The 60,948-nt window shown below is 53.8% G+C and overlaps 1 protein-coding gene and 1 long non-coding RNA gene across 5 annotated transcripts; both read right to left on the reverse strand.

The window, feature by feature from the left end:
• Positions 1–43,375: 43,375 nt before the first annotated feature.
• Positions 43,376–50,495, reverse strand: SMUG1 (single-strand-selective monofunctional uracil-DNA glycosylase 1). Of its 4 annotated transcripts, none has more exons than XM_060657411.3 (4): positions 50,390–50,452; positions 49,041–49,150; positions 47,121–47,422; positions 43,376–46,076 (listed from the first exon to the last, which is right to left on the reverse strand). In XM_060657411.3, the coding sequence occupies exons 3-4, from the start codon at positions 47,409–47,411 to the stop codon at positions 45,549–45,551; spliced, it is 819 nt and encodes a 272-aa protein (XP_060513394.2). In that variant the 5' UTR covers positions 47,412–47,422; positions 49,041–49,150; positions 50,390–50,452; the 3' UTR covers positions 43,376–45,548. The 4 variants fall into 4 exon arrangements, with proteins under 4 accessions (XP_060513394.2, XP_060513393.2, XP_060513391.2 ...); XM_060657410.3 differs by having other exon boundaries at positions 48,923–49,150; XM_060657408.3 differs by having other exon boundaries at positions 48,916–49,150.
• Positions 50,496–53,308: 2,813 nt separating this feature from the next.
• On the reverse strand, positions 53,309–57,382 carry LOC145715618 (uncharacterized). Its single transcript, XR_014137956.1, has 3 exons — positions 57,283–57,382; positions 56,282–56,557; positions 53,309–55,172 (listed from the first exon to the last, which is right to left on the reverse strand). It is a non-coding gene; the product is annotated as an uncharacterized LOC145715618 (long non-coding RNA).
• Positions 57,383–60,948: the final 3,566 nt, after the last annotated feature.

A 60,948-nucleotide genomic window follows, 5' to 3' on the forward strand; every position in this document is an offset into this window, starting at 1 on the left:
GCTCTCCTTGCTGTCTCGGCCTCTGCCCATGTCTGCGTGCTGTTGTGTTCTCCCTCACTGAGGGAAATAAAATGTCCCTCCCCACTCCCCTAGTCATTCCCTGTACCCTACCCCCACCAAACCTTCTAGCTGCTGACGGTAATGAACTCCAGCTTCCAGCCTTGCTCATAAGCTACTCACAGTGAATTCAAATTCTCTTCTGGGGAGGAGGGAGGACAGATGCTCCTTCCTCGGTCCTCCCTTGCTCAGTGATCCATTTTGAAGGCCTTTTGGGGTCAAAGTCAGACCAGATTGCTTCAATTGGTATAAAATTAGCATCTTAAAATCACACCCAGATTTCTAGCATCCCAGAATAGAAGTCTTGGGGCACCTGGCTGGCTCATTCAGTGGAGCATGTGAGTCTTGATCTCAGGGTCGTGAGTTCAAGCCCACATTGGGCATAGAAATTACTTAATAAAAAAAGAAAGGAATAGAAGGTCTTTACCCAGACCCACACCTCTTCTCTGGCCTTTCAAACCCGTTGATGATATAAAGGCTTGTGGAGGTGGAAGAACAGAAGGGAAATGAGCAATTTCCTCCATCTAAAAGTCAGTCATTTCAGCTGGTCATTCTACTGTATTTATTTAGTACTTACTATGTGCAAAGCATCACCCCTAACTCAGTTTGTCTTGACTGTCGAAAGCAATTCTTGCCCCTACAAGGCTTCAGTGTGTGTGTGGACAGATCTACAAATAAACAAATCAATGGAAAAGAAAGTCTGGACTCAGGCTGATTTTGACTGCAGCCTTCCATGCGCCTGGTCTCAGAGCCCCTGGCTTCCCAGCTCCCGCTGCCCAGACCCAGTCGGTGCAAAGACAGGACGGCCCTGGGTCTCCTCTGTTTCCCCCACTGGAAAAATACCAGAATGGGGAGCGAGAAACATGCACTGGGATTGGCAGACAGGAAAGCCCTGAAATAAAGGGTTTGGGAGGGTCAGCAAAAGAGCCCTCCATAGGTACCTTTCCATCCTCGAGGTGTGCATTGTTGCTGTGCAGGGTGACGTGTTTCTCTGGGTTGCTTAGCCGACTTAGGGTTTGCCTTGGTGCAATCACGTGCCTGAAGGTGACAGCAAGGGTGTGCATATGCAAGTGAGCTCAAGGGGGGGAGGTGGACAAGCATTTCTGCACCAGGCTTGTGTGCACTGGGCCCAGACGCCCGCACGGGAGCAGGTGCGTGTGTGCGCGTGCGTGCTGGGGGCCAGGCTGCACACAGATCCGAACATATCTCTGCATACATGACCCTCTGTGTATGCAAGAGTGTGTGTACCCGCTGAATTATTATAAAATTACCCTGACCCTTACAGAAAATCCATACCAGCCTCGGCCTTTCTCCCCCGACCTCTCGACCTCTGGGGTGCCTGAGGAAAGAGCTGACCCGGTCACTGCCTCCCCCAGTCAATGAGTCTCTCTCCATTAGCATAAAACATGAATCTGCTGGCAGCTTGACAAATTATAACTAGCAGCCAGAGTTTTGCCAACTGGCTGGCTTGGGCGCTGTCTATTTATCATTGAAAATGGTAAATCATAAGAATCCAGATGACTTAATTATTCAAATCCACCCAGGACCCAGAGAGCCTGCAATCCCGTCAGTCCCTGGGCTCAGGGAGAGGGCAAGAGGACGGGTGCCGGAAACTTGGGGGCTAGGAGACGCGGGGTCCACAGCCACCCCTCTCCTCTGCCCTGCCAGCCGGTGTTTCTCTGCAGCTCTTGCCTGCCCCGCCTGCCTGTTCCTGTCCCCAGCCAATTGTTTTGGCTGCTGACCCTCCCACGACTCTCCCTTCCCCGCCTCCGGCCGCCTGCCACACGTTCCCCTGACTCACACATGGACGTTTCCCTGCCTGTCTTTGTGTGGGTCTCTGTTAGTTTGCTCTCTCTTTCAGTGCCTTCATTTTTATTTCTTCTCTTTCTCACATTCTCTTCGCCGTCTCTCTCTCTCCCCCCTCTCCCTATGATGGATGCTGAGCTCCCCTACCCCTCACGTAACTAACTTCTCTGATGGAGGTTTGCCTGCGCTCCTGCCCCCTTTGTTTCTAGTGTCTCAGGTGCCCACTCGGGATCCCCACGGACACACGCCACACCACCCCTAACCCAGCGCCAGAGCCCTGGAAGGTGTGAATTCTTTCTTCCTGGGAGCCACGCGGAAGCACAAGTGTCATGGATGACCTCAGGCCTGCTCTGCCTTTCGCCCCCACCCCCATACACACAACCTTTCTTCTGTGGGTTTCTGCACAGCTGGGGAGATAGCGGACATGCTATCACAGGCATACGCCCCAGGGGGAGGCAGGACTGTGTGCCAAGAAGGCCCACTTCGGGGCTGCCCCCTTTCTCTCAATGCAGAACCACCTCAAAGCCTAGCAGAGGGATGGCTCAGTGTGAGTTTTCCCAGAAAAAGAGAGAATCTGTTTGCAGAACAAATTCTACATCCAGGGGTCTTCACACAGAGCTTCTGGGGTCCCTTTGATTTCTGGGTCCTTTTATCTTTGCGTCTTCACAATCCAGTGTAAATATGCGCTATTTTTTCTTCCAGTCCCGGACCAGACTGGAGGGAAGCTGGTGCTCTCCCCGCCCCCACTGGGGGTGTTCGGGGCAGGGGGGGGTGGGTTCCGCACTCTCCCCAGTGCTGATGTTGTGTTCACACTCGAGGAGGACATGGGCGGCGAGGAGGGTCGCCACAGCCCCTTTGAATGGCATCCTGACTTATTCATTTGGCGGGCTTGTCCTCTCTGTGAGGGCCCCAGAGCCCTGTCCCCAGACGCTCGAGCCCACTTCTGTGTCTGCAGACACTTGTCAGCTTGCTTCCGAGTGGCTGTCAGTGTGTGTGTCTGTCTACACGCTTTCAGGAGTCCTTATGCTGGAACAACAAGTGACAATGTCCCCACCAACAGGACACCTGAGGAAATAGTTCTCTCCCCACAATTCCATGTTAAGGCCTCTGAGCAATGCCGTTCTCAATAAAATATTGGCCTGGCCAAATCATAAAAGTCTAAAAGAGGGAGCCACTCATTTCTGCGACCGGAAGTGCGTAAGTTCTTTCTTGAGTCTAGCCTCCTTTTCTTTTTCGGGGTGGAGTACGGGGAGGGTCAGAAATCTTGGGAGACGACTCCCCTCTCCTCCAAGAGAACATCTATGGCGAATAGGGGACCCCCCCCCCCCGCGCCGACGCCGGGCTCATCCCCACCGCTAACACGTGTGTCCCTTCCCTCCTTCCTTCCTCCCCACCTTTCCGAGCCAGGTTGGTATTTGACCACAAGGACAGTTGGCGAGGGGTGAAGCAGGAGTGGAGAGGATCAAGATTCAAAAGCAGGCCAGCAGCTGGACGCCAGGGAGATCAATAAGGCAGATAGATTGGAGACAGGTTTCTCCCATTTCTTTCTTTTTTTTTTTTTTCTGCTGGCTCAGCGCCCCTGCCCCAGCTCCGACAAGCAGGTGGGGGACAGAGCCAAGCCCTGGCCTCTGTCTGCCCTTCTAACTCAAACAGGTTCCTAATCCCTGGGTAGAGGGTAAACAGTCTCGGAGCACCAGGGGGATTTAAGCACCAGAAATGCCGCTAATGCACTTCGGGCACTGTTCCCTGCCCCCACTCCCACCCCGTGTTACTAATTAGCCCAACAGCTTGGGAGAAGCCTGGGAGGAGCAGCTAAGAATGCCTTTGTGCGGACCCCGCAAGCCCAGATCTGAGCTCTGGATAGTGTCTCTGGAGCTGGACCTGCTGAGGGTGGCAGAGGGACTCCCGCCCCACCCCCCCACCGATTCCTAAATCAGCTCAAACGGAGACCAAGGCGTTTTTTCTGTGCACCCCTCCCTGAATCCCCCATCTCCCCTTGGCTGTTCACAGCTGGGAGGCAGGTGGGAGATAAGAGGGAGCGTGGAGTCGGCTCCGGAAATCAAACGACCCAATAAAAAATTAATTGTCTAATTAAAACCATGAGGAAGCCCCTTGCCAGAGTTTGGCTCTGAGTCGTCAGGGCTATAAAGGGTGGGAAAATGAGTCTCAGCTCCTAATAAATCCCTGATTTGCAGCTTGGTCTATCAGCGAAGGAGCACTGAGCGTTCTGCCTGGCTAGGCCTCCTGGAGGTCATTCCATCCCTCCCTCTGTCCCCAGCCCAGGTGGTCACGCCCACCGCCATCTCCACTCACCCAACTCCAGCCCGGAGACAGGAGCCTCTCCGAATGGACAGAAAACCACTGCTCAGGGAGGGCAAGTATTCCTGAGACTGTCACTCAGGCTCCCCGATCGGGTGCCACCCGCTTCTTCCTGGTCTTTCTCCAGGAATGGAAACTTTCTGGCAACTTCGCCAACTGGAGAGGTCTTGGTTCAAGTTAATGAATCATTGTTATAGAGGGGCTTGCTGTGTAGATTCATTTTGACCTCACCCCCTCCATTTTTGTGAAAAATACATTTTTATGTAATTCACAAAGCAGCAGGTTCCCTCCCTTAGACTTCAGGGCTGATTTTTGCAGGTGAATGACAGGCAACCAAGCTAAGAAACTTAACCTCCCCCACACAAAAGGGCTGAGTACACTCTGCCTGGTTGACCAAATCTTCTGGAAAAATGAACGCAGAGCTGGTCCAGGGAGGAGTGCAGAGCTAGGCAAGTCTTGGGTGTAGATGGGGATCCAAACCTTCTCCCCAAGTCATTGTACCAAATCTTCCCTTGGGTCTGCCTGATGCTTCTGTTCCCTCCCTTCCTTGGCAAAAGCAAATGCGTTCTACATCATCAGAGGCATTAATTTGTAACAGGAAGAGAAGGAGGAAGTGGTTAAAATACAGCCTTCCACATCATACTACATTATTTTATTATATAGAATACAATATGGGATATATATCTGTGATTAGCTTTTTTTTTTTTTTTTTTTTTTTCAACGTTTATTTATTTTTGGGACAGAGAGAGACAGAGCATGAACGGGGGAGGGACAGAGAGAGAGGGAGACACAGAATCGGAAACAGGCTCCAGGCTCTGAGCCATCAGCCCAGAGCCTGATGCGGGGCTCGAACTCACGGACCGTGAGATCGTGACCTGGCTGAAGTCGGACGCTTAACCGACTGCGCCACCCAGGCGCCCCTGTGATTAGCTTTTTAAACAAACACAGGAGAACAAACAAAAGGTTCTCAGAAGGACATATACTTATTCCACATGTACCTCTATTGATTAAAACACTTCTGCGAAGTCTCTTTTTCTCGTGTTTATTTATTTTTGAGAGAGAGAGACAGAGCGTCAGCAGGGGAGGGGCAGAGAGAGAGGGAGACACAGAATCCCAAGCAGGCTCCAGGCTCTGAGCTGTCAGCACAGAGCCCAACGCAGGGCTTGAACCCATGCACCATGAGATTATGACCTGAGCCGAAGTCGGATGCTCAACTGACTGAGCCACCCCAGGCGCCCCCTGCCCTCTTTTTAAGATGGACTTTATGGGGGTGCCTGGGTGGCTCAGTCAGTTGAGCATGTGTCTTCGACTCAGGTCATGATCTCACGGTTCATGAGTTCGAGCCCCAGTTTATGAGTTTGAGCCCCAGTTCATGAGTTTGCACCCTGTGTTGAGCTCTGTGCTGACGGCTTGGAGCCTGGAGCCTGCTTCCAATTCTGTGTCTCCCTCTCTCTCTGCCTGTCCCCCACTTGTGCTCTGTCTCTCTCTCTCTGAAAAATAAACATTAAAAAATTTTTTTGGAGATGGACTTTATAGCCATTCTACAAAATATTCAAGATGACCATTATTAACTATAAATTAATTTTTGACTGATCCCCAAAAAGCACAAGTTAAGGTTTGTCGCCAATAAGGACATCCAAAAAACGGAGTCGCCCACCCTGAAGACAAATTCCAAAGAGGAGTTACCAACACTTGTGTCATTGCCCCTTGTCGCGCTAAGGGGCTCTCCCGCGCAAGGTGAATATAGAGTCGGTGCGCTCTTTCCAAGGCTGTTGTCTGGAGCCACATCTGGAGTGTATTATTTATCATTCCTGATGATCCTGACTTCGTTCATCTGGTTGTTATTTTTCATCCTAAACAGTGAACTAAGCCTTCCCTAAGAAGGAGAAAAAGAAAAGGAAACAAATTCCTGAGCCCCATCTGGGTCAGGATCCCATTTCAGATTTCAGCAGGCTCCCACGCACGAGCCTGGAGGTGGAGGCTATAGGTCTTCCTGCTTCCCGGAGCCCCAGACCTAGAGATTGGAGCACAGACACTGGTGCTGACCCGCCCCACACCTACTGAGTGCCGGGCCGCACCGGGTGCTTGCATGTGGGCTATCCTCCTCAATCCGGGCATATCTGGCCATTTCCTTCCCCGGTGGATGGAATTTGTCATTTCTACGCCCTGCTACCTAGTCGAAGACTGCACGCTCCTCCGAGGCCCTATTGTTCCAGGAGAAGCTCTGGTTTCCTGGTGCCCACTTCCCAGGAGGACTTAACTTCAGTGATCATTCCAGACACGGGGCTCTGGGCAAAGCCTCACTTGAATATCCCTAGTCCTCAGGGTGACCAGCTTGCGCTGGTAAACAGAACCTTGACCCCAGAAGGACATGACCGTGGCCCACCATCACACAATTTGGGGCATGGGTGGGGGGGGCGGGGAGGGCACCGCGCATCCTGAATTCTATGTGAATGGCACCACCTAGAGTTGTGCTCCAGGAGTGCAGTGAATGCGGGCTCCGGAGCTGAGCGGGGCGGCCACCCTGCAGCCCAGAGAAGCATGGGACTCAGGCAGCCTCACACAGCATTCAAGGGTGAAACACCTTCCTCTTGACAGCTAATGTGTCAACACCTCAACCCCCCCGGAGAAAGGACTCAAAGGGGAGACCCTCCCTGCCTCACCGATGCTGAGAGATCTAGGCTCGGCACACAGCTCACCAATCTTCTCTCCATTGACTTCAAAGGCAGCTCCGTCCCCTGGGAGGAGCTCGCTCGAGGGTATGGAGCAAAGCTGGCCTGACCCGAACTTGGTGAAGTCGCCTGAGTACAGGTGAGGCTGGGCCTAGAAATCACCGGGAGACATGAGATCCCGTCTGGGCTCCAGCCTGGGGAGGGGTGTGAGCAGGTAATGGAGGGGGTGGGTGCAATCCTCACGGTGTAGAGGAATGTTGACCGTTGCCCCGTCCCTCCCAGACATAAGCCTGCCAGGCTCACACGTGGGCCTTCACCAGCAGGCAAAGCTGCTTTAGCCTCCGCACCCTCTGCAAGCCTAACCCACCTGGATACCCTCCTTCACGCTCTGCCTCGCCCGCCCTTCTGGGCATTCATTCTCTCCACTCCCAAAGAGTCTTTCGGAATAAAACCTACTGACCTCTGTCATTTCCACGACATCCCCCTCAAGCATTCTCTCAGCCTGTGGTCATTCAGGCCCCCGTGTCCTCCCCTGACTGGGACAAGGGCTCCTTCATGTGTCCTATCCACCCCATCAGGCCAAGACATCCCCACCTCAGCAGCTCACAGAGGCTCAGCCATCAGAGCCCCCGATGAGCTACAACATCAAAGACTGAGACACCGGCATTCAGAGGAGAGGGTCAGCCAGTCAATAGCTAACCGACCTTGACTGAACTCCTTCTTCCTCCTGGTACAGAGGGCCATAGAAAGAGTAGGGGCAAAGAGCCTGGTCCCAAAGAGCACTGGGTCGTATGTGACAAAAAAGAGAGATCCATCCCAGATTTTTAAAAATAAAATAGGGGCGCCTGGGTGGCCCAGTAGGTTAAGCGTCGGAGTCTTGATTTCGGCTCAGGTCACGATCTCAGGGTTCACGAGTTTGAGCCCCAAGTTGGGCTCCATGCCGACAGGGTGGAGCATGCTTGGGATTCTCCATCTCTCCCTGCGTCTGTCTATCTGTCTCTCTCTCTGTCTCAAAACTAAATAAATAAATAAACTTTAAAAAATAAGAATAAAATAAACCTGACCATGAAGGTGAACTTTATGGATAATAAATTTCAGAGGTGGGAGAAAGAGCTGTCAGCGAGAATCCTCCCCGAGGAGGTAGGTCAGGAGCTAGGATCCCCTCAGAGGCTTCCAGGATGCTGAAGAATCATCATGTGGGTGTCCTTTGTTTTCCCAACAATGGCCTTGGGAAAACAGGGAACATCACTGAGCACCCGCTCTCTGCCAGGCACTGCACCAGGTGCTAGGAACACGCACTGCGCCAGGCGCCAGGAACACAGGAAGAGTAAGGGGGTTTGTGCCTTCAAGGTGCTCTCAGCCCAGACGGGAAAGGAAACTGTAAATAGACCTTTATGAAGCAAGTGGGACCAACACTATGGGTACACCCGGCATCACCAGAGCACCACACACACTTCTAACCCTCCGAGAGGAAAGGGGAGGGGAAGGCATCCTGAAATGGGGGGGGGGGGGGTGGCTAATATAACGAAGCAAATGGTACTCCTTCTCCTTACCCCTCCCAACTGAAGGTCACCTTCCACCATAAGCATAAACCATTGGCTGCTTAAACCAAGATCACAGTGGGGTGCCCACGTGCCAGCACACTCTCTCACACATCCTCTGGGCAGATTACTCAAATCTGAACTGGGATTCCGGCCCTGGGGTGCTCCCCCGCAATCCGTCTGCCCCGCAGTCCATCCCACGCTGCCAACATGATGGCCGGGTGCCCTCTGATTCCTGGGTCTGGAAGGACCCTGGGCGGTAGAGAGGGAAGAGCCTACCGTCTCCTAGAATTACATGGTCTGCGGTCCTTCCTCCTTCACACCTTTGGGGAAGATGGCCCTGCTTCCCCCTGGACCTCCATCTGTGATCCCGGGCCCACCTCCCACTGCTGCGGCTGCTCCAGCCTCCCCACCTTGGAAGAACGCACCCCTCCCTCCTGATCTCCCTCTGCAGGGGCTGAGTAGGAAGGAGGCAGACTCTGGTCCCATTTCCCTTGGCCTAGGCAGGCTATTTTGGAAATGAGAAACCCCCTTTGGCCTCTCCTCCCCTCTCGGGAGCACCCTCCCTCCCCTCTCCACATTCCCCAGAAGTTCTCAGACTGAGATCCATCCTACGTGCAGTTATGTGGTGAAATCAGCACTTTTCTTGCCCTGCAGGCGCCGACGCTGGGAAGGGAGCCTACTCAAACCTTTGATGTAGGCACGTTTTAAAAGGCCCACCTGTCCCCTGTCTCTCCCCAGCCCCCAGCCTGAACTGCTGGAGCCCCTCATCACGGCTTTAAATCCCGGGCTACCCCCCAACACGGCCAGGATCAGGTCACACACACCCTCTCCCGCTGGGGGTAATCAAACCCAACCATGCTCACTCAGGGACATCTGTCTCCAGTGAATAAGGAGTGATCCCAAACTTGAGGGGGTTCTGTGACACTTAAAAGCTTCAAGCAGGAAGATCTGCAATTTCTCTTGGAGCAGGGCCTGCGGGGAGGGTCGCTGGGAAACCCTCGTTTGATGTTGTGCTTTCATGGCTGTGGTTTGATCCAGATGTTCCCCACTTGTGGGATTTTCTCCTTGGGAAGGAGGGGCCCTTGGCTGTGAAGACATTTCCGTCATGTGCACGTTTGGATCCGGGCTGGCTGGGCGGAGGTTGGGGGCGGGGGGGGGAGGGTTGCTCCTTAGCTGATACCACTCTCTGCTCTCACCAACCGTGCCCTTTCCCCCCAGGGTCACATCCTTTCCCTTCCCACGCAAAAAAGAGAAGATGACATTCCCATAAGGGGACATTCCTAGCTCCTTGCAGGTTTGCAGTGTCACTGTCTAGAAATGACTCTGCCTCTCTGTTCTTTTGGCTCCATAAGTTGAAGCTGCATTTGGTTCCCAAAGATGGTTTGTTCCCAGATCATGAAAAGAATAGGAGACGGAGTTCAAGAACCAGATTTCTGGCCAAGGAACAAACAATCATCTGAGAAATTGTGAGTGGGATTGCCCTGAGTGTGGATGAGTCAGGGTTCTGGAAAGAGGAAGTGGCCATCCCTCTTTGGGGTCAGTCCTACCTGGGTCGAAGTAAACCCTTCCAGACACACAGACCCCTCTGCTCCCACAGAGCCTGAAAAGGTTAACATCATCCTTTCCCAAAAGCTTCACTGAAACCTGGAAATCTTTCCTTCAACTTTGAGTCTTTAGAAGTTCCTCCTGCTGTCCAGCCTCAGTCACCACTATCACAGGGTCACCTCACAGGAGGTGGCCTCCCCTAAGGAAACGGCATCAGTCACACCCAAGCCCACTGGCATCCTTCTAGACACTTCTCTCTCCTGGAATCAGAACAAGGGCTGCCAACTCCATTAAAAGTCAGGCTGCTCCTGGAGCTGTGCCCGTGAGCACAGAAACGCTTCTAGAATACTTGCCTGCGTCGTAGAGGTCATGGCCCATATTGGGCACATGGATGTTGCGTGAAGGAGGCTGGACAGACGAACGAAACTCCAGGCCCTGCTGGACGAAGGCACCAGCCTACAAGTGGATCCTAAAGGACCCCCTTTGGCCACAAGTTTGGGTAAGTGGACTATTTTCAAAGGAGGGGATTGTGTGGGGAGCAACAGAATATGGGAAGCTTCTTGCACGAAGAGATCTGGGGGAGACAAGACAGGGTGGAACCCACTGAGAGGACAAGGAGGGCCCAGTCCTGGGGAGACCCGAGGGAGACAGGCCAGTGGGAGAAGAGCTCGCTGGTTCCCCCAACAGCCCAGAGAAAAGGGAGGGCACAGGGAAGGAAAGCGGAAAAGCCCCAGCAGCTGTCCCACCTGGAGAATTTGAGCGCGCTGTTCCCAGCTCCCCCGCTCTGTGTAACAGCAGGGAAATGCACATTTGGGGGATTAGCTTCCCCACTCCGGGAGGCCCCGAGGGTCAATTCTCAAGCTCCCCCTTCCCTCAGACTTTGACATCGTCAAGCACAGATAGTCAGGTCATGATGGTGATGGGGGTGGATGGCACTGGTCTCCCTGGCTTGGATTTTTTTCTTGTTCTCCCACATCCTCTCTCTCTCTCTTAGGCAATAATTTTCATTTTCTTGGTGTTATATACCCCATATGTCTCTAGCTCAGAGAACTAGGAAACACTCCATCCTTCTTAAGCTGGGCCTCGACACCTGCAAGCCCCTCCCCTCCCGCACATATGTCCACACAACTGGGGTACATGGTTAGCTTCCCCATGGCCTCCTCCGGCCCCTCTTCCCCGCTACCCTTCTCAGCTTTCGGACTAGAATTAGAGTCTTCTCTCCCACTGGGAGGTGGCCGGGGCATGCTCAGGGGTCCTCACAGCTGGATAGCAGCTGGAAGAGCCCCACATGTTCTGTGTGCACTCACAGCGACTCCCTGAGGGGACCGGTGACAAGGGGAAGAGGTGCTGGGAAATCATGGGCTAGGGGAGCTCATGCAGTGGGATTCTCTACTTGGTCTGGTCTTATCTGGGCCAGGGAGGGGGGTGATTAGACGCTCAACCAAGTGTCCTGGGTCTCTCAGAGGGAATGGCAGTGTGGGCCACCAGTTCTGCCTAGGGCATCTGAAGACTCTTCTTCCCCACCTCCTCTCCTCTGCCTCTCCTGCTCCTCATTACTGTGGAATCTAAGTGAGGCTCATCCCCTCCCCTGTGAATTCTCCCTCCCTAAACCCTTTCACTTATGCCCAAATCATCCCCCCCTGCAGGCTTACTAGAGTCTGACCCAGACTCCCCTACTCTAGAGGTAGACTTGTCCCCAACCCTCACTGGTGCTGTGGATGGAGAAACTGAGATGGGACCAGAAGAACCAGACCCCATCTTCTCCTGAGGGGCTAGTGGACCCCCGGCCCTTTCCCAGAATCACCACTCCCAGAATGACCTGAAGAACCTGACAGGGGAAGGGCCATCATGGGAAGGAACGCTTCCTGATCTCTCATTCATGCATGTAAACATGAGGGCTTCCCCCCAAACGCGAGGGTTCCACCTCGGTGCTATGGAAGGCTCCACCCCACCTGCTGCTCGTCCTCCTCCTCACCAGCCCCGTTATTGCCAATACAGAGTCGTTCACGCAAGCTGGCCCCCCAGGACTGGGCTAAGAAGTTTGGGTAGGAGGGCAGAAGTGAGAGACGTTTCCTTAGTGTTCCCTGCAAACCCTGCTAGGCTAGAGGGCCACAATCAGACCCACTGGGTCATTCCACCAGACACCTCTCTGGGATGCATGGAAGGCCATTAGACTCACTGGAGCTGATAAACAAGATTATGGCCAGCAAGCCATCGGCACGGGGCACCCACTGTGTGCTTGGGTGGACTCCGCTGGGGTGGATGGGGCAAAGGAGGGCCATTTCGCTGGTCTTGCATTTCATATACCACACTAACCCACGGGGGAGCACGTTACAGATACTGGAGATTCCCGTGCTCGTACAAAACCCCCATCACCTTACCTTCACTCCTGCTCAGACACATGATCCTACGTGGATCTCAGACAGACAAGCTAGACAGAGGAAAGAATGTCCCTGCGTATGGGTTGTCCATGCCGTGTAGCAGTATCATCAGACTTGGAGGCCTCTCTTCTCGGAAGGCGGTGAACCTCCATGTTGCTGAGCCAGGGGTGGGGTAAGTCTCCTGTCTTCATGAAGACGGGGGGGCAGCTGACATGACCCCTCAAGATCCTACCCTGGACGAGGCAGAGACGCGGAGGTTCTAGGAGAGGGATGTTGAGAAGAGGGACAGACAAACGGATGGAGGGACTGGAGGAGCGGGGAGGGGGAGCGGGGCTGGAGAGACGAATGGTCTCCGCTGGACTGATGGATGGCCGCTGAGGTTTGTTTACTGGCAGCCCCCAGCCCGCCACCACCGGGGGAGAGGAATGGCGGCTGGCACATCAGAGGGCTCTTAGGGAAGCTGATGGAGATGATTTAGATGGGAATGAATCAGCTCCATATGGATTAAGTGTCCCCGCAAATCCCAGGATCTTACAGATGAGGGGACGGGGCAAGGGCACTGAAGGGAGGGGCAAGGGGGGGGGCAGTGCGGAGCTGGTGCAGAGTAACGTGGGCCTGGAGCCATTTGGAGGGCGCCCTCAGAGGGCACAGACACTGCGGCCCCGGGTCTGTCCATACCATGTCTCTCCAGCTTGGCACCAGGCTTTAGGAAAAGACCCCGTCTGTTGCAGTGTCCCCTATGGGTGAGTCCCTGTCCATCTCCCTTGGCTCTCTCTCTCTCTCTCTCTTGCCTTTCCATCTTTGTTCTTCTGTCCTCCTCCCTCCCTTCTCCCTGCGCTGTTCCAGTCTCTGTCCTTCCACACTCCCCTCTCCTCTGTCCCCCTGCCGCCCTGCCCCTTTCCCTAGAGGTGCGAATGGCAGGGAGCTGACCGCAGGTCCTGTGCACTCCAGCCCTCTGGTCTGTCCTCCCTCTGGGCGCAGTCCCGGCACCAGGTCTCTTGGAGCACTCAGGCTTGGAGTTGTCTGGGGACCAGGAAGGTGGTCCGAAAGTGACCTTTTGACTACACAAAGTTCTTTCTCTTCCTCTCGCCCACCCTGCTCTCAGCAACCCCATTATCCCAGTGCCAGAGGAAGCTTGGATTGGGGCACCACGTCAGTAGACAAGGGCAGGCAATGGGTCATCTGTTGGCTGTGGGGCCACCAGAGAACTGTGTCTCCACTGTTCCTCCCGTGCCCCATGCAGAGGGCCCTGGAGCTGACTGTGGTTATGAAGCCGGCTGCCATGTGGACGACCTGGATCAGAGCACGGGGTAGTCATATATGACAATCGTTTGAAATATCACAGCCACTCTCCCCCCACCCCCACTGGTGATCTATGGGCTGCGTGCCCTGTAAAAATTATTTATCGGGGCCTCAGAGTGTCCTGATTTAGTACCGCTGCCTCTGGGGCCGAGGGGCCTGCCTGTCCGCCGGAGCCTAAGCGTTAAACGACGCTAAAAAGTTAAACGGCCAACGTTGGGGGCTCACTCGAGGAGGCGCCATAAAGCTGTCGGAGCCGCTTAAATCAGGAGCGAGGATTCCCCGGGACATCTTCTCACCATATGCCGCAAGCCAAGAAGGCTCTCCTTGCCCCTCTGCGCTCACCCAAGGCAGGGTGAGCAGTCCACACAGGGCAGGGGGCACAGGGGCCAGGCTGGGGCCAGAGCAGTGGAGGAGGTCAAGGCTGACCTCCTCTACAGACCTCTTCCAGTGTCCCCAGGGCTGGGGCCCAAGAGTGTAAGACGACGCGTCCAGCCCTCTGCCTCCGGCCAGGGGTTTCCTCATTCAGACCATTTTTAAAGACCTCCATCAAAAAAGCAGTGTGGCTGTCTCTTCCCATGGCCCTTCGGGAGGCAGTACTTCCCTGGTATCTCACTTCCGTCTGTTTCTGCGCATCAAACCCGCTGGAACTCAGTGTCTCCCTGCTTGGGTGTGGAGAGGGGGTCCTGTCGGGCCAGTCTGTGTTGTGATCTTTAGCCTCCTTCACACCACCGCCCCCCCCCACACCCCCTCCTCGCAGGGCTCTCTGAAGAACAGAGCCCAGCCTTGGATGGCCACCAGACACCCCCGGGGCACCCGCATGACACTCCAGCTCCGCAGACGGTTCTCCAGGCTGAAGCCCAGTCCATGCTGCCACCGCCCGGCCACAAGCAAGAGGGAGGTGGGTGTCTGCGGGCTGTCGATCACGCCTCCTTTCAGCAGCAGTAAGACCTGCCTCTTAAAACCTCCGCCTGGGTCCCTAATATTTGCCTGGCTATATATCTCCGGTGATATATGGACAGAAATTGCTCGTAAACGGCTATAAAACCTCTTAGTTGAGCCGGGGAGGAGGTACATGAGTGTGGGCATGGCCCGGGCTGCAGGAGGATCGGAAGCTGAGCCATCATCCCAAAGTCCCCCCAGACCCCAGGGGTGAGGGGCTGCGTGTGGGACCCTCGGGGGAAGAATGGAGGAAGGAGGCCCAGGGGTTGCTCTCCAAGCTCCTTAGGAGGTGTTATGGGGCTCTCTCAGCTGGGTGGCCCAGTGACGTGTGTGTGGCTTTAGGCAAGTCACTTGGGGGGCTCCGCACCATGGTTCCCGTCATCAGTGAGGATAAGGACACCTACCCAGCTCCCTCGGTGAGTTGTCACGAGGGATCAGATAAGGAAAGGCATAGAGCCCGCTTTAATCAGTACTTTGTAAACAAAAGAGGCTGCATATATCGGACCCGACCCCCAGAAGGGCATGGTGTCTTCTGAAGGCCTACTACACGTTGGATCTTTTACCTAATTATCTCTCATCCTGACAACACCCTGCCACGGAGATACGACTGTCACCGCACTGCAGACACGAAACCTGAGGTTCACAGAGGTGCACGCAGGTAGTCAGTGCCGGGGACCGATTCCAGAGCCGGTGCCCGTTCCACACATCAGCATGACATCACGGGCACAGGAGGGGTAGCTGGTAAGACACCGGGGGGCTTCCATCAAAGAGGCAGGGGGACACCAGGACAGATGGCTTCTCTCCTGCTCCCTCCCCTTCCCCAGAGCGCAGGCCTCTCCCTCAGACACTTCTGCTGCAATACGAGCAGGGTCCGGAGCCAAGGGGTTCCCTCAGCATATAACCACTCACTACACCCACCATCCAGAGAAACAGCTCCTGAAGGAGAAAGGGAAACCTAGGGCTTTGTGGGAGGCCAGTGCCCTCCACCCAGGAGGCCAGGAGACACGGGTCTTGCGTGGGCCAGGGGAGAATGGCCTTCGTGGGGGTAGGTCAGCAGGTATAGACCCCTGACAGCCATAGTCCCAGAGCCCCTGGACCAACCCCCCAGGCCCTGGCTATCCTTTCTGGTTACCCCCCAGCCCTCCTTTTCCCCACCCTGTGGCCTTTCTGGTGACCCCATGCTGTCCCTCTCCCACAGCATCCCCCTGACAGCCCCTGACTGTCCCCCTCCCCCATCTCCCTCCACACAGAGCTGCCCCTTTCCTCCACTAGGAGCCCTGGTTCTCTTCCTCTCTCTCCAAGTCTCTTCAACCCTTGCTTGTCCCTTGTGGTCTCCCACCCCTTCCCTCCCTCGTGGTGTCCCTCCAGCTCCTGGGTGCCCCTTCCTTCCATGGCCCCCAGCCCCTACCCTTCCCCTAGCGTCCCTCTGGTCTCTTCTCACCTGCGCTCTAGGACCCTCAGCCTCTGACCTGCCCTTTGTCCCCCTCCAGTGACAAACCAGGACAACAGTAGTAAGGCCACCCTTCTGCCCCCCAACTCCCCTTCCCTGGTGGCTCCCACCCCCAACCCCACTTTTCTTTAAGTTTCCAAATCAACCTTCCTCCAATAATAATGATAAAGCAGGAAGCCGGGCCGGAGGACAGTGCAAATTTTTCTTCTTGACACGGAGTTTCCGATTAAAGGCAAAGGGACATAAATCCTCCTGCGTAATTGCTGTGCTCCAGCTCGGAGCCACTTGGAAGGGAGGCTCCCACCCTCTCTGCCCCTGCCCCAGGGAGCCCCACCCCCATCCTGAGCAGGGCTTGGTCCCCAGAGCCTGGAGCTGGGTTGGGAAGCGGGAAGGGAATGGTGTAGGCACAAACCTGAGCCAGGCTACCTGCATTTCCCTTCCAGGGGTCCCAGTCCAGATGGATGGCAGCCCATGGCCGCCCCCAGCAGCCCCTCAAACCTTCACATTGAGAGCATGCTTTCTATTTTGGCAAAGCTTCTCAGCATCCATGATCTCAACTGATACTTTCAAGGACTTTGAACATTATTAAACAAGTCTCAGATGGAGGGAGGAGCCTTTAGAAGTCAGCCAGAGCAACTCTCCTGGTCTGGCAAGTAGGGAAGCAGGGCTGTAGGAGGGGCCACCTAGGGGCAGAACTGGGCCGGAGTGCTGTCCTGGCCCCCATCCGAGTTTGCCCTCTCACATACAACGGAGGCCTGACACCTGCTGAAATCCACTAAATCGAGGCCCGAATAGCCTACCCCCCCCCCCCACCCCGCCCTGCCCAGCCGTCTTCTCACCCACCAGAGAAGCTTTTGTAACACTCAAGAATGTTTGATGTTCTTACCCTCCACGCTTAGAGGAAGAAGACACTAGAAGTGGGTGTGAATTGCTCAAGATCGAGGGCCTGGAGTCGCCAAACCTCCCAACTCCACGTTTACACTTGTGTTTTCGGCAACTTCTGACACACAGAGATTCCAACCTCCAGCCACTCTGCAGGTGGAACCCCGCCTGGCCAGGACACCCGCCTCCCGACCTTCAAGGGGGGCACACCCGCCCCCCTCCCTCGCCTCCTGTGAGAGCCCACCACTCCACCCTTCCCTTCCTTTCCAGTCCTGTGCCCACTCTCCCCATTCCACGAGGCCTTCCCGATGGGAAGCCTTTGGTTTCTCTTCCCTCTGTTTCTCCCTGCTCTGAACAACCTCTTCCAGCTAGTGCTAAGTCAGCTCCCGGGTGTTACTCTCTTCTCGTGCACTAGGGGAACGAGCCTGGGTGTCTTCTCTCCCAACCCTCCAACCCTCTTCCCCACTCAGACCCAACCAGATCTGCCCAACCAGAGACATCAGCGGATGTCTCTACTACATACAGTATATGGCTCCCATGGTCCTGGGAACCCAGCAGTCCCGTCACCTCTTGTTCAGTGGAAACTTCCACAGAAGCCCTAGGATTCCCACATCAGGCATAAACTACCATGGCTTCTGGGTTTCCCTGGCCCCCCAGACCCCTTCCCTAACATCTCGGGTGAGGGGAGACCTTCGGCTGGAACTGAGTGAAAGAAAAGTCACACCCTCAGTCTGCTTTCCCATCCCTGATTAAAACTGGACCCCAGCAATTCAGGCCTCCCAAGGTCTACCCTCTAGGTCTCTTGCTTGAGCTCCTCGGAGATTGTGACAGGGTGGCAGACAACTGGGTCCCTCTACCAGACCCTGACTGACACCCCCCAAGCTCCCCCCAACCCACATCCAGCCCTGCGCACCTGTCCTTCCCTCTGCCACGGCAAAACTGAGTATGGAGCAAGGTCCAGTGAGGTCTTTGGAGTCTTCGAGAAGAATGTCCTATCTGGGTCGGGAAAAAAAGAAAAAGAAAAAAAGAACTGGCCTGGGGATTATGGTGGGCTTTTCTGGGCATCATGGTAGAGCTTCTCAGGATGTCTACAACGTTAGTCTAGAGGGCCACAAACCTGTGATCCTTCCCAGGCCCAGGGAGGGGAGAGAGCTAAGTCTATAAAAGAAAGCCAAAGGGTGGAGAGGACAGAGGAGGTCCAGGCTCCCAGAAAAGGGGGATGGTCTGACGTTGCAGGGAAGTGAGGCCTGCTGTACCCCATCCTGGTATTCCCAAACCCTGACCAATAACCTCATTTGTTGACAGGAGGGGGCTGGGAGTGGAGAAGGGTCCTTCTCCCCTGTTAGTGACTACGGGCCAGAGACTATGAGTGCTCTCGGCTTTCTATAGGGAGGAAGGACTGGAGAGAGGGGCCTAGACAGCAGGATGGTCCTCCTGGATGTGTGCCTTCAAGTGCAACCAGGCTCTGGGCCCCAACCCCAATCTTAGAGCCCTGAGTGGGGATCACTTAGGGGAGAATCTGGAGATAGACCCTTCTCCCTGGAGATCCCACTCTTCCAGGATGACAGACCCTCATGTTGGACCCAGACAAATAAATGGAGAATTACTCTTGCAGTTTAGTCGTGGAAAATGTCCTCAGAGGTGGCAGTGTGGGGCAAGCACTGGGAAGACAGGTGGGAAGGGAGCAAGAATGGGGATGAGTTCCAGCCCCAGAGACTGGGGACAGGGAAAAAAGGCCCACTCACTCTTGTGTCCATCATTCACTCAGCGACTATTTGCAAGGGCAGCCATGTATCAGGCATGGCCCTAGGAGACACAGAAATGAATTAAAGAAGGAGGAACAACAATGGGGGAGGTCCTCAGAAACTCAGCTCCTCCCCCAAAATATCAGCGTCAGCTTGCAGAATTCCCCAGGTCCATGCTAGCTAAGCTCCCATCTCCAGACCTGTCTCATCCAAAAGAAATCCATTAGCCATAATTCTGGCTGCCTTCTTCCCCAGGGTCCCAAGCCCTGCCCCAGCCCTTGCCCTGGTTCCTGCCTCTCAAATATGCCATGCTCTTTCCCACTGGGCAGACTTTGGAGCATCTTCAGGCCATAGCTACAGCAGGAGGGATGGGGGCTAGATGTGCTGAGCACCTTGCTAGCAGCAGGGAGGAGGGTACTGAGGGCTCCAGTGGAGGCCAAGGAAGAGATATGTGAGCATACATGTCCAGGCCCAAGATCCTCAGCCCGACTCTGAGTCGTGCTGGGAGAGGCATCATTCATCTGCCCAGGGGTGGAGAAGGGGCAGGGGGAAGGGAATGAAAAACACCCACAGCCCATTAACCTACTTTTGCAACTTCATTAAAACAGAGTCTCCGACATGTCGCCATAAATTGTCTTCTGAGGAGGAAGCCAGATCCAACATCTAGTTCTAGCAGTAAAGCCTCTGAGAAGAAGCTGGAATAACCAGGGTGGAAGGGACACACTGGGTGAGGGAGGGGGTGTCACTGCATGGCTTTGCTGACTGAGCCGCCTACTAGAGGACTTCCTAAGTGGGCACGCCACCTGGGGGTGGGGGGGAGCAGGGAGAGGCTTCTCTATAATATTGTACAGTCACGGCCCTGATCAAGAACCCTTACACTTCCTGGATTCCCTCATGATAAACCTAAAAGCTCTCCTCGGCCTTTCAAGCCTCCTTCTGGAAGCCCCGCTCTGGCCCAAAGCTCCCTGCTCCAGGGTATGTGCTGAGTATCATGGTCACAGCCCTGAGTACAGAGGACCCCAGCAGCCTCCAGACGACCTAAGACCCGCACTGCCCTGGCTGAGTATACAGCCTGACTCAGTGGCATGAACACTGGCCCAGGGGTCAGTGGGGCTGAGCCCCCACTTCCCAGCTGACCCATCTGGATCCCGTCCTCATGCGAGTGGTGACTGAGTGCCCGGGCCCTGGAGAGGGACCGCCAAGGTTCAAATTCTGCCTTTGCCACGGAAGGACCTCAGCCAACTTATTTAACCTCCCTTGCCTTAGTGTTCTCATGGGAATAATTATAGCTCATAAAGTTATTGAATCTTAAATGGGATGGCCCATGGAAAACGCATAACACTTAAGACCTCACATCCTAGGGGTCAATAAACATGGGCTATTGTTGTCATCTTTAGGTACTTATGTGTCTAGGTGAGGAAACTAAAACCCGAAGAGGGGAACTGATTTGGGTCAGAATCAGATTTCCTTGGGCCGAATTCAAGGATCTTCTCCAACACGTCCCCTCTGGACCTCACTTTCTTCGTTTGAATAATGAAGGGAATAAAATAGACCAGTGGTTTCTTTCTCCTCCTCCTCCTCCTCCTTCACCACCACCACCACCACCATCATCATCATCATCATCGCCTTAGAATTTCTTTTGAAAGCAACCTAATTCAGAATGCCAATACACCAGGGTGGACTAGGTGGGGAGAAACTAGTGAGAGGGCAGGGGGTAGTCTGGAGCCTGAGCAGCCACCCCTGAGTCCCACCGGAGAAACTGGGGGTGTCCAGACCTCAAGTCAAGCCCTTGGCCAGAATGATCTCAGGGCTTCCACTGGCAGTCTAGGAAGCGAAAGAGCAAGAACTCTCCAGACCACACTGGGAGAGGAGGAAGAACCTGATGAGAGACTTTCTGCGGATAGGATGGTCTTCATACCCTCACTGAACAGGAAAGGGGTGGAGGAGGGAGGGATGCAGGGAATGAACCAGAAGGCTCCACGCAGAGTGACTAGTCCACAACCCAGGTACAAGCCACCCTGAGCCCCTCCACCTTCCGCACGCTTCCCAGCTCCGAGCGGCCCGCGCTCCCGCCATAGCTGCAGCCCAAGAAAACATGGCCATAAAACAGACATTTGCTTTAATTTTGACTTGAAGGGGCAATTTAGCGCAGGCTGTTTGCAAGCTGTCAGAGTTCTTTACGAGGCTCTATCATGTTTTCCCAAAATGCTCCCCCCAAGCGGATTCCCGGGGTCAAAGTTCACACATAACTATTTAGGGGGAAGAGGGGTTGGAGGGAGCATGGGAGACTGAGGAGAGTGGAGAATACACACACACACACACACACACACACACACACACACACACACACATAATTTTTTAAAAATCAAGAGTGGCTGGGAAACTAATAGCAAAAGACAGCCAGACCGGGACAGCCCCCGGTCAGAGGCAAGTGCTGCGTCTCTGTCCAACCCTCCTCCCTCTCTGGGCCTCCCACAGCAGGAGACTGTCCTGGGCAGAAAAATGAAACATTGTGACTCAGCCCAGCCTCAAGGGCCTCACACACTTATTCACAATGACCTGGATACTTGGACACTTGCATTCACAAACAAATCTTGCTGAGTCCTGACTGGCATTTTCTTTCTTCTTTTTAAGTTGAGATATTTATTTATTAGTCATCTCTACACCCAACGTGGGGCTCAAACTCGCAACCCCCAAATCAAGAGTCGCATGCTCTTCCAACTGAGCCAGCCAAGCACCCGCTGACTGACATTTTCTGTTACTGCCTCTCTACTTTGCACCTTCTAGCAACTCTAGAACCCAAACTACTGACCCTTCTCCCCTCAGCTTCCGCTCTGATCCCCCTGCTGATTTTCTAGGGTCCTTCTTTCCTAGGAGAAAGTGCTAGATCTTACTAGATCCTCCCCACTGTTGGAAGGAGGGGAAAAGTCACCAACTCACCTCCTTCCAAAGTTGGCTTGCTTCTTCTGTTTTCCCGCAGCCCACCCCCTCTTCCATCAAGAGCCCTGGGCTGAGACCCATTCAGAGGAATAACCCACACACACCGTAAACAGGGTGGCTGCTCCCAAGTCTGGAGGCACCCAAGGACCTTGGAGATCACAGAGTGGGTAGGGCCTGGGAAGCCAGACCCTGAACATACTCCAGGTACCTTTCAGCTCTCTACAAAAAAAGATTTCCTGCCTTTAAGGTCCTTTGGAGGTTGGGGCATAAGGGCTTGGGGGTGCACACTGGGGCTTTCATTCTAACCTGTCCCCCCAAGGTGATATGGGAGCAAAGGGGAGACAGAGGCCAAAATATAGGACAGGGGTCTCCCCTCACTGAAGACCCCTCCCCTTTCCTCACATTCTAAGGAATTTTTCTGGTCTCTGTGGACAATTCCAGCCTCAGTATTCCCAGGGAAGGGTGATGAGGCAAAGGGGACATGTCTCAGGCTGGGAGCGATCCCAGAGGTCAGGGTGAGTTGGGGGCAGGATGTCCTGGAGGCAGGGGAATTGGGACTATGGGAATCTGGGGTGATGGGAAGTCCCGTGATCCCCTCATAGCAGCATATGCACAGGAAAGTCCACCAGAGGAGCTAACTGGAAGCTCAATGGGGTGTTTTGCAGCCCAGATCCTGCTAGCAGGCTATGGACCAGGGACACCACTAAGGCCTGATGCCAAGCCACTCAGGCTGATCTGAGGAGAGGGGAGTATGGGTTCTCCTGTGCAATGATCAAGGAGGAAAGAAACAGACCGGAGCCCACACAGGGAGAAATGAGATGGGACGGGGACCCAGACCCGCAAATAACTGTGTCCCTATCTCCACTGTGCATGAATTAAGCTCCCACCTACTTAATGTTCTCTAATGCCCCAAAGCAGCCTACAACATTAATTCTATTTTCCATGTACATAAATTGGTGGTGCAAGAGGTCAAGGAAGTGGTCTAGGATCACACGCACCTGTCTAGACCTGACACCAATCTGCTTTCTCCTGGAGAGTGAGAAGTCTCTGGACCCTTGAGTGTAATTGCCATCGAGCTACTTACCACCCCAGCCTCCTTACCCTCTGGGCTGAAGGAGGCTATCTGTGCATCTATCTGAGGATGCTCGTCCCCATCCTTACCACCGCAAAAACACAGAATCTGAGAATATGGAGGTCTAAACTCTTCATGGTACAATTGGGAAACTGGTGACCAGAGAAGGTAAGCTACTTGCCTGGGCTCAGACAGCCAGAAAGAGCCAGAGCAGGGACTTGATCCAGTTCAGACCATGCTATTCCCTGGAGCCAGGTTCTCAGCTATTTACATACACAGAGGCCAGGCGCCAAGTTGGCACAGGGAAAATAAAGATGAACAAATACAGGCCCTGCCTTGAGAGGCTCAGAAGTGGCAACGTGGGGCCCTCTCATCCCAAGCTGCAGAAAGACTTCTCCTCCAAATGTCAAAAACCAAACAAAGAAAGAAGTTGCTATCAGCTGAGGCAGTCAAAAAGTCCTCCTGGAAGAGGGGAGCCTAACCCAGTTCTAAGAGATGTGAACGGGAAGAGGGCACATCCTCCGGGGAATCCAGGCAGGAAGAGAAATGCAAGTGTATATGACATGGATTTCTTTAGGAAGATACTCCTGGTGGAGGATGATGGGAGACCAAGCTGGAAGGTCAGGTTGGGACCAGATCAGAGAAGGCCTTGAATGCTAGCCTAGGGAGTCTGAGCCTTATCCCACGGGCACCAGGAAATCATGAAAAGCTTTCACCTGGGGTAGGAGGGGGACCCAAGGAAAGAGGTTAATTTGGAAATTTACCCTAGAAGCCGCTTCCATGGCAGACTGCCTGAAAGAAAACCCGAGACACCAAGGGTGTCAGTGCAAATACTGGTGTGCTGTCTCTAGGTGTGCATTTCTTGTGGGTGGTGTGTGTGTGTGTGTGTGTGTGTGTGTGTGTGTGTGTGTGCGCTGTATGTCTGGGCTGGCTTGTATGCATGTATGCATGTAAGCACGATGCTGAGATCAGGAAAGTCTGGTTTCACAAACCACCCTGGTCTGCTTGGGGGTGGGGGGAGATGATGGATCACCAGCTCCCCGCCCCTCTGTCTCCCTCCCTCTCCCAACCACCCTGAACGGGCAAGAGTGCTACACCCCTGCGTGCACATGAAAGCAACCCTCCTAGAAACAGACATGCACCTGGAACAGAGTGAGCATCTCCTCACCTGACATCTTCCCCCAAATCTCAAGTTGGTAATAAAGGACACCCAGGGCTAACCATCCAGCAGCCCGTGAGCTCAGAAGGGCAGTGAGAGTCAGGTGGGGGACAGGTGTGGCGGTGCTGCTGATGAGAACAGTTCAACCAACCAAGACCCAAGTAAACTCAGAGAGGAGGGGGAAATGCCCTGGAGAGACAGAGTAGAGATGGGGGCACCGCTCAGAAGAGGGGTCTCTTGGCGGGGCGGGGGGGCATTAGGAGCCCATGTGCCCCTTACTTCCTGCCAACCTTCTCACTGAAGTAAGGAAGGGACCTGCATTACTAGGACAGCTGTTTTATTTTGTCCCCCTTTGGGACTCGGGTATAAAGGGGTCCAGGCCACTCCCTTCCCTCAGCCAAGAGACCCTCAAATATGGGGGGACTATGACTAATGAATACTGGTGGGGCGGTCATTACTGTGACCCGCAGAACAGCGATTAGCAATTATGACAGCCACACCATCATACCCATCACCCCTGGCAGAGGGGCCTGGCAGCCAGGATTCCTGGTACTTCCACCAGCTCTCTGCTCACCATCCCTTGTTTCCTTTCCTTTTATTTATTTATTTTTAAATTTTTCTTTAAAGGCATTGCTGCTTTCTTCCTTTTTTTTTTTTTTTAAGTTTACTTATTTACTTTTAGGTAATCTCTATACCCAACGCGGGGCTCGAACTCACAACCCCAAAATCAAGAGGTGCACGTTCTACCGACTGAACCAGCTGGGCACCCCCTTGGTTTCCTTTCTTAAAACCCATGGAGAATCCTAATTTGGGGATTTCTAGGATCTCAGAGTCAGAACAAATCTTGTAGAGGTCCCACCCATTTGTAACCATCTGTTCTCCCAACTCCAGCCTGGGCACTCAAGCCCACCAGTCACCCACTGCCCTGGCAAATTGCCGAAGGCACGTATCTGCCCCTTAAGACCTCGGGTGCCCCTATGGGGAAGGCTGGGAGAGTTCTGCCATCTTTACCATCCCGAGGCCTTTTCCATCGTTCCCCAAGCCAGCCCAGACACACAGCTTCCCATGCTGATCAGTGACAACCTCTTCGAACATCCAATTCAGGGTCACCCATCTGTACCCCTCCAAGAAACAACTCCAAGTTCTCCCTCAAGCCCGGTTACTCGAACTCCAGCCTACTTCTTCCGCAGCTATTTGCTGCGGGCCTCCCACCAGGCAGGAAAACGATGCTCTGTTTTCCCTGACTTCTAAGAAGCCTTCCAAACCCTCTGCTTCCATGTTTCTGACTTTTGCTCAAGTGTATCCTTTCCCAGACTGTCAGGAAGTTCTCCATGTTTCACCTGAATCTCACCCTCGGTGAGAAAGACTTGGAGAAAGGTCATTTATTCAAAATCCTATCTCAGCTTTCTGGGTCACTGATGGAGCTGTAGTGTGCTTTGGTTCCCTCTGTCAGCCTTCCAGAAGCACTCTTCTGACTCCAAACCCCAGGCTAGGGCCCCAGCATCCCCATTACCCCAGAGCAGTTCAGGGGATGCCTGCCTCCAGGCCAGACTCTAGCTCAGGATGTCAGCCCTGACCCCAGCAGAGCAAAGGGGGAACTGTCGTACAGCCCAGCCCCCAGCCCAGACTAGAGAAGGAGGTAATTAGGAGCTGTGCGGTCCCTGTCCCCCAACAGGTACAGCTGAGCACCTGCATCCATCATCGGGGCAGCTGCCAGAGAGGGGGAGGGTCACGTGGCTAGGCAGGACCAACGGCAGGGCTGGGGGAGGCCGTGGAGCAGGGGATTGGCTGGTCTGCAGACGGAGAGTAGAGAGCTGTAGGGGATAACCCGAAAATGACCTTGTGGGGACTTTAGCCCCCAGTCTCTGCTCCTCCCTAGACCCCCCTCTACCCTCCCCCAGTTCCTAACCCACAGCCCACCAGTAGCCCTCACCTTGCCATTTTCTCTCTCCCTTCAAAGCCCCTTCTCTAGGGTGCAAGGGCCCCTCTTACTCATTTTTTTACAAAGGAAAATGGCCTTCTGTGTGCTTAATAAGTCCCAATGAGCACGTGGGGGTAGGGAGTCGATTTCTGGCCCGAATAGGGGCTGGTGACTCCATGAGAAACACCGCGGTAAGGTTAGGGTTCGAAGGGAGAAACAGAGGGAGGGAGGGGGGGCTGTGTTTGGATGGCAGAAGTGTGGGTGCAGGTGCGTTTTTCTCTAATTGCCGGCTTCGGTGCCAGGGTGTGAATGTGGAGGGTGTGTTGGCAGCCGTGTGCATGGCGCATCTCGCGGGGGTGGGGATGGGGGGCAGCCTGGGACGTGTTTTGCATACTTGCACTAACCTGGGTATGCTGCAGTATACACTTGGGCAGAGATGGGCATGTTGACCTTGGCCTTCTTTCTGTGTGTGCGGAGGCTCATGTTCACTTAGTTGGTACCAAGCACACTGACACAATGGGCTTTCACCTTGCCTGTTTCCGACCCAAAGAGGGGAACCCCACAACCCACCTGTGCCTGGGACCCCTCAGCATGTCTCCCAGCTGAGTGGCAGGAACCCCCACCCCCACCCCCACCCCTAGGACCACAGGTCAGGGTGGCAGCTGGCAGGAGAGAAGAAAGGGAAAAGAGGAGGGGCAGCTTCGCCAACACCTGTGAAGGTTCTTCGTTATATATGCAAATGCCCTCATTAGAGATGCAGAGCGCTTCCCGGAGCTAATGGCTGCTGCAGCCTTGTCTGTGTGGGGATGCCGAGCAGAAGGAGACTGCGGGCTGGGGGAGAGGGTGGTGGCAGGACCACTGCCCTCTGGCTGAGCGGTGCCAGGGCCCTCATTCCCCAGGGCTGGTCCTGGGTGGTCCTGAGCAGGGGTGGGGGTGGGGTGAGGTAGGGGTGAGCCCACGGTAAGAGTGAAGGCCACGTGCAGGCACAGCAGAATCAGCAGACCACAGCTCTGGCCCTTGGCTTCATCTGGGTGGGCAGCACCTCCCTTGGATCAGGCCTTGCCAGTTGGGTCCTTTGAGGAATGCTGTAGATAGGTGTATATCCCGCACTGCCACCTCTCCACCCACCGAGCCCAAGAGCCTGGCGACCTCTGGATCTTGGAGCAGGTGACCCTGGCACCTGCTCCATAGGACGCTACTGATGCCGCCTGACATAGACAGACTTCTACACAGCCCGCTTCCTAGACCCTCCGTTCTCCCTTCTGCTGCCTCTCTGGGAAAAACAGTCTCATTGTGGTCTTTTTCTGTCACCTCAACCATAGAGAAAGGAGCCTGATTCCAGCCGCTGCTGCCTCTCAGCCCATTGGACATCCTTTTATAGAGCAGCCGTTCCTTGGGGCTGCCTTGTGCTTTTTCAACCTCACTGCCACCAACACGGCACCAGAGACAAACGCAGACACACACACAGTCCATTCACACACACCCTCAGAAACATCCAAATGATCACTCTCCTCATCACTGGGACACACACTGTCCTGTTTATATCAACCTGCTCTTAGACACACACCCACACTTCAGCAGTCCTGCAAGCCTCTGCTGTCCTTGAGCACACGTCACCCCGTTTTGGGGACACAGTCCACAGAGACCTCCCCTGCCCTACCCCCCCACCTCTCCTTTCTTTGCTTCTCCCTCCCCTTCCCGCCCTCCTCCCTGGGCACCCGTTTGCCAGGGTTATTTATAGAAGCAAGCGATAAATTCAGTGTGTTTCTCGGCGCGCAAAGCTATAAATAATGGCACAGATCATTAAACCCCGAGAGCAGGCCCAGCCGCCCCACAAACAAGATGAAGTACAAACCACCACGTGAGAGGGAGAGAGGGAGGCGCAAGGCAGAGCCCCAGACCCAGGGCCCGTGGGCTCCAGCCTGCACCCTGCAGCCCAGTCCCAGTGAACTTGGGCCTCCACGGGTCCTGCCTGGGTGGGTGCCTGTGGGGGAGGAGAGAGCAGAGCTGGGCCTAGGCTTGCAGGCTGGTGAACAGAGCTCACCCCCCACTGAGCTGCCATACCCTCCAGCCCTCCCCCTTTCACCCTCTTTCCCCCCCTCTGCTTCTCTTTCTACTTCCCTCACTGGATTTTCATCTTTCTTAGATTTTTCTTTTCCTTCCAAACTGTTCTTCTTTCCACCATTCCCTCCATCTCTCCATCCTCCTTCCTTTTTCCTTTACCCTCTGCCCTTCACCTCTCCCTCTCCACCCACTGTTCTCCCCAGCCCTGCCTCCCTTCACCCCAAGTCCCCGGGCTCCAGGAGTGGGCCCTGATCCCACCAAGGAGCCCTCAGAGGCAGAAAGTCCCCTGTCAGCAGAACGCTGGAGCTGGCTGCTGATTCAGGGTCTGTAATCTCCCAGGCGGAGGCAGCCGTGGCAGGGGGGCGGGGAGGGGGACAGTGAAGATGGATGAGGAGTAGAAGAACAAAATGGCACGGACACCAGGGACAGGCTCCAGGCTGAGAGAGGTTCTGGGGAGTGGGACCAGAGCCCCAAGGTTCAGCCCCAACCCCACCAGCGCTGGCTGGTCAGTCAAGTGAAAAGTGCTTTCCGGGTACAGAGACGGCGCCATGGGAAAGATAAGGCAAATAGGAAGGAGCAGAGGGGACCAGGCAGGAGCAGCAGAGAGATGTTGGTGGAATCAAAGAGGGGTCAGAAGGAAACCAGGGGGAAAAAAGGGGGCACTGATGGAGGGATGCCCCTACCCGGTCCCACCATCCCCAGTTCCAGTGTGGACCCCCGAGCAGCCATATTGTCCTCCTGAGTCCAGATCGCAGTGTGGAAGGTTTGGGGGTCCCGACCATGGCTACCACAACCCTCCCTCCTTCACTTTTACGAAGTATCTCTACCCTTTGGGGTTCACCCAATCTACTTCAGCCTATTTTCTGGAGGTCTCCCTCAGTGCCAGTCAGGTCACCTACCATCTGGGACCTTTTCCCCCTTTCCACTGGGAAGTTCTTACCCCTGCCTGTTTCAGTTTGAGCCTCTCTCCCGGGAGGCTAGAACCTACATCCAATATGTGCCAAACAGGGCCCCAGAACGCCAAACAATGTTCAACTCTTTGAAGTCTCGTCAACCCCAGGGATGGTAGTCAGTTCTCACCAGCACCCATGATGTCAGGCAAATACACCTCAGATGGGGCAGTGGGCATAAGACCCAACATCAACCAGAACCTACTGGTGTTGAGGGTGGATAGATGCCAGGATAGGGCAGTTACATCCTTGGACAGTTAAGGGTGAGCCCTGTGGGCCTGAGCAAGGTGCAACCTGGCCTCGTGGCCAGGGGTGGACAAGAGAGCCTCGGAGACTTCCCCGCCCACCCCTGCCCTCTACACCCCACAGCCAAAGCGGCCATCTGCTCCCACTCGCTCCCCTGTCGGCCGGTTTGATGCAGAGCTCGGTTATTTGCCTGGGGATTTATAGTAGGAGCCAGGACAGCAGCTAAATCCCCCAGCCACCGAGGTAAATCAGCCGCCGCGATGGGCCGGAACGAGGGAGCTGTCAGGCCGGGCAGCGGCACAGCAGGGCTGGAGAGGAAAACACTTGTCCCCGCTCCCTGGGGGCAGCAGCCAATAAATCCCCTCAGGCACCGATTAGGGCTAGAGGCCTGACCAAATCTTGAGGGCTGTCGGTGCTGCTGGCAGAGAATGCACCGCAGTGGGCAGTGCCCACGGACCTCAGCTGCGGCCCAGGGATGGGAGGCACGGAAGAGCCTCTCAAACAGCTGGCCTGCGAACCGTGGGGAGAGACCAAAACCTGCCGTCCCAAGAGCCGGGCGAAGCAGGGTCACGGGTTAGGGAGGGTCTCCGGAGCCAAACGCCTGCGTTCCAATCCTGGTTCTGCCACTTAGTAACCGTGTGACTGTGGGCAAGTCACTTACTTCCCCATGCCTCAGTTTCTTCGAGAGTGAAACGTGGATGAGGAGGGCAGCTACCGTGCGGTTATGGCAATTACATGAGGTGATGTGGACTGTTCGCTGTCACAGAGAAGAAGCTCTTGAGGCTAGGTTAGATCTGGTCTTGTGCAGAGAAAGGAGAAGGGGCCAGATGACCTTTGGAGGAATCTGGGGATGCTGAGATGATGTTTCAAGAAAGAGGGCTCTTTTTCTTTTTTAAATTTATGTGTTTGTTTTGAGAGGGAGTGAGAGCGCATGTGTGCGTGGAGGAAAGGCAGAGAGCGAGGGAGAGAGAGAGAATCCCAAGCAGACTCCGCACTGGCAGGGCAGAGCCCGATGTGGGGCTCGAACCCACAAACCATGAGATCGTGACCCGAGCCAAAGTCAGACGCTTAACCAACTAAGCCACCCAGGCGCCCCAAGACAGAGGGCTCTCAGGCTCACTGGAGAGAAAGTGACAGCAGCATTGTCCAGGGCCAGCATGGATTCCTGGGGTTAAGATCACAGGCTCCCTAGTCAGTCAGGTTTGCATTCAAGTTCCACCACTTATTACCCGTGAGACCTTCAGCAAGTTATTTAACTTCTCTAGGCCCAACTGTCCTCATCTGTAAAATGGGGATGATAATAATACCTCACAGGGTTACTGAGAGGGTTACATGAGAGACAAATTCATACATAAATCGCCTTGCTCGTAGGAAGCGCCCAGTCCATTTTAGAATTGCTGTTTACCATCATTTCAGCAAGTGAACGAGGGCCACACAGTGAACCCTAAATCCAAGCAGTAAAGCAGACAGGGAAAGAGGGGAGGGCATGGGTGAATGCTGGAGGTGGGGGCAGAGGGGTCCCTAAGGCGAAAGGGAGCCAGTCTATGGAAGAGGAAGAAATAAGCAGGCAGGTAAGACCTGGAGACCTGGAGGCTGAGAAAAAAGAGCGAGCTGGGTGATGGGGGGAGACCCTACAGGGAGAGGAATGGATGGCAGATAGGGAGGCACAGGATCAGACCAGGAGGGACAACGACTATCGACTATCCTATCCAACCGGAGCCTCAGGGCAGGAGTCAAGGGAAGAGGCAGGGGGCAGGGGGCTGCAGGGAGTACCGAGGGGCAAGGGAAATGAGGAGCCGTGGCTTGGAGAGGAGAGAGAAGGAAGGAGACCAGAGCGCAGGCGGAGAGACAAAGGAGAAAGAGCTCTGTGTGGAAAAGCAGCAAGCCAGAGCTGGTGCAGCTTGTCACACAAACATGATTCCACGCAGCTCCGCTGCCCCCTCCCTGCTTTCATTTTCAGCTTGGCTTCCCCCCCTCCGCCCCCCTCCCATATCCCTCCTGCCAGCCTCTACCTCCTCCGCACTGTGCCCCAGGGCAGATGAGGCTGCAGGGAGGGTGAGGGGCTTGGACTCTGCTCACCAGGGGGCGAGAAAGTGAGGAAGGAGACAGTCCCCAAAGCAGAACAGAACCCAGGGGTCCTCGCCTCCTTCTGGTGGCTCCCCCTCATCAGTGGAAAGAATTGCAAGAGTGGAATAATAATAATAGCAGCTACAGCATTCACACTTTGCAGCTCACAAGTGTTGTGCAAGCCCTGAGTCTCACAACAGCCTCGGTGATGTAGGCAATATCGCCCCATTTATTATTATCATTATCGTCAAGCAATTCTATAATGCTCACTACCCGCTAAGCACTTCACCTGTGTTAACTCTCTTATTTCTGACAACAGCCCTATTAACCCCATTTTACAGATGACAAGCTGAGGTCTAGATCCTATGCCCCTCTGCCTTTGCCTCATCTCTGATCTCCCGTTTTTTTGCGTGACCCTCTTTCTAATTCTCTCATCTTCTCTTGTCCTCCCTTGACGCCCCTCTTCCCATCATGCTTCCTCGCCAAACTTCAAATTGGATGTTTGTACACTCTCTAGGCATTCCCCCCACCCCGCCTCGCCCTGTGACCAGCAGGAGACCTGGTGTGACTGCATTTGATGGACAGCCCCTTCATTTGGGGACCCACCAGAACAAAAAGAAAACAGGGTGGAGAGAAATATGACTATCTTCAGAGATGCTGTTTTTCCCCCGCTTTCCTCCCCCCAAAGACCTGAGATGATCTACCAGGTAAGAAACAGATAGAGTGGAACCATCAAAACACCCATGAAATAGAAGGGAGAAACAAGTGAGGGTGAGAAAATGTTCCCCAGGAGGGATGAGTTGCCGGAAGGATGGAGAGTTGCCACAGAGGAACCTAAAACTTAGCTATCAGCGTTCTAAGGCCGACAATAAATGAGGCTGGGTAGTGGCCTAAACCCCTCCTCCCCTACCCCGGAAGCCCCTTCACGTGTTCATTGATCATACTGAGCATCCATGGATCATGCGTGGTCAACGATGGGACCCATACCGAGGACACAGACCTTTCTGGACACGTCTGCTATAGAACTGGCAGGACTCAGCCGAAAGAGTTGGAGGGCAGAGAGGAACATAAAAGTCAGAGGCCATGGGACGCAGGGAGAGGCAAGGCCCACGCAAAGTTGTCCCAGAGCTGAGACCCAGCTGAGGTGTGTCTGTGACAGATCTCGAACGGGTTCCCTGCCCTTTCCCAACAGCCCTTTCAGCCCCCCTCCCACCCCTAAGTGGCCTATTTGAGACAAAGTCCCTGCCTGCCCGTCTAGCTACCCACCTTCCATGCAATGCTGGAGATGGCTGCTTTTGGCTGCTTCTGCTCATTAGCACATCAGCATGGGGATCATCAGAGGAAAATGATATGCCGGGCTCTCCCAGGGAAACAAAATCTGCCCTCCCTGCTGGCATAATTTCTAGCTGATGAAGGAACGAGCACAAGTTAGAAGAGAGTGACAGAGGACAGGGACATACAGAGAGGAGAGACATGGATCCCTGTTAGGGAAAACTCCAGATTGGCAGGGGTGGGGCTCCCTCCCACAATCCCAAAAATGCTGCCCCTGCCCCAGCAGCCAGCAAGAAAAGGGCCTGGGGAACCCCGATCTGTGCCTGTGTATGAAATACACACATGTTAAACGTAAAAGCTGGTTCTTAGGAAGGCTGGCACTGGCCTGGCCAGTGCTGGAGGTTCCTAAGCAGGAAAGCCTCTAAGCATGTGGCACCGGCAACATGCCCAGGGGCACCCACTCCAAGGCCGTGAAACACTCTGAGGGGGGTCCGAGCGGTTGGTGAGACAGATGGCAGCACACTCCTGGACGAGTTGGTGCATTCAAGCATTCACCAGCACAGACCAGCCTTGCTGTTACCTGCTCAGCCACCGTGAAAAACTGACCTTACCTTTCCCTCCCTGTCCCTTTCCTGAAGCAGAGCGTGTCCTCATCAGGGGCTCCTGCTTAAAAGAACCCGGGGGTGCCTGGGTGGCTCAGTCGGTTGAGCTTGAGCATCTGACTTCGGCTCAGGTCATGACCTCACAGTTTGTGAGTTTGAGCCCCCCATCAAGCTCTGTGCTGACAGCTCAGAGCCTGGAGCCTGCTTCGGATTCCCTCTCTCTCTCTCTCTCTCTCTCTCTCTCTCTGCCCCTCCACTGCTCATGCTCTGTCTCTGTCTCTCTCTCTCTCTAAAATAAACAAACATTAAAAAAAAAAAAAAAGAGGGGCGCCTGGGTGGCTCAGTTGGTTAAGCGTCTGGCTTCAGCTTGGATCATGATCTTGCAGTTCGTAGGTTTGAGCCCCACATCAAGCCCTGCTGACAGCTCAGAAACTGGAGCCTGCTTCGGAATCTGTGTCTCCCTCCCTCTCTCTCTCTCTCTCTCTCTCTCTCTGTCCCTCCCCAACTCCTGCTCCGTCTCTCTCTCAAAATTAAATAAACATTAAAAACAAAACAAAACAAAGAACCTGGGATTACGGCAGAAGTTCGTAAAACTTCCCACATAACAAAATTAGCTCTTCCCAGCAGTGGGGGTGGGGGAAACACCCAGTTCCTCCCAAACCCAGGCGCCACCCTGTCAGCTTCAAAGCCTGACCAAGCCTCCAGTGAGTGCACACAGACTAACAAGAGGACACACAGAGAAGGGTCCCTCCCTGGTAGGGCAGGGAAACCAACAGAAGGCAAAGTCTTTCCTGGAAGCCTCTCTTCCAATACACACATCTCATGGAGCTCTCTTCCATGGCTCCCTAACGTATCCAGAATAAACCTGCATTCACGTCCAAGTACTGATTCCTCAAGTTGGCATTTAGAGCCCTCCTTCGTGCAGACCCAGAAGAGCCCCTACAACTTCTCCTCAAGGAACATGCCCCGAACCGTCCTCCTTCCAGCCCATTTTGCCCGGAGTGCCCTCTCCACCAGCCCCTGGGGCTCCCAGATGCTCATCAAAGCTCTCCCCATCTTCCTCCAAGGTCAAAGTCAATTCAGCTGCTTTCACTCACGCAAGCTGTCTCCCTCCCCACTAGCTGCGTCTCCCAGGTCTTGTTCACCTTGTGTGCCTGGTGCCGCGAGGTAGTCTGGGTAATGTTTGTGGAAGTCAACAAAAATTCCAAACCTGCTCTCTACCCAGCTTTCTTTTCTGTGACTCACAGGGTTCTCAGAAGTGGGAGAACCCCACTGAGACACACACACCCCGCCCCCGCCCAATGCGGGGCTGGCAACTGTCACCGGAGTCCCCTTCCCCCAAGTCAGGGCTGGGGCCACCCGGAGACAGAGGCTTCAGGAGATGCTGCAGGTGCTTCTGGGCTTCCTGAGACCATCGGGATGAGGGCTTCTGAGAGGCTTTGGAGCCCATAAGCCAGTGGTGGTGGGCTTCCTTTCTTTCTGGTTCCTCTTTCACTCTCTCCATCTTCATCATTCTCTTTTTCAATTTTAGATGGAATGTTCCTTCCGTCTGAGAGACACCTCCCCTCAGAGCCTTGTTACTCAAAATGTGATCTGAGAACCAGCAGCATCAGCATCCCTGGAAACGTGCTAGTAATTCAAACTTTCAGGCCCCAGTCGGGATCTGGTCCATCCACTTCTCCAGGTTAACAAGATCCCCAGATGGTTCATACACACATTAAAGTTTGAAAGCAAAAGGCCAGGCCAGGGGCCCAACAGGGAAGCTGGACGCTTAAGACATTCATTCATTCATTCCTTTATCCTTTCAATAAATATTTAATAAGCACCCACTGGGTGCGAAGTGCTGGGCTAGGCATTGGAGATAAAACTGGGGAATGCTTCAAACCTAGGTGCCCAGGAGTCACAAGAAACGAAAGGGAAGAGACGGGGAAAAAATGGGGAAATTATTCAGGGGGCCTTTGTTCAAGCTTCTTGAGGGCATGAATTGCATCATCTGTTTCTACCGGGGGCCCTCGTGGTCCTGCACAGAGCAGGTGTAACCAGGTACTCAGTAAACATTTGGTGCTTGTTGAGAAGTGGTCCAAAAAGCAGCACAGGGTGATATAAAGTGCACCCGACTACGTCTTGGGGGCCCTGGCCACCTACTGACACAGGGACCTTAGACAAGACACTGTTTCCCTACTGGCAAAGCAATAAAGGCAAACCAAGATCAAGTCCTTTCTCACTCCAGTTTTTCTTTCCCTGGCCCTGAGACCAGAACGCTGAGCTCTCCGGAGCTCTGGTCAGTTCTAGAGCAGGAGTGGCATGAGGTGGTCAGTCCAGCCGGAGTGTGGAGTTTGGAGGGGAAGGAAGCCGAGGCCCAGTAAGTGAACTGGGACTATGCAGATACAGGCCAGGGAGGGGCTGCCCACCAGGGTGGCCGGGAATGAAGAAAAATGACGAAGCCAAGAGCCACCACCCACCCCATCCCCCAATCTTTCCTGCCGTGATGTCTCAGCATTTAGGGGGTATTTTTGTTTTGGTTTTTGCCACTCCACGTCTAAATATTGAAATGCCTGGTCTTAGTCATTGGGTGTCCTCTGTTTTCTGTGCTCACTCCTCAGGGATCTCATTCAGTGTCACTGATGACCCCCAACCTTGTGTCTCCAGCCTGACCTTCACTACTGACCTCCACAGCTGTGAATCCATCCGCCTACTCGACACCTCTGCCTGGACAGGAACCTCAAACCTAACAGGTCCCAAACTGATCCCCTCGGAAAACCAGCTCCTGCTGAGGTTGTCTCCATGTCACTTCATGGGGACTCCATGGCTTTGGTCATTCAGGCCAAATCCCCAGCCTCCTCCAGACTCCATTCTCTGTCTCACACCCTCCATATGGCCCATCAGCAAATTCCTTGGCTCTCTCTGCAAGAGATATATATCCAGAACGTGACTACTTGTCCCCACCTCCGCTGTCACTCCTGTGGTCCAGGCCACCATCATCTCTTACTTGATGCTACAGAAGGCTGTTAATGGGGCTCCCTGCCCTTGTTTTCTCAACCTAGTCTCAACAGAGCAGTAAGGATTTTCTGTAAAAATACAAGGTGGGTCATGTCACTCTCCTGCTCAAAACCCTCCAGTGACTCCCCGCCTTACTCAGCACGAAAGCCAGGCCTCCCTGTGACTCATGAGTCCCTGCACCGGCTTGGTAGATCTTGGTCTGACTCCCATTACCTCTCAGGCCCGTCACCTATTCTCTTTTCTTACTATCTCTGCTCCGGCCGCGTCAGCCTCCTAGCTGTTCCTCCAACATGCCACACAGGCTCCCATCAGGGCCTCTGCCCTTGCTGCTCCTGGGTCAGGAATGCTCTTCCCCCAGAAATCTGCACGGGTACGCAGCATCTGGTACATGGCAGGATCCATATGCTGAGGGGCCTGAGCAGGGATGAGAACTGGAGTGAAGAGGAAGAGGAGACAACGGAGTCTGGTTCCGCACAAGACACAAAATGGCTTGTCTCGCACGCTCTGTCTGCCTCCTTGGAGGGGTCTGGCCCCTCTCTGGTTCCTCGGGAAGGACCCCACTCTCTGCTGACCCTCAGGAGAACCGCAGGCCCCACGACATCACCTCCCTCCAGGACTCCATGGGCCTGATGCCTGATGCTCCGCCTGATGCCCAGTGTGGCGGTCCTCCCTGCTGCACTCCTACAGGGGGTAGGAAGAACGGGTCTCCTTGGTCACTCACTCATGACTACTTATTTCCACCAACGACCAGGAGGGCCTGGCCCAACCAGTCCACCCCACTCCCCTTCCCTCCTCTGCCCCTCCTTGTTGCTCCCGGTCATCAACCCCCATGAGCTCCCGTGTGGAGGCAGGCTGAGGGGTGAGGCCAGAGGGCCCAGCCCCAGGCCCGAGTCGCGGGGAGGGCCAGTGAGCTCCAGGGGAAGGCTGTGGGAGGTCACAGAGGCAGTGACACCAGGCCCTTGAGGAGCTGGCCATCCCGAGAGAAGCCGAGAGGGCACCGGCCAGGAAAAGGGCGGGGGGGGGGGGGGGCACAGAGGCAGAAACGGGGAGAGAAGCAAAAGGTGCCAGATGGCACGAGCCGGAGACAGGAGGTGCCACAGAGAGCCAGACACCGGCTGACGGCGGCGGGGCAGAGCGGGGAGGCAGAGGCAGAGCGGCGAAGAGCGACGGGGGAGACGGAGGCGGCTGGCCCCGGAGGGCGGGCGGGGGGCAGGGACCAGCGAGACAAAGGGAGGCGCGCGGGGCCGAGGGGCGCCGCGGAAGGGAGCCGCGCGCACGGACGGAGCAGAAGGGCCGCGGCGCGGGCGAGGGGGCGGGGGAGCGAGCGGAGGCGGCGGCGCGGGCGCGGGCGCGGGCGGGCGCAGCGGGGCGGGGCGGGCGCCGGGAGCCGGCTCGTAAAAGCCGCGCCGAGCGGGGAAATTGCCGCCAGAATCGCTGAGCTCCACAAAACGCCGCCCGCGCGGCCCGCCGCCGCGCCCGCTCCAATCTCCAGCCTCATCGCCGCGCGGGCTGGTTATGCATTTAAATGTTATTTAATTGGATTGCGGAGGAGCTGGGGGCCAGAGCGGCCCCCCGCCCCCGCCCCGCACGCGCCGCACGCCCGGGCTGCTCGCCTCCTCCGCAAATCTGTTTTCCGAGTCACAGATTGCAGCTCGCCCCCTCCCCGCACGCTTCCCCCCCCACCCCGCCCCGACGGCTCCCCTGCGCGTCTGGGCTCCCTCTCCTGTTCCCCACGCGCGCGCGCACACACACACACACACACACACACACACACACACACACACACACACACCGGCGCCCGAACGGAGCCAGAGGACACTCAGAAAGACACAACAAGTCCCCTGAAGACGCACGGAAACGCAGACACACAAAGCCACGAGAGCAGCAAAAACAAATGGGTCACACTAAATTACACAAGTGTCCATCTGGAAGGTGAAAAAGTGAAGAGACGAGAACGATCCAGTGGATCACAAAAGTCCGCAAATGTGGGAATACACTGGGGACCTACCCTCCAGAAGAAACACATCACCCTACCCCTTGGAATGGTTCTTACAAAGTGACAGACAGTACCACACATGGGAACAAGATCATGCTGACTCAGTGGCCTCCCGGGGTGACACACAGACCTTCCTTAAAGCTAGGTAAAGAGCCAAACACACATTCACTCTCACACTCAGAGCAAGGCCATGACACCCCCAATCACCTGACTGTGTGCCTTTCCAGGTTGGAAGGCACACTCTTCCTCCAGAAACATCTTGTTCTCCCAAGCCACAGCAGAAAGCATCATCAGATGGGGTCCTGAGAGGCGATTGCACCGGGCATCAAATTTCTTACCATCAAATTTCTTACCACTGAACAAAGACACAAACAAACCTGAGCCCAAGTTACAACAGGTGGGCTTCAGGGTAGACACTGGGAAGGCCTTCCTAAAAACAGAAGGTTTGAGATCCCAAGAGGGGAGGCTGGGCATGTGTGTGAGGCTGGGCTTCTGCCCTATCAGTGGGAGACCCATTTTTGCAGCCTGGACTAGGAGTTAGCATCATCAAGGTAGATGGAAGGACAGAATGACCTGCCGAGCATGTCCTCCGCACACTCCCAACCGGCAGACAGGAAATTGCTGGCCTGAAATGATCAGGGTCAAGCTGCTTCAATTAATGAAAATGGAAATGGCAACCCGGCTTGGCACAGGACGCTGTGAAGGACTGTTCTGGGCTCTCAGCCACCCCCTCTGCAAGCTGGGCCTAGAGACTGGCATCGGGCTGAGATCCTTGAGCAGGATGTAGGGGCAGAAGAATGAGCAAGAAGATATGCAGGAACATTCTATTGCAGTTGTTTTGTTTTGGACAGAATAAGGGTCAAAACAGGAAGGGAGGGAAAGTTTCCCCGAATACATTATAATTCAACCTTGACCGGTAAGCTTGGGCTGAAGCCAGGCTGGCATTAAGGCTCCTGAAGAAGAAAGCAATTCGGCTTCCCCCAAAACTCTTTAATTCTGCATCACCTGATGGTCATAGCTGGGAAGTTTATCCATTTGTCTAACCTCAGTGTCTCATACTCCAACTGAAATTGTTTCCTTCTTTGGGGCATTAGGAAAAAAAAAGAGAAAACAAAACACCTGGCCTACCTCCTCCTAAACCAGAATATTTGAGGAGTAGAGACTTAGTCTGGACTGGGCCACAATTGTTATTCCCTTCATTCCACTGATGTTCTCTGCCCAGCTGTGCCCAGGCTGGGGTTCTGGTCTTTTTTGCTCCCGCACCTGGACACCCCCTGACCCAACCTGCTGCAGTTTTCCACCCAAACACCCAGTTTTCCAAGAGCAAGAGATCAAAGAGGAAGCCCCTCTTGAGTGTCCCACAGAGCGCCCCCCCCCCCCCCCCAGCCCTTAGCTGTGCCAATCCCTTGCCCCTAGCCACTCCCCTCATCCTGTTTCCTATCCTCTTGTGGTTTGGGGCTGAGAAATTCTTGGAGATCTGCCACAGGGGTCCCCTTTTTCGAACAGGAACTCAGTGGAGGTGGCAAGACGGCAAGTGATAAGGGAGCTCTGCAGTCACCACCCTCTCTTACAGGCACACGTACCTGCTGCCTACACTCCAAGGGCTAATCACTTCCACAGTCAGTGCGCCCAGGGCGCTGGGTTTAGAAGTTGTTCCCAACACATTTTCGCATTGATTGATACTATAATTATATGCCTGTATCTCCCAGCACCGGACAGTGAGCAACGTGGCAGCAAAGAATCATGTAATTCACCTCTATCACTCCCTACGGTGACTAGCACAGGGAAAGGCACACAGCGGACGAGTTAATAAATGCTTGACAAATTAAGAAACGAAAGTGAAGGATCACACAGCAGTCAAACGCAAGACTCAATCTTCCTTTACACCATCCTGTTTCAGTAAGAAAAAAAATACAAATAAAAACAGTAGGAAGAGTCTTTTTCTTCCTCAACACGCTCCACCCTTCAGTCTCAGAAGCACCGCGACCCCAAGCACAGCTCGGCCTTTACCACTGAGTGTGCGTATGCATGTGCATGTGTTGGAATGGGACTTCTAAGCCTCCATCGCTCCTCTGAACCAGAATTCAGTCACCGTCACTGGGCAAAAGCAACAAACTCTGGGGACACACGTTACTTGGATGGGCACCTTGGGGGTGGATCTCCAAAGCCAGATTTGCGCATTACTTGCATATTTGTCCTGAACACCCACTTTGTGCCTGGTGTTGGGTTACCTACTGGGGTATGGAATATAAGAGACCCTCTCCTTGCCTTCAGGGCACCTAGTACAATCCTGCCTTAACCTTGGCCGCACATCTGTAGCACAAAGAGGAAAACAGATTCCAGGCTGCACTGCAGACCTCTCAAATCAAAAGCTCTTAAAGTGTAGCTCAGACCTGGGCCTTTTTTAAACCTCCACAGGCGAATTCTGATTCACAGGCAGAGTTGTAAGTGACTGATTTTTTTTTTTTTTTTTAACGAAGAGAGAGAGAACGGGAGCAGAGCAGAGGGAGAATCTTTTTTTTTTTTTTTTTTAATTTATTTATTTTTGAGAGAGAGCATGAGCCAGGAAGGGACAGCAAGAGAGGGAGAGACAGAATCCCAAGCAGGCTCCGCGCTGTCAGTGCAGAGCCCATACGGGACTTGATCCCACAAACTGACAGCCCAAATCAAGAGTCGGATGCTTAACCAACCGAGCCACCCTTGTGCACCACGCTACTGATCTCTTGATCACTGCTATCCAGAACTGTCTGAAATGATGAAATATTCCATATCTGTGGTGTATGTGTGGCTGTTGAGCACCTGAAACATGGCTAGTGATGGAGAAACTGAATTTTTAATTTTACTTCATTGACGTAAACAGCCACATGTGGCTAGTGGCTACTATATCAGCCCAAACTCTGGATGATCCCAAATCACTTCAATGCGGCTTTTAAATATTTCTCACAAGGGGCCCCTGGGTGGCTCAGTTGGTTGACGTCTGACTTTGGCTCAGGTCGTGATCTCACAGTGAGTTCGAGCTCCACGTCGGGCTCTGTGCTGACAGCTCAGAGCCTGGAGCCTGCTTCGGATTCTGTGTCTCCCCCTCTCTCTGCCCCTCCCATGCTCATGCTCTCTCAATAATAAATGTTAAAAAATTTTTTAAATACTTCTCAGAATATTGTTGTGTAGCTGCTCCAGTCTCCCTTCCCTTTGGCCCAGTAGCTTCTGCTCCCTAAGGACACTCTGATTTGCACTGAAAAAACTACTCTAGAATGAATTGAGGGAGTAGGGGCTGGTCTGATGGATTCAGCCCTATTGGGTAGCTAAGCCACTATACCACTCTACCCCAGACTAGAGGAAGGCACTCCTGAGTATCCTCTTTTATTAGAGGTTGATATTGGTAGGGGACAGGAAAAGCAGGGACATGACTTTAGATGCCTGTTATGGGCCAAATTGTGTCTCCCATGCCCCTCAAATTCACACGTTAAAAACAGAACTCCTAACATGACCGGATTTGGAGAAAGGGCCTTTGAAGAGGTAATTGAGGTTATGTGAGATCCTAAGGGTAAAACCCTAATCCAATATACTGGTGGAATATAAGAAAAGAGATACCAGGAGGCACACACACACAGAGAACAGGCCACGGGAGGACGCAGTGAGAAGGCAGCCGTCTGCAAGCCAAGGAGAGAGGCCTCGGGAGAAAACAAACCCGCTGCCATTGGCAGCTTGGACTCCAAGCCTCGAGAATGGTGAGAAAATAAATGTGTTGTTTAAGCTACCCAGGCTGTGGTATTTTTGCGATGGCAGCCCTGGCCAACTGATACAGTGTCCTTAGGAAAAGTAGGCCCAGGTCCCTAATCAGTCTCTTGCTGACAAGATGTGCCCAAGAATTGAGGAACAGCAGCCCTACTAGAAGGCAGATCCAGCAGTGACTCTGCCACATCTGTCTTCAAGCCATCATCCTGGTCATTACTGTTCTAGTGTCCCTACACACTGCCCACCCCTACCCCATTTCATGATTCCCATCGCTAATTCTAGACTTCCACCTAGCCTTTGCTGTCCCACGAGGACACCTTCCCTATAATCCCCCTCCCCTTTCCCTTTCTGACCCCATTGCACCGACACTGCCTCCTATACAGAGCCTGCCCCTTCATCCCTATCTGTTGGGGATTTTTAACATTTTTTTTTAATTTTTTGGCGGGGAGGAGAAAGAACCAGTGGGAGAGGGGCCGAAAGACGAGGGGTAGAGAGAGGATCCCAAGTAGGCTCCTCACGGTCAGCACAGAACCCGAGGAGGGCGGCTCGACCTCACAAACCGTGAGATCATGACCTGAGCTGAAATCAACAGACGGACGCTTAACCGACTGAGCCACGCGGGTGCCCCTATTGGATATTTTTATTTTTTTTTTAATTTTTTTTTTTCAACGTTTTTTATTTATTTTTGGGACAGAGAGAGACAGAGCATGAACGGGGGAGGGGCAGAGAGAGAGGGAGACACAGAATCGGAAACAGGCTCCAGGCTCCGAGCCATCAGCCCAGAGCCTGACGCGGGGCTCGAACTCACGGACCGCGAGATCGTGACCTGGCTGAAGTCGGACGCTTAACCGACTGCGCCACCCAGGCGCCCCCCTATTGGATATTTTTAAATGTGAGTGTTCTGTGCATGTCTTTCTGCACTGGACTTCAAATACTCAAAGATGAGTCTAGCATTCGAGACCCTTCACAAGATGGCTTCAGTTTATCTCTCCAGCTGCCTCTCCCAACAAGGCCAAGTCCGCACTAATCTACCTGCTACCCCTTGAACATAACGATGCTCTCCGAAACTCCCAGTCTCTCAGGCCACGTGATGTGCCACCTCCTCCAGAAGGCTTTCTCTGACTACCTCAGCTACACACATAAGGGAACAATCTCTGTGCACTTATTTCCGTGTCTAATCTAGTGCTCTGCCACATGTGGCGATAACTACTCAGCACCACGGTACTGACAGCCCGGAGGAAAGGAGTCAGAGGCATGAGGGGGTGCAAAAGTGCAATGCAATTCAGATGCTAACTACCCAGAGGGAGCACATACTCCACAGGCTTAAGGCCAAGTCCCCAGCAAGACTGCCCTCACTTCAGATGCCAGCTGTAAGTTCAGGGGTCCCCAGGAGACCTGTACTTCCAGGCCACAGGTCAGTACACTTCTGGGGGTGTCTGGGTGGCTCAGTCGGTTAAGTGTCAGACTTTGGCTCAGGTCCTGGTCTCATGGTTCTCAAGTTCGAGCCCCGCATCGGGCTCACCGCTGTCAGTGCGGAGCCCACTTTGGATCCTCTGTCCCCCTCTCTCTGCCCCCCGCCCCCGCTGACTCTCACAAATAAACATTAAAAAAAAAAAAGTACACTTCTAACTGGCTACAAATTCAGGGGTTCCCATGACCCCCTCAGGTTCAAATAATTCATTAGAATGACTCACAGAACTCGGGAAAGCACTTGCTTATAACAAGTTTTATTATACAGGATACGAATTAGGACCAGCCAAGTGGACAGATATATAAGGCAAGGTCTGAGTGAGTCACAAACACAGCTTCTATGTACTTTCCCCACAGAATCAGGACACATCACCCTGCTGTTGCATCCATGTGTTCACCAGCCAGGGAGCTCACCAAAACCTGTGTCCTGAGTTTTCCTTAGGGTCTCATTACATAGGTATTATCTTTTTTTTTTTTTTTAATGTTTACTTATTTTTGAGAGAGACAGAGACAGAATGAGAGTAGGTTAGGGGCAGAGACAGACGGAGACACAGAATCCGAAGCAGGCTCCAGGCTCCGAGCTGTCAGCACAGAGCCCAACGTGGGACTTGACCTCACGAGCTGTGAGATCATGACCTGAGCCAAAGTCAGATGCTCAACCCACTGAGCCACCCAGGCGCCCTTCCGGAGATATTATCAATCGAAATCATGGACCGTTTGGTTAAATTCAATCTCCAGCCCTCACTCCAACCTCCCCCCACCCAGGTCAGGCTGGTATCACCTAGCTCATAGCCCCAACCCTCTAATCAAATGGTTGGCCTTTCTGGCACAGTCAGCCCTCATCCAGAGTCAATTTCCGCATTGCCTCTGGTGTGGTTGAGGGGCACTCCATGAATAACAAAGACACTCCTATTACTTGGGAAATTCCAAGGACTGAGAGACTCCCTCCCAAGACCCAAGGACAACAGCCAAATTCTTTAGTATACCAAAAAAAAAGTCTTTATTATACAAAAACCTCACGTTTCTTAAAGTTTATTTTATATGTATATTTTTTCAGTAATCTCTACACCTCACATGGGACTCCAACTCACAACCCCAAGATCATGAGTCACATGGTCCTCTGACCAAGCCAGCCAGGTTCCCCTATAGTAAAAATCTTATTAATTTTGAAAGCCGGAGATGCCCTGTCCCAGGAGATGGGAGTCCAACCAGTGTGTTCGTCATTAAGATGGCCTCAAGACCCATCCTATTCCCAAACTGACTCACCTTCCCAGTCCTCCTAAAGGGGCATGCCAGCCAGCAGACAGAAGAGATGAGTTAGGTGGAGATACCGTGCTCCCATCCGCCCACTCACTGCCTGCTCCCCCGGGGCCCTGAGTAGCAGACGAACCCCTGACAGAGACCCTTAAGCTCTGGTGAGGCAATCAGAGACCTGTTTACATCTCTTCCCAGATACCCATGAGAACCCTTTGCAAACAGTGAAGAGGTAAGAGAAGGGAAAATCTAAACCACCACTTTGGACTCATATGCAGGAGGGAAAAAATAAAAAAAGGACCACACAAAAGGGTTTAGGAGCTTTTCATGCTTAGACTAAAAATCACAGGCTGGGGGTTTCATGAAGTGACTGGTCCATCTCTGGCAGGGCAAGAATCTGCCCCTCACCCAGCAAGGTCTGCAGAGCGCGGGAGCTCCCGCTGTAGTGTGATATAGCGATGCCCCACCCAAGAGGCAAGAAATCGAGATTAACAAGCACCCACCTGCCTGGCACTACGCGAGCCACTTTCAAGTGTTCCCTCACTTAATCCCCACACCAACCGCATGAGTTAGGGATCCTCGTTTTACAGATGAGGATCCTGAGGCTTGGAGAGGTTCGCTGATTTGCCCAAAGCCGTAAAGTCTCAAAGCCGAGATGAAAATCCGGGTCTTCTGGTCCTTCCCCACTCTGCCACACTGAATTCTTTCTCTGACCCAGCCTCAGTCTCCCGTGGGGAAGTTTCCTCTTAACATCCATGCCTCTCGCTTTGTCCTGGTCCCTGTGAGGAAAAGGCTCAGCTTGAAGGAAGCTGTTCTATGAGGACGGGTGGGGATCCTGGCAGGATCTTTTCTCTAACACAGCAAACACGACCTCAGAAGTCACTCTCAGCTGACCAGAGGCTCCCAAGGGAACACTGAGGTAGAGCAGTTTGCAGATGGCAGGTCTCTGTGGAGTTGGTTACCACACGACCAGAGGCAGTGCTGGAAGGAAGGTGAAGGAAGCAGCAAGCCAGAGTAGTGTCAAAACTGCCACGCCAGGTCCCAGCAACCAGGGAGGGAGCCCGGGAAGACTCTGTTGCTCCGGTCCAGGAAGCACGTGGCTTGCCCCAGAATGACTTGGGGACCTTGAACGTGTCCCGTGCCGGGCCACGTGGGCACTTATTTCATTAGCAGCGGCAGCAGCCCCAGCTCATTCAGTCTCTCCTTGGCCACAGCCTCCCAGCCCCTGTTGGCTTGAGGGCTACGAGGTGAGGGGTGCAGGAGCCCCTCCACCCGGACCACAGGCATCAGGCCTGCCAGAGCCCGCCGTGCCCGCTGCTCTGCCAGCCGCCCCACTCCCACCACCAGCTGCACCCCCAGCAGCTGCACCTGCCGGCGGAGGGCCGCGTCACAGGCCCCAAGAAGCTGTTCTCGCTGCTCGGCAGGTAGCTCCGCGGGAGTGACGTTGCGCCCACTGGGGGTCAGGAAGAGCAGAGGACACAGATTGTGGACAAAACAGTGACGGAAGAAGACTTCAGGCTGTCCACACAGTTTCCGGAAAAGGCCCCAGAACCGGGCACCGCTCACCTCTGACTGAGGGCACTCCAGTCCCAGCACTGGTCGCTTAGGGTGCTCTTGGGGAGGGGTCAACACATGCCCCCCGATGCCCAACCAGTCCCGGACTACGTTCACTTCCCCAAAGGGCACCTGCCGGGAGGGAGAGAGACATGGGGGTTTCGTTCCGGAGACCTGATGCCTGGGTTCTGGGTCAGCTGACCCCTTTCCACCCTGCATGGGGACCCAGTCTGGACACCCCACCCCCACCCCCTTCACCCAAAGGCTCGAGACAAAGATTCTGGCCCTAAGGTTTGATCCTGCTCATCTTTCTCCAACTTCTCATTGTGGACTGCAGTCCAGAAGAATCTGTTTGTTTGCTTCTATCCCCACCTGCCTTTGGGACCACATGCAAAGACTATATGGGAATATCTGGTCCTACACAGGATATGATGGGTAGTACTGGGGACAGACAGATGGTCTGAGACAGAAAGCTGCCAGGGGTAGAGGAGGCCCAAGGACAGGACTGACCACTGCTCTCTGGGCGCCCTCTCAGCCCCAAGCCTCAGGTTGTCATTTCCATCGATCATCATTGATCACCTTTCATCCCCCAGTTGGGGTCAATAAAAGCGATTGAGCCTCCTGCCCTGAAGCCTCTTCCCCTCCCCCATCTGCCAAGCACCCCCACTGAGGGGCATTCACTCATCCTGAGGTCTGAAAGGAAAGCAGGCAGGCCCCAGAGCCGGCTCTGTTTTCAATTTCTCCTCAGCTAAGAAACAGAAGCAGGCCGGCTGGATGCCCTGCATCTCCTCCATACCCACCCCTGTCGACCAGTCTCCCCTGAGGACCCAGTAGTCCTGGTCCCTCTCCCGACCCCAACCATGCTCTAGGGAAAGAGGAGATCCGGCAAGGTAAGGGTTAGATGGAGCTAGCGGAAGGAAGGGCTCGCAGAGGCAATTAGTGGACAGCTCACAGGGGAAACGGAACTACCATTAATGTGCTTGGTTAACTACAGGCAGCAAGGCCAGGAGAGCGTCTGAAACCACAGGAGCCAGCATGTGTCCTGGGAGGGGACGAGGGGGCCGTACCCACACATGTGCACAGCCAGGCCCACGCTCCTCCCCCCACAGCACACACGACCAAACATCCACCCTGGAGCCTCCCACTCCACCCACCAGGGGAAGCCAAGCCCTTTACCCCAGTCTGGGCCATGCCAAAGGGTCCTGGGTTCATGCCCAGGAACAGCACTTCCTTGGGGCCCTGGCAGTAGCGGATCACATAGCTACGGTGTGGCTCCCACGCATACTCCACAGGATTGTAGATGATGCCCACGGGCTCTGAGAACTGCAGCTGGCTCAGTTCAGAGCTGAGCCGAAGCTCCTCCTCCAGGAAGCCTTCAGCCAAGTTTTGAGGGCAAGGCTGGGGCTCCATTAGGGCACTTGCAGGTTCATGGAGGGGCCCCAGTGGATAAGCCTGGGGCAAAGCCATGTCACTGCCACCTGGAAAAGAGATGAACAGAAGCTTCATCAGCCCTCAGCCCTAGAGTGAGAGGGATCCAGACTGGCCAGGGCTGCCCTTTCCTGGGCTCAGAAGAGACTGTCAGTCGTCCCCCACCCCCTAGGGTTGACTGAGTTCATCTCAGTTCTTGGTAGTGATGGGTCCTTCCTCTCCCCGCTTCAAGTATACTTCTTCTCCATATGTTACCTGGTTAGACTAAGCCATCGTGCCCCACTCCAAACCTCCTTTCCATCAGGCATAGGTCTTGAGTCACTAGTTCCTAGGCCATGCCAGACACATGGTAGGTGTTCAGCATATATTTACTGGTGGCAAACTTCCAGCGCCTCTAATGTCACCCTTAATAAAACAAGCGCAGCCAGGATGGGCTGTGTCCTGAAAACCAATGTGCTGAAGAATGAGATGCAGGTGCACAGCCAGAGCCCGGAGACTAATTACAGGAGGCTAATTACAATCGCTTCCAGGTGGTGAGCAATTGCTCTGTGCCAGGTACACCTCATTGGTCCCCCTAACAACCCCATGAGGGGACTATTATTGCTCCCATGTTACAGGTGAGAAGACTGAGGCTTAGTAAGGCCAAGTAACTGGCCCAGGGTCATGCGGTTAACAAGTAATGAAGCTGAAATCTGCACCCAATCTGTCTGGCTCAAGGCTACGCTCTTAACCACCCATCTCATCTTGCCTGAGACAGTTCAGTCAGCCACCCTGCTCATCCAACAACCTCCCCCCCCCCCCAAACCCAGCCCAGCTTCTTGCCCACAGTCAAGAATTCTCAGTGGTGAGTAGGATGATTACCAGACTCAGAATAGACTCTTACAACCATGTAACCATGGCCAGAGCCTCAGGTTTTCTCATCCAAATACTAAGAATAATAATATCCACTCAATAATAGTAACATAAGGGACGTGGGGATGGGGGGTGGGGAGGAAGTGGAGAAGCAGAGGAGAAAGGGGGAAGATGGGGGTGAGGAGGCCGAGGGAGCACTCTGGCAAGTTCTACAGCCTACAAAGGCAATTCTTCCCAATCTTCCTTCTCACAATTCCCCCGCAAACCCAGGGTTCCAGCCTGACCATTCCACTCACACTTTCAAAATGCCTTTCCTACCCCAACTCCCAAAACTCTGCACACGCCATTTCTTCAAACCCGACCAGACACACTCTTTGAATCAACCAGGACTGTGACCCCTCTGCCTCTCCACACATCCAAATCGTACCCCAGCCTGCAAGATGCAGCTCCAGAGATCCCACTGGTCCCTTCCCACCTCAGGACACTGTGGCATTTGCCGTGGCTTCCCAGTCCCACCCTACACATGAGAAGGTCTGGTGTGAGACCTGGGAATCTGTATTTTAAACCAACTTCCTAGGGTGCCCTGTTCAGTTTCCCTCTATACCTTCAAGATCCTAGCTTTTATTAGGTAATCAACAAATACCTGCTCAGCTCTGTCCATTCTATCTTTTCCAATCCTGTTTAAAACTACCTTCTACCTCGGAGTCTTTCCCGATGAACTCTCCATTTCTACAGCCTGAGTTCACTCAAGGTTCAGCTGTCCACTTGGCATTCTGCTTGTTTCTGAGGGCTTGCCAGGCTCTGGATGTTTCCAACCTGTTTGGGCCTCCCATAGGGCAGGGGTCAGGGTTCTTCTCCCTCTCAACCTCTTCTCCCAGAAGGGACCTCAGGGGCTGACTGAACAGCTTGATCCATCTGACCTCAGCCTAGGGGAGCAGAAGAGAAAAAAAAGTCAGGGCCAAACTTAGACAATCTTTCCCCAGACTGATCTCAGAAGTCTTTAACTGCTCTGTGCAGATGGCTAACCAGGGCCAACTGGGCTCAAACAAAAGCCCAGAAGGGAACTGTGGAGAACTCAAATGTCTTGAGGGGCCCCTGCTCGGCATCTCCTCATGTAGTGCCAATGTTAGTGGACTGGCTGTTCCAGCTCTGGGATCTCTCTCTTCTTCCACTGAGCCTACCTTCGACCTTTAGAGACCTGTGCTGGGGATAGCAAGGCTGAGGGGTATGAAAAAGAGTGACAAGGCTTTGTTTTCAGCGTTCCAGTTTCAGAGCCTAACCTGATAACAAGGACCACAGTCTGAGTGTCAACTGAATCCATTTTTAGCCCTAGTTTTATCTCTAAGTTTCTCTTACGCAAGCCATTTAACTCTCCTCCCTATGAAATCACATATTCCATCCGACCTACCTATCAAAAGCTGTTAACTCATTTATTTTTTCCAATATTTATGAGTCTCTTACATGAAAGGCACTGTGGTCATCTCTTGAAGAAGAAATAATAAATAAGAAAATGGAGGCCACGCTCAGAAAAACATAAAACAATTTTCATACACTGTCACTTGAGCTTTATTGTCCTAAACAAAGCACTACGAGAACCCAAAGGTGGAACTTGGAAGTCCTATCCAAAGTCACCAAGAACCAAAGACTTAAGAAACGTAGATACATTATAAATTACAGCGTCGTATTAGGTGCAAAGGCCGCGGAGGGTGATCCAGCAATGTCTGGCCATCTAGGTTCTCTGACACTAAATCCAGGAAGTGGAAGAAGGAATCCTAGACACTATCCACTCCCCTATCCCTTGGGGGCACTCCAAAGAGTCGACAGGGACAATCAGCAATCCTTAAACGAAAAGCAGCAGTAGTAGGTCATGGACTTAAAAACACCACTTTATCCCTCCTACTGGTTCTGAGAGGGCCGCCAGCTAGGGGTCCGTAAGAAACCTCCGCGTCCGCCCTAGGGCTCCGCCCGACGGGAAAGCCACGTCTCCGCAGGCCCTCAGGGAGGTTCCGTGGACTCGACTCTCCCTGCGCCGGGGCAAGCCCCAAACGGAGCAAGGGTCCCTCAAACACACACATTCTGACTCCCCGCTCGACACCGCCTCGCAACCCTGAGAGCCCCAAGCCGGCCCCCCAGCACCCCAGGTCCCCGGGTCCCGACTTCCTCACCTGGTTCAGCTCTCCATCCGGTTTCCGGTTCCCTTCCCCGCCCCCGGGCGCGGAGGACAGAGGGAATTGTAGTCTACTTTGCTTAGGGAAGGAGATTGGCGTAGCGGCGGCAACTTCCGCCGGAAATACTCAAATCCCCGGAAGGCGTGCTAAGTTAGCCCTAAGTGACTCTGGGGGTTGTAGTTTATTCCTTACATCAGAGCAAAATCAAGAAGGCTTTAGGAGAGGCCAGGCTCATTAAGGACCTCAGAGGTCCTGGCCGCTAGCCCTCAAGGGCAGCACCCTTCCAAAAGTTCATTGACAAGACTTTTCCCAACAGGACTGCGAATCAAGGAGCTTCAAACATTCCCCAATCTCGAAGCTCACCTGAGGGTATTAAATGAAAAAAGACCATTTCTAGTCCTCCTGCTGCCCAAGGGATAAGAGATCTCTTCTTTGCAGCCCTCAAAGGACAGTATCTAGAACATCCAAGGAGGCACTTCTGGAATCTGCTAACAACTTTATTCTTATTTATTTATTTATTTATTTATTTTGCTGACAACTCTTTAGTAGTGGCTTTGAGACACTTACATTTCCCATTACTGCCCAAGCCTGTGTTTCCATGGCTTTCCCATTTGATTTCTCTCTCTCCTCTGCTGTGCAGTCTACCCAGCCCTATAATCTCCCATCCTTCCAAATCCTTCCCCTCAAATACTCTGTCCAGGACACCTTCCCTGACCAATCCTAACCCCATGGCTGCACCTAACAGTCCATTCCCTCCCACCTCCCCAACCCAAAACAATGTCCAGAGCTGTCCCGTTCCTAATTTTGTTCTTGTCCCCCACCTGGGTATATTTCTGTGTCCTGACTCTAAGATTTTCATTACATGGGGAAGCCCCATAAGGCTAACTATCTTCTAAATCCCTCCCACCCCCTACCCCTGCACCCCTCAGCACAGCCATGACTGAGATCAAGAAGAAGCAAGGTCTCCCTACAGGTGGTAAAGAAGGAGACCAGTGAACCCCAGGACAGGAAAAGGAGAGAGAACAAGGATGCTACCCCCTTCCCAACCCTCCCCTGCTCTCCTACCAACAGACAAAAACTTAATTCGGTGCGGCATGAGCTTCAGGGAACTGTGAGCAGCAACCCTCTGACACCAAAGGTGAAAAACCACCCCACCTTTGCAAGACTTTGGAAATAAAGTTAATCATCCACCTCACAGTCTGTTATTCCCTGAGCTTACATTTGTATCAGATTCTTTCCCTGCTTGTCCTTGCCTCTCTCTGCCTATGTAAATGTCTCTCTATCCCTACTCTCTTGATACTTCTCTGTATCTATGTGTCTCGGTCTTCCTCTGTGTACATCTATCCCCATGCCTCTGCTTCTTTCTCTGGAATGACTGAAATAAGAGTATCCGGAGCTTCTAGAACCAACTGCCCCCTCAGGCTCCTCTCTCTTCATAGATCTATGCGTTTGTATGTCTCTGAACCAAAATTATGGGGGCGGGGTGGGGGAACCACACTGTGTTGTCATCTTATTGCTTAAAAATGCTAGGAGCCTCACCATCCTTTGGACAACCCTCCTGCCCCACCCCATCCCTTTGCCATTTGGTTGCGAGCTGCTTCCAGTGTATCATCATGGCGGCCCCTCCACATTCCAAGGCCACTCCTGGTAAGAAAGTAATGAGTAAAATGAGCGACAAGCAAACAGAGATGCCCCCAGGACCCCCACTCCCAATGTCAACTTCCAGAAAGACTTAGAGGACTGTTTCTGTCCCTGTAAGCCCATTTACACCAGGAGCCCAAAGATAGGGAGTCCCAACATAGGCAGAAACTGAGTCTGAGGCAACCCCACAGTGAGTTCTTGTAGCTGACCCCGCAGGGCTCTGGGAGCCTTCTCTGTCTCTAGACCATGCTACTCTTCCCCACCTGGTGGGTCCTTCTCAGGGAAGATGGAGGTGAGGAACTCTCCTGAAGTGGGGGTGCTTAGTAACAGAGACAGAGAGATTTTCAAAAGGTAAAGCCTAAGAGATGAAACTTGGGCTGGGGTGGGGGCTGCCAACCTGTCTTGCCTATGTCCTAGTCTCCTGGCCCTCTGGGAAGTCTCCAAAGCCTGGCCGACTGTGATTTATGCTTAGAACTTACCTAGCAGGAGCAGGAGCAGACCTGTAGCCTGGACAGAGCCTGGAGAGTTGGGCCACTCCTTAGGGTCCAGCCAGGCTTGGGGCAGGGCCCTCTGCTGCCCAGCAGGCTGCTCCTGGAGCCAGAGCCCAGGCAGGAAGGGGTTAACGGGAGGGCTTGTTTTCCTTTGGTTTCCTGGAGCTGCCGAGGCTGTGTTGGGCCACGAGCGCCATCTATCGGCCTCTGGTGGTCCTAGCTCTGACTCTCCGCTCATTGGCTTCTAGGCGGATCTTTTAGCCCTTCTTCCCCTGCCTCCATGCTTCCAGAGTAGAGGGGGGTTGCCTAGCTGCGCGGCTCCAGTGTAGAAAATAGATATCAGGGATTGGAAGAGGTGAGGGCCGCGTTTCCCCCTCCCCAAGTACCAGATGTCACCCTTGGTAACTCCTGCCACCTCTGCCCTAGGGGACCTCAACGGGCTTCTGGTGTTTGACTTTCAGCCTAGCCATATCCTCCAGCTCCTCCACACTACGGGGTTTCCCTCTCTCAGCCCAATAAACATTAAAAAAAAAAAAAAAAAAAGGGGCGCCTGAGTGGCTCGGTCGGTTAAGTGTCCGACTTCGGCTCAGGTCATGATCTCACGGTCCGTGAGTTCGAGCCCCGCATCAGGCTCTGTGCTGACCGCTCAGAGCCTGGAGCCTGTTTCCGATTCTGTGTCTCCCTCTCTCTCTGCCCCTCCTCTGTTCATGCTCTGTCTCTCTCTGTCTCAAAAATAAATAAATGTTAAAAAAAAAAAAAAAAATTTAAAAAAAAAAAAAAAAAAAGCCTTGGAGGGGTGCCTGGGTGGCTCAGTTGGTTAAACATCCAACTCTTGATTTCAGCTCAGGTCACGATCTCGTGGTTGTTGAGTTTGAACCCCACAGCCATCTTGGCACTGACGGTGCAGAGCCTACTTGGGATTCTCTCTCCCCCCTCTCCCCCTACCCCTCTTGCTCTCTCTCTCTCTCTCAAAATAAATAAAACTTAACAAAAATAAAATAAAAAGCGTTGGAGAGGAGAGGTGGCATAGCAGAGGCCTTCAGAGTGTGGTCTCAGGACTAGGACTGCCTGGATTTGGATCCCAGCTTTGCCACTTACTGACCTTGGGCAAGCTGCTTCTCCGTGCCTCAGTTAGCTCAGTTGTAAAATCGGATAGTCATTGTAATCCATCTTTTCTTTGGTGATAATTAAATGACTTCATTACAGGGGTGCCTGGGTGGCTCGGTCGGTTGAGCGTCCGACTTCAGCTCGGGTCATGATCTCACAATTCGTGAGTTCGAGCCCCACATCCGGCTGTGTGCTGATGGCTCAGAGCCTGGAGCCTGCTTCACATTCTGTGTCTCCCTCTCTCTCTCTCTGCTTCTCCCCTGCTCACACTCTGTCTCTCAAAAATAAATAAAGATTTTTTTTAATTTAAAAAAAAATGACTTCATTACATAGGTGCTTAGTACCGTGGCTAGCACAGAATAGTGCTCTAGAAAGGTTAGTTATTGTTGTTGCGACTGTGTGTCCGGGTCTCAGGCAGATGCTAGTCGGACAACCCAAGATCCAGGCCACAGAGCCATATCAGACGCACAAGCACAGAGGTCAAGACTGGGCAACGCATCCCTGGAGATTTCCACAGAGACAGTGACCCATATGGGCTAGGTGTGGGGGCCGGAAGTTCGGGATTGCAAGGGAAGTTCTCCAAGATCATCAGGAAATTGGATGAGAGGGTCAGAGAAAGAAAGAACTTGAGATAAAGATGTAGGAAGGAAAAGCACTAAAAAAAAAAAGGTATTAGCAGGCCCTTCAAAGGACCTTGAATAAGGGAGGGGAGAAAACTCCCTGACGCGTGGGGTGAGCAAGGGCCACGGCATCCCAAAAACATGTCCTCCTTGGTACAGGCACAAAAGTCTCAAGGTTGACCAGGCTTCCCAGTCCTCCAAAAATATATCATATCGAAGGCCCATGCCAGCTCTGTGGGGACTTAACGTTCAGTGTTTTCCCCCAACCTTGTGGGGAGGTGACTCACAAAGGGAGAACGCTCTCTTGTCCCGCTCTCCCCTCCCTCCCAGAATGGGAGAACTGGGGAAGCCTGGCCATGGACACATCCATTGCTTTGTTAACAGGTTCACCCTGTTCCCGTGTCTTCTATCGCTCTGCCTTCCTCTACCTTACTGGCAAATGGGTACAGAGGCTACTTCTCCAAGGGGTGAGATAAGGGGCAGAGTGACATGCTCCCAGAGAAGACAGAAATGCAGAGCCAGTGGGGTTCCTGGTCCAGCCTCACCACCCCCCACCCCCACCTCAGCCCCAAGGCAGCACAGACCAGCTTTACGGATTGATGGTCACTTAACCGAAGGCAGGTGACAGCTTCCAGGTCTCTCCAACTCAGGTGTTCTCCTTCTCCTGGGGCCTGGATGCCGGGGTCCCCAGGAGAGGAGCAGGACAGGCTGGATGGGCTGATTTGCATCGCTTACTTGGGAAGCAATTATCGGAGGAGCTGTCAGCTCAGCGCGGCTCTCTCTTCACTAATCGGATTTTCACCGGAGCCCGGGGCTGGGGGGGTGCTAAGTAATTTGGCTTGATGCGGTGGTGGGAGGTGTCGGGGCCGGGAGGCCGGGCAATCCGTCTGAGTGGTGTTCGAGTTGTCCGGAGCAATTATCCTGAGGGGACCACACAGATCTCAGATGGACGGCCAGCCAAGGGGACTGGACTGGTCCCCAAATCCTGCAGCACAACTTGTGGCAGAGTGGGAGGAGCCTCTCCCGCAGGGTGAGCCAAGTTAAGCCACTGAGAAGAGTCTAGATGAGTCTGTGAGAGGGGAGCCACCTAGCCAAGTAGGAAGGAGGCCCAACATACCACCTTCTGGCCTACCCGCCACCCGGCCCTGTCCTACCCTGCACCTCCAAGGAACCAGCAGCCGAGCAGGGACTTGACCGAGGAGGAGCCTTCCAAGCCCTGCTTCCCTCCCTGCAGTGCTCCCAGGCCACGCTGTCCCTGCCCTTGTCACTGCCTCTGTCACTTGCCTTCTCTTGTCTCCACAGCCCTTTTGAACCTGTCCCCGCTGCCCTACTCCGTATCTCCCCAAGTTCACAATGGACGGCTGACCCCTTTCTCTGCCTCTGCCCTCCGTTTCACACCTTTCAGAACGGCGATAAGGATGATGACAGTAGCGAACCTTTCCTGAGTTTTTCTTCTACACCAGACACCGCCCTAAGTACTTTACACGGGCTCCTCGTAGTAACACGGCAAGGGCCGTACTCTATATCCCCGCTTACTGACGAGGACACTGCTGCTGACTGAACTTCCTGAAGGAGGGACCACATCTGGTCTTTGCATCCTAAGGTACCAGGACAGCTCTGGTCCGTGTCTGATGCCCAAGAAACGTCTGTTGACCGAATCGACGATCCAATGAGTGATTTACCCTCTTCGCTACTCCTGGCTGGCCTCCAGGTGACATCCACATCCCCGGTTTGGCCTCCCCACCCTCTCATATCCTGACGCCCCTGTCATCTCAGCCTGACCTTCCTCACGCCTCTCCACACACTCTATCCCATGATACATTGGAAAGCTTTGCTGATTCATCCTCTACCGCCTTTGCACAGTGACCCATCTTGTCCCCTTCGCCTGGAACATTCTTCCCTCCCCATCTCTGGCACTGAATACATTCTACTCACTCCCCTTGGAAGCATTCTCTGATCCTCCCTTTGCTTGCGCATCCCCGGGGAGCCTTGTCACCAACTCTTAAATGTTTCACTTATTGCTAACGTACCTTACAGCCCCTGCTCGATTGTTTTGAGAGGTCGGCAATCATTCCCCTCTCTCCTGGGCACAAGCCCACTGCCTTGTACCTATTAGGTGCTCAATAAATATCTGTTGAAAACAGAAAAATATCTGCTGTGCATTTTTGTTTATCTCATTCAGAGATGCCCTTACGGCGGGTTGAAGGAGCACTCAACTTTGGGGGAAACTTGGGAGTTGGGGGTTTGGCAATGGCCGACGGTAACTACCAGCTGTATGTCCTTGGGCTGATCATTTCATTCTTCCCCTGGAAGAGAGGATGACAAAACCGACCGTAAAGGATCCGTAACACATCCTGGTCTTATCTGCTCAGAGTCTGTCTCCAAAGTTGTGGAGATCTGTCTCTCTCCATGTTTCTGCCTCACTACTGAGCCTCTGCCTCTCTGACAGCCACCATCTCAGGCATAGCCCAGGAGTCCTACCACCCAGCCCCCTTGCTGTCACTAGGCCTGTCATTTTTTTCCTGATGCTACCATTCCCGGGAGGTGGCCCCACCCTTCTGCGGAGAGCCCAGAGGACCAGCCTCACCTTGGCTTCCTCACCCCCTTAGCAAGTGAGACCTTGAGTTCTCCCTCTGAAAATATTAATAATAAAGAAACGAGGCACTGGGCATGCAACTGGATGCAAATTGGCCCCAATTCTCAGTCCAAGAAACGGAATGCCTGAGCTATGGACCCAGAGAAATCCTGTGCTCATTTGCATGCTATTTGCATTATATTTACATGTGATCAATTTCATGTTCAAATGCACAACCCTCCCCCCACCCAGTTGTTCTCCCCCGGGGTCCCCCCTCAGCCTCTGATCCCCATCATTCCCCCCCCAGCCCCTACCCCACTTCCCCTAGCTCCTGCCACAACCCCCTTCATCCTTTTCCTTCTTCCTGCCGAGGTCCCCGATGCCCCCTCCCAGCTCCCTCCGGTACCAGCAAGGACCCACTTGCCCAACACCAGGAATAGATTCCTGGGGTCTTACCCTTCAGTTCAGGAGGGGCATCCCTGCCTGCCCCCTCCCGCCCCGAGCCGGGCAGGCGCAGCAGACAGCAAGCGCGTCTCTCAGCAAATCCCAGCCCCATTCAGCCTGGTGATTAATGGCGCTGCCCTCCCCATGAACCTGCCTTTAATACTGAGGAAGTTATGAAACCGCTATACATCAGCAGCTCCGGCCCCGCTGCCCCCACCCGCCTCCTCCTCTCCTCCACCCCCCACCCTCCAGCTCCCTCTTCAAAATCTCATTTGGGCTCCTGCCGCCTGGGCCCAGCCCTCCGCTGGCCTTTGCTGGGGGGAGGGGGTGTCTGCCCCTGCTGCCATCCCTGGTAAGGACCCACATCTCATTTTCCCTTCCTCTCTCCCCCCTGCTCCGCCCTCTCTCCCTCCCCCCCCCCCCCATGGCTGCATCTCCGGACCCATTTAGAATTGCTGACATTTTATCTGCATTACATACATCACTCCGTCCCCAGCAGCCATCTCTCATGGATTGGGGGGGGGGGGGGGGGGGAAGGGCGGGGTGGTCCTGAGCTTGGGAAGATGGTGGGAAATAGGGTGAAGGTGGGGAGATAGATAGCACTTCCTCCACACCCCTTTCCCTTCAGGGCCTCCCCCAGCCACCTAGGAGGTTATACAGCTGAGACCCCCCACTCCCCAGGTAGGTGGTGGCAGAGATTGGTACCTTGGACTTCTCATGCAAGTCCCTGCTACCTTACGACATTAAAAGACATTTAGACTACATGGACCCAGGAAGGTCATATTGGCCATCACCTTTCCTTCCGTGGGGCTCTTCCATGGGAGATTATGAACATGGTTGCTAAATCGTTTTTGCTCATCTGTTCTCACATTTCCTACACTCCTCTTTTGGGAAGTCCCTCTGAATATCTAACCACTGTGCCTCATGCTGCAGCCATTATTTTCTTCTTGTTTTGTCCTCAGAAGGTCGAAAAGCAGTGTCGACTCTCCAGTGAATTATAGACCCTTTGTTCCAATGCCTGAGTAATCATAAATATGGCCACCTACCCACACTCCTGATTCTTATAAGTATGAGAGGAGGCACAAGATGGGGCCATCCCGGAAAGGAGGAAACTGAGGCCCAGCTTCAGGAGGAAGAAAAGTGAGAACCTGTCCAAGACCAGGAGGCCAGGACCCAGGGGTCCCACAGTCCCAACGAGCAGTTTTGTCTCCCTGGGGAGGTGGACAGGGCAGAAGGCAACAACAGACAGACAGGTCGGGGCCGACAGACAGACAGCAGAGAGGGGGGAAAGGAGAGGCTGGGAGAGAGACAGGCAAACAAAGAGACAAACAAACAAAGAGCCAGACAGACAAAGGGACCGTCAGCCAGGGACAGGCAGACAGGCGAGAGGAAGCTGACAGGGGACTGCGGCGGCATGTTCCAGGCTGGACACAGAGAAGCGCTCTCTCTGTCTGTCCCTGCCAGTCAGGGTCTCTGCCAGAATGTGTCTTTCGGGATCTCTGGGGCTTTTTGTTCACTGGGTCCACAACTATCATTTCCTGGGAATTTTTGTTCTCTTGAGGCCTCTCCATGCCGTGTCCCTGTCCCTTCAGTTTCCCTCTCTGTGGTCTCATCCCAGCGACCCCAGTCTGGGGCCATCTCTCTGACCTGCCCGTCATGTACCCTCTCAGGGAGACCAGACACTTCCTGTGGGTTTGGGGAGGCTCCCACAGCAACCCGGCCGATCCTCCAGGGATGGACAGGAGGGGCAAGGCCTCCAGCTCTGGGGACAGCTCCTGGGCCTGCAGAACCGAAAGGGCAGTATAGAACCGTGTCCCCATATCTGGCCAGGCTTATCCAATGCGGCAGGAGGAGCTCCAGCAGGAAGGGGAAGGACCCTCTGCTCCCCCCACCCTCCCGCTAGCTCAGCCCCAGACAAAACAGACCTCAGTCAGGGGTATAGCGGGGAGTGGCTGATTTACATGGTGTTTGCATCTCATTTGCATGCCCCTGATTCCCAGTCATCCCACAGACCTTGTCCCTCTAATTCCAGGCTCTCTCGAACTCAGTCTGGCCCCCGGGAGGGTTGGGGGCAGAGAGAGGGTGGGTGGGAGCGAGGGTGGGGTCCACACACTGGTGCCAGTGAGTCTGTCATACATCTCCCGCCAGCACAAGACACTTCCTTGCCCTGCCAAGGGACACCTTCTCTCCTCCCTTACAGACAGCATTTCGGTACCCGGCACCAGCCACACACTATCCTCCAGACATGATTTTCGCTGTCCTCCCTCTGACCTTGTCCCCGCGTTTCCCCCAGATTTCCCCTCCTCTGTTTAGTTCAACATTAGCCATTCTTGAAGGTCAGGCCCCAAGCCCTCCTCTTCCATGAAGATTTCCTTGGTCACACAGTCCAGAGTGATCATAAAACTACAGTTCTCAGTACTGGAAGGCACCCCAGGAAGCCACACCGTTTTGCCTTACCTGTCTTCAGGTAACTGATGAATCACTATCCCCATTTTATAGATGAGGCTACTGAGGCCCGGGATCTGTTAAGTAACTTTCCCAGGGCAGTATGGTCAGCAAGTAGGGAGAAAATGAGAACTCTTCTGAATGTCTCCATTCTACCCTCTCCTTGTCATTCATTTGGCCCTGAGCAATGCCCTGTTCTGCACCCCTCTTGCTGTCCGGTGAGCTAACCATTAGATAACTGTTGCTTACCCTCTTCTGGGCTGGGATTGTAGTCTCCCACAAGCTCCCTGGGATCCAGCCACACCAAATCACTGGCAGTTCCCTGAATTCTCCTCGCCCTTCCTCAGCAACGTGCTTTTACCCATGGTGGCCCCTCTAACAGGACTGCCTTTCTTCCCACCACCTTATGAACTGGAAAAACTCCAGCTCATCCTTCAAAACCCAGCTGAGCTGTTGCCTCCTCCATGAAGGCTTCCCTGATGTTCCTCTGAGCTCCCTCCCCCCCCAACACCACCACACACACACTATATTTAAGCCTGGCATGCTGTACTTGTCACATTGCTACTGACAGCCCGCCCCCCTCCCTAACCACAAGCCTTTCAGGGACTTGTCCTACTCGGCTCTTTCGCCAAAGCATACATTGTTTCATTGGACCAGATTTCATTACCACATTCTTTCTCCAAGGCAGGCCCACGGACAGAGGCATCAACCTGTTGGGGAGGTCAAACAGAAGGTCCAAGAGGTGGGGGCCGTATGTAAAAGGAGAAGTCCCAGAAGATTGTCCAAGGGCTCAGGATGTGTCCTTCTGGCTTTTCTAAAAGCTAATCAAATGATTGAACGGAGAGAAGAAGGTAGAGGAACAGAGGAATATAGCTGAAGGGGAAGTGGGGAAGAAGGAAGACAGGGAGAAGAAAACAAGGAATGAAAGACGTGGGGTGAGGGGCAGAAGGAAGAAGGGTCAGAGAAGGCCGGTGAGGAAAGAGGGAGGGGCGAGAAGGAGGGAGCCCAAACTTCCGATTCTCAAACATGCGCAGCAGAGACCCGGAAGTTGGGCCTTCGTGACACTCCTGCCCCTATTTTCCTGTCTGGGAAATGGGCACATCTCTCCTTCTCCGAGAACAAGTGAGGCTGGGGAGAGGGCAAAGGACAGAAACACCTGCTGTGCTGTGTGCCCCGAGGCCCCTAACACCCCCTACCTCACAAAACTCACCTGAGAGGCAGGATTTACTCCCA

This window comes from Panthera onca, chromosome B4 (assembly GCF_046562875.1).
Source record: "Panthera onca isolate mPanOnc1 chromosome B4, mPanOnc1 haplotype 2, whole genome shotgun sequence".
In the NCBI taxonomy this organism is placed as follows: domain Eukaryota; kingdom Metazoa; phylum Chordata; class Mammalia; order Carnivora; family Felidae; genus Panthera; species Panthera onca.

Coding starts and splice junctions, on each gene's coding strand:
- SMUG1 (XM_060657412.2), bottom strand. CDS start 47,411: ATGGCTTTGCCCCAGGCTTATCCACTGGGGCCCCTCCATGAACCTGCA. Junction 46,077..47,120: donor TTGGCATGGCCCAGACTGGG/GTAAAGGGCTTG, acceptor CCCTCCCGGCAG/GTGCCCTTTGGGGAAGTGAA.